At 46.4% G+C, this 71,573-nt stretch overlaps 1 protein-coding gene and 2 long non-coding RNA genes across 3 annotated transcripts; 1 reads left to right on the forward strand and 2 right to left on the reverse strand.

Moving 5' to 3' along the window:
- The first annotated feature begins 1,375 nt into the window (after nucleotides 1-1,375).
- Nucleotides 1,376-6,854, forward strand: LOC121137140. The gene is made up of 2 exons (XR_005874370.1): nucleotides 1,376-1,459; nucleotides 4,444-6,854. It is a non-coding gene; the product is annotated as an uncharacterized LOC121137140 (long non-coding RNA).
- A 6,101-nt stretch (nucleotides 6,855-12,955) lies between these two features.
- On the reverse strand, nucleotides 12,956-14,546 carry LOC121137260. Its single transcript, XR_005874511.1, has 2 exons — nucleotides 14,259-14,546; nucleotides 12,956-13,649 (listed from the first exon to the last, which is right to left on the reverse strand). It is a non-coding gene; the product is annotated as an uncharacterized LOC121137260 (long non-coding RNA).
- Nucleotides 14,547-27,901: 13,355 nt separating this feature from the next.
- On the reverse strand, nucleotides 27,902-59,101 carry Acbd3 (acyl-CoA binding domain containing 3). Its single transcript, XM_005078136.4, has 8 exons — nucleotides 58,771-59,101; nucleotides 48,629-48,770; nucleotides 47,578-47,718; nucleotides 45,696-45,854; nucleotides 43,778-43,952; nucleotides 35,934-36,120; nucleotides 34,196-34,480; nucleotides 27,902-30,150 (listed from the first exon to the last, which is right to left on the reverse strand). The coding sequence occupies exons 1-8, from the start codon at nucleotides 59,045-59,047 to the stop codon at nucleotides 29,939-29,941; spliced, it is 1,578 nt and encodes a 525-aa protein (XP_005078193.1). The 5' UTR covers nucleotides 59,048-59,101; the 3' UTR covers nucleotides 27,902-29,938.
- Between the last annotated feature and the right edge of the window lie 12,472 nt (nucleotides 59,102-71,573).

A 71,573-nucleotide genomic window follows, 5' to 3' on the forward strand; every position in this document is an offset into this window, starting at 1 on the left:
ATCAGAGAGGCAAGGGACATAAGGAGAAGAGAATCTAGCCCAAGAGTCCATATCAGGGCCGGGCAAAGGCTCAGGTGAAGGTTGAAGGGCATTTCAGTTGGGGGAACTCACACAGGTCTTAGTTTCAGAAAACCAGGAGTTGGGGAGATAGAGATCTGGGGGATGAAGGCAGTAGAGGGATGATGAAGGGAGTCAACCAGAAAGAGGCTGTTCTCTTAATATGTGACATGTGTCTCTTGGTGTATGCCTGTGTCTGTGTGCCAGTTTGTCTGTGAGGTTTTTTAGAGGGGGGTGGTTTTTCGAGACAGGGTTTCTCTGTATTGTTTTGGAGGCTGTCCTGGAACTCTCTCTGTAAACCAAGCTGGCCTTGAACTCACAGAGATCCGCCTGCCTTTGCCTCCCAAGTGCTGGGATTAAAGGTGTGTGCCACCAACGCCCAGCTTGTCTGTGAGTTTTATATATGTTTATGTGTGTCAAGTTGGGTGCTTGTGTGGATAGGTGTTTGCATGTGTGTGCTCATGTGTGTTTTGTGTGTGTGTATGTATGTGTGTGTGTGTATTTTTATTTGTGTTTGTTTTGAGACATGCACTAGGAAGCACAGGCTGGCCTCAGACATATGGCAATCTCCCAAGTGCTGGAGTTCAAGGGGTTCGCAGCTGCACCCAGCTTTATTATGGGTTATGAAGCCATGTAACCAGGAGTGCCTAGCAGGTCAGCTCAGTAAGGAGGCTGTTTCAGGCCTGAGGCCCAGTCTGCTCTCCCGCCTTGCTTCTTCCTGGGACAGGGCCGGTGCCCTGAGGAGTCACTGCTGCTCCCTGCCTTCTCTCTGTCTGCTCCTGCCTGTCTCAGGCTGTGCTGTCTGATCTTGAGTCATGGCGGGACACGCATCCGGGCAGTTCAGCTCACCAAGCAGCAGGCCCAGAGGTGTTGAGCCTTATGTTCTGGAAGTCCCAGTCAACTCCGCCTTCCTTGTGATATCTGCCCTGCTCTATTTACTCCATGAGTGGTGGGGATGGGAGACACTGCTGGGGAGGGGAGGCGGACGGGGGTGGATGGACGGACAGACGGACGGACTGCACCTGGTCTGCAAGTCATATCCGACGCAGCCACGGATCACAGTGACTACATTCAGTACCGCTCATCATTCAGCCATGTTGTATGGCCACCGAGCGGGGATGAAGCCTGGAGAGCAAGGCTCTGCCCTACCCAGTGTCTACAGGATCTAGACTCTCAGAAGAGCCACCTTGTGGACAATTAAGTCACTGTGGCATGGGAAGACAGGGCACGGAGCACTTACGCTTTTGACCTAGAAGTGGCGTGGGTCAGTGCCAGTTGTAGCTGATGGGCCAACGCTAGTCCATTAGTCAGAGGTCAGGGCTACGGAAGACGGAAACGCCTGTGTGTGCTCACTGGGTAAACAGAGCCTGTGCAGCCTGGTCAAGTGCCGCATTAGAGACAGGTCAGTTCTTGCCTGGAAACTGGGTGATGGAGGGCATGGGGGACACGGCAACACCTTCTTAGTTGCCTCTGCCCTCCCTCTGTTCCCTGGCCCCAGAGGACAGCATGTGGGACACTGCCTCCGTGGGATGGGGGATGGTTAAAAAAAGGCAATGTAGATGAAGGAAAACGGTGACTCGGTGACTCGCCGTGGTGCCACTCAGGGGCCTGAAACACCTGAGCAGCCTGTGCTTTCAGCCTCACACACCGTCTGCAACAGACGTTCTTCCGTGCAGACTGGATGGAAGCTCCCAGTTTGGGACTTGCTCAACCTGACTCCAGGTTCCTCTGGGGACATGGTGCGTGACAGGTGGGAGGCAATGGTAGCCTCAGGGCCTGGGGACGCAGTAGGTATCTAAGCTCTCCACCTTGCTTCTGGGCATCTCTGGAACCTGGAGTGAGAAAGGCCATTATCTGCTTGGAGGGCTAGCAGGGCTTGGGTTGTGTTAGATTTAACAGGGAAGTCTGCAAATATACACAAAGGCCCCATCCTTGTGTGTGTGTGTGTGTGTGTAATCCCTGAGGCTAATAATGGTTCATGAGAAAAGGCATCTCCCAAGAGCTGAGAGCCTGGTCTCCTTCCATCCCCAGTCACCCTTGTCCCTTATGGATTTGTAACTCCTTTTACATGAAACACCAGGTTACACACACACACACACACACACACACACACCAGAATTCTTGTGAACAGGAGATATTTAGGAAATCGGGACTGAATCAGAGACCCCTTTTGAAGGCTCTGTGGCAGGTCCTGGAACACACATCACTGACTCACTGTAATGCACTCAGCTTTTACCTTCTGTCTAGATTTGGAGGCAGGCTTTCTTTGTGTAACAGCTCTAACTGTCCTGGAACTCCATTTGTAGACCAGGCTGGCCTCACAGAGTTCTCCTGTCTCTGCCTACTGAATGCTGGGATTAAAGGCATGTTCCCCCACTCCCGGCTCACCTATAGTCTTAAAAAAACATAATTAGCCAGGCACGATGGCTCACACCTTTAATTCCAGCACTCAGGAGGCAAAGGCAGGAAGATCTCTGTGAATTGGAGCAGCCTGGTCAACATAAGGAACAAGCTCCAGGACTACACAGAGAAACCCTGTCTCAAAACCAAACAAAAACAAAAAGAAGAAAAAGAGGAGTAGGGGGAGGTATTGAGGGTTTGGGGCTAGCTGATTCAGAGGGTTCTATGACCTCTGCTGGCCTCCCTGGACACCGTGGTGTACAGACAGACACACAGACGATACACCCATACACATAAAATGAAAAGGGAATAAAATTTCCTGGAGCTGGAGTTAGAGGAGACTGTAAACCATCCAGTGTGGATACTGCGAACAAGTAAGTCCCCTGCAAGAGCAGCAGGAATGCCGGGCGTTGGTGGCACATGCCTTTAATCCCAGCACTCGGGAGGCAGAGGCAGGCAGATCTCTGTGAGTTCGAGACCAGGCTGGACCGACAGCCTCCAAAACAATACAGAGAAACCCTGTCTCATAAAAACAAAACAAAAAACAAAAACAAAAGAACAGCAGGAATGCTCTTAACCACGGAGCCATCTCTCCAGCCCCAATAATAATTAAAAATCAGTGTGGCAGCTGGATGGAAAAATGTTCTTGGCCTGTATTTAGATGTCATCAACCCTGCAGTTGAAAAAGCAGATGTCTCTACTATAGTTGTTCTAGACGTAATGAAGACTTTCAAATAGCTGAGTCAAAACAGTTTTTCAATTTAAATTAATTAAAATAAAAAAATTACTTCAAGCTAGTATCCAAGCACTCAGGACACAGAGGTGAATTAAAAAAAAAAAAAAGAAAAAGAAATAAGAAGATGTTTGAAACCTAACAAGAGGCAGGCTGATATTTGCATTCAAGGCTAGACTGATCTACAGAGTTCCAGGTCAGCTAGGGCTACATACTGTAACCTTATCTAAATAATTTCTGTAATGTCATGCGTTCCATGAGTGCAGGTGGCTGGCTGGTGGGGGGGGGGGCTTGGTCACTGGTGTCCCCACCCCATCCCATCCCTGCATGGAGACCTGTCTGACCACTACTTGCTCAACCCTACCCTGAATGACCAATGAATGCATCGAATCCAGCATGCCCCAAACTGCCCTCCTGAATCCGACACCACTGGTGCAGCAAGGCCTGTCTTCATTTTTGTTTTTGATTTTTTTCGAGACAGGGTTTCTCTGTATTGTTTTGGAGGCTGTCGGTCCAGCCGGGCCTCGAACTCACAGAGATCCGCCTGCCTCTGCCTCCGGAGTGCTGGGATTAAAGGCGTGTGCCACCACCGCCCGGTGGCCTGTCTTCATCTTAGTTTTTGTTTTTGTTTTTTGATTTTCGAGACAGGGTTTCTCTGTGGCTTTGGAGGCTGTCCTGGAACTCACTTGGTAGTCCAGGCTGGTCTGGAACTTACAGAGATCCGCCCGCCTCTGCCTCCCGAGTGCTGGGATTAAAGGCGTGCACCACCACCGCCCGGCTGTCTTCATCTTAGTTAATGGGCCTGAGAGGCCTGGCTTGCTCTCCCAAGCACGCGGTCCCAATCCCAACCTTAAACGAGGCTACAAACACAGCTCTGTCTTCTTCCTGCCTTCCTTGAGCTTTCATCGTCTCTACCCTTATTACATGTTTCACTTCTGCTGTTTTATTATAGTTTTCGAGACAGGGTTTGTCTGTGTATCCCTGGCTGTCCTGGAACTCACTCTGTAAAGCAGGGTGGCTTCGAACTCAGAGATCCACCTGCCTCTGCGTCTCCAGTGCTGGGATTAAAGGCAAGGGCCACCACAACAGGTCTATTCTGCTGTTTCACCCCACCCCACCCCACCCCACCCCCCTCGCAAGTTCTAGGAAAGAAAGGACTTGTGTGTTTGCTTTGTAGCAATAATGTGTTAAGTCAAGGGCTCACTCCCTGGCTCACCTTAACTTTGGGTGATGCTCTTGCCTCTGACTTTCAGGTGGGGAGAACACGCTCAACTAATCCAGGACAGTTACCCCTGTCCGAAGCGGTGAAACCTGAGATTGGGAAGCCCAGCCGCTGTCTGGGGAGCGGGCATCCTGCGTGGACACTGGGACTTGACTATTAGCACACAAGGTGCGGGCAGGGACTGACCGCCCGGCATCCAAGGCTGCTGGGGCGCTTCCTGATGGATCTGTGCTCTCCTGGCAGCTGGGAAGGAGCGGGGTGGCTTTGACCACAACTGCTGCTGGGCCAGAGAATCCTGGAGAAAGGAATGGCGCTCACCAATGGACGCCAGCAACAGGGTTGTTTGGATGCTGCTAAGTGACCAGAAACGAGAGAAGTCTACATGTAAAGAGGAGCTGCCCACCCCAACCCCCCACCCGCAGGAGGGCAGGGTGGCCCAGGGCAAGCGCGCTCCCCGAGATGCGCGCTCTGGCGTCGGGACTCCTTCGTTGGGGACCTGGTTTACAAAGGCTAGCCCAGCCTTGCCCCGGGGTGTCTGCGACGGGCCACCGAGTGGGTCCCCGACCAATGAACCCCAACTTTAAAGAGCCGTGGCTCCAGGGGTCCCAAGTAACCCCGGCTTCCGTGGGTCCCAGGCTCTCCGCCGCCTGCCCCGGGAGGCCTTTTCTTTCTTTCGGCCGAGAAGGCGGGGTCATCTACCGCGAAGACGAAAATCTTTCCAGGAAGTTTGTACCTATTAATATTCCAGTTCCTGGCAGCAGCTCTCCGCGCCGGGGAGGGGGCAGGGCGGACCCTGCAGCTGCTTCTGCAGCCGAGTGTCCACCGCTGGCCCGAGGCAAGCGGCGGAGGGGTAGCTCCTAGGTCCCACGCTCACGGCGGGAGCAGGACCTGCTCCGATGCTCAAGGCGCCAGAGCCCCGAGGCTAGCCCGCGAGCGGCGCGCGGTGGGACCCGGAGGATCCCGAGGCCGAGACGAAACCAAGAGCTGGGACGCGGGAGGGGGATGGGAGAAGGACAGGAGGGATCCGTGCCTCGGAGCGGGTTGTGGGTCAACCAGAGGCCGGCACTTGGGCTGCGCCTCTCCCCCAAAAGAAAACTGGTCCGGGAAGCAGGAGCCCTCGAGGAGCGGGAGACCGCGAGCCCCAGGGCCCTGGAGAGGCTGGGACCCTGGTTCTGACCTTGCTATGGTAACACAGCCGTAGGGCGCTGCAGCAGAAATTTGATATTTGAAAGCTTATGGGCTCCTCGCCACCACCTTGCATGACTGTCATTATCTCCGATCACAGACGGAGAAATTGGAGCTCACGAGTAGCTAAGGGACTGGCGCGCTGGAGGTCGTAGTGTTGTTCGCCACCGCACGGTCCTGTGTGAGGCCGGATCTCCTAGAAGGAAGCGCAGCTGTTGGCCCGCAGTAGCGGCCAGCAGACTCCTCAGCTCAGGGAACCGCAGGACCCACCCGGAGCCTGCCGGATTTGCAGAAGCTCTTTCAGGGCGCAAGTGCCCGCTCAGTCTTTCTATCTGGCCACATGTGGGACATAAGCCACTTGTCGAAGCACCCGAGTGTGTAACACCGCTGGGCTTCTGTAGATAAGCCTTCTGACCTGGGCTGGTCCGGTGCTAACTGACCCCGAGGATGAATTTAATTAAGTTCCTATGTCGCACTGTCTTCCTCAGCATTCTAGAGTCGTTTGCAAGGCACGAAGGCAATCCTCCTGTCCAGGACGGTCAAACCTACCCTGTGCAGGGACTCTGTCCAGCTCTGTATAACCTGTCCAGCCACTAGGTCACCAGTGCTGAGACAGGAAAGGACAAAGGTGTCCTTTGTCCCGTCCCCCCCCCCAAACGCGAGCCTCCAGCCTTCAGGGGCTCTGGGTAGCCCAGGACCCATCTGTGCCTCCCAGATGACCCTCACCAGTGGGCCTGCGAGGAGGCTGGAACAGAATTTGGTATTTTAAGGTAGGGTTTGCCAACTAGGAAGTCTTCCCATAGCCCTTCTCCTGGGAAAAAAATCCTCAAAGGCCAAGTCCCCAGTGGAATGTGAGACCCACCACGGGTGGCCTCTCTTCTGTCTCCTTTGAGTGCCCGGTGTGGAGACCTCTCCTGGACTATTAGCCATCAGCAGGAGGTATCTTCTGGAACCAGAAGTCAGCAAACACGGCCGCCTTCTCAGCTCTCAGCCTTGTCTGAAGCATTATTTCTTTCGGCTTCTGTTTTCCTTCACACTCAGAAGGTGCAAGGAGGAGAAGGCCCTGTCACACAAATGCTCTGGGTTCAGCTTGGGTGAGCCAGGAAACCCATCACCTTCCCTTTGGGCTGCAGAACCCTGCTAGGTTGCCATGCACATGTCCCGGGAACAACGAGGCAGCATCAGCTATTTCAATGCAGAGCTAGGCACACAATCCTTGCTAAAAATAAATACAAAGGAAAACCCCAAAGTAGCTAAGCCTATTTCCATACCTTGTATTTATTGATTTTTCCCTTGCTTGGGGCTCTTTTGTCTTTCTCTTGTTACTTGGTGGTGGCTGGTTTTTCTCCCAGCCAACCCTGGATGTGGTGGGAGCCCCACTCCAGGTCCTGGACACGAAGCCATAGGCAGAAGCGGAGGGGAGAAAGGGGTGATCTAAGGACCATTTCTTTGAGTGAAATTCACATTAGGTGGGATGGTGAACCCCTTTCAGAGAGAGACTGGGGGAGCTCAGGGGTGAGGACCTCCCTCCCACCGTACAGCCCTTCTATGGAGAAGGTTTTGGGGTTTTTTGGGGGGGTGTTGTTTGTTTTTTCGAGACAGGGTTTCTCTGTGGCTTTGAAGGCTGTGCTGGAACTAGCTCTTGTAGACCAGCCTGGTCTCAAACTCACAGCAAAGGGAGTTTTCATTTATTTATTTTTATTTTATACACATTGGTGTTTTGCCTGCAAGTATGTATTCTCAAATCAGATCCCCTGGAACAGGAGTTACAGTCAGCTGTGAGCTGTCATGCGGGTGCTAGGAATTGAACCCGGGTCCTCTCAAAGAGCAGCCAGTGCTCTTAACCGCTGAGCCATCTCTCCAGCTCCTGGGGAAAGGAGTCTTGTAAGGCAGGGCATGAAGAATGCCTCACCCCACAGCAGAGGACAAATCTGAGTTTCTTTGGGCTCCTTGGGGCATCACCTCATCACTTTAGAAACCAAAGTGACAAACATCTGTGAGGACCCCTCTCCCTTTGTGGGGACTCATCTACTGAGGGGCAGGAGTGAAGATTTTTCTCTGCCAGCTCTCCTCACTTCCTGCAGGCCTCAGACCAGGCCAGGAGCCAGAACTGCTCCCAGCACTGGCTTGTTGGGAACTTGCGAGTTCCACTCCTGCTGAAACGTGGCATTCACGCTTTTCTTGTCTGTTTCACTACTGCTGAGCCCACAGTGCCTTGGCACCCACCCTGGGAAGACAGAAATGAGCTTCTCCCAGCAGGGAGGGGACCTGGAAACCGGTGAATGCTGGCAGTATCCCAGGTGCCCTAGACTGGAAGACACCGTTGAAAGGGAGCAGAGGGCCCAATCTGGGCAGGGAGCTGGGGGGCAGAACTGGTCTCTGAGGATGGATGGGGGCAGCTCCAGCTTCCCTCTGTGTCCCCTAGTCCTGCTACAGTGAGCTGGCTTCCACAGAACACCACCCACCATTACACTCTGGTGTCTTCTCAAGGGTTAGGGTGTCACTCTGTTGTGATTCTCCAGTCCCCATTTATGTACTTAAGTATATATAGAGATTTGGGGGCTAGAGAGTTGACTCAAGGGTTAAGAGCACTGGTTGAGCTTCTAGGGGACCGGGGTACAATTTGCAGCACCCATATGATGGTCCACAAGTATATTCACCTCCTGCTCCAGGAGACCAGGTGCCCTCTTCTGGCCTCTTTGGGCACTGCATGTATGTAGTACACATAAGGCAAAATAAAAAACCACCACCAACAACAAAAATACACATACAATAAAATGTTTTCTCTTTCTTTTCTTCTTCTTTTTGAAACAGGGTTTCTTTGTGTAGACCTGGCTATCTTAAAACTCGCTCTGTAAACCAGACTGGCTTTGAACTCATAGAGATCCACCTGCCTCTGTACCCATACTGTTGTGATTAAAGGCGTGGGCCACCACTGCCCAGAATTATCTTGTTTTTCAAGACAGGGTCTCGCCGGGCGTTGGTGGCGCACGCCTTTAATCCCAGCACTTGGGAGGCAGAGGCCGGCGGATCTCTGTGAGTTCGAGGCCAGCCTGGTCTACAAAGTGAGTTCCAGGACAGCCGCCAAAGCTACAGAGAAACCCTGTCTCGAAAAACAAAACAAAAAAAAAGGACAGGGTCTCATGTTGCCCAGATACTCATTATATTGCTGCTGATGACATTGAAGTTGCAGTCCTCTTGCCTCTACCCCCAAGGGCTAGGAATACCCATGCATACCACCACGCCTGGCTTTTACAATGACTTTGCCTACATACCGGTTGGGTAAGTTACACAGTCACTTAGTTCAGAGTTCTTCCTTTGTGGGGCTGGGTTGGAATTCGGGTCCTCTTGAATGCTAGGCAGTCAGTTTACCCTGGGGCTATCCCGGAGCCCAGGAGTTCATAATGGAAAAGGGCAGAAGGGAGCCAGCCAAGGTATTTTTGGTTCCAGCTGCACACAAGGCTGGGTCCTCGAGAGCTTGAGACCAGCACAGGGCAATGGAGCAAGACCCCAGCTTTTGGTGGTGGTATCTTCCGCACTTTTGCTTATTTTGTCTCTGTTGGGTGCGCCGGTGTGCCACGGCATGTATGTAGAGGCAGGGGGATGACTGTGGACATCAGTCCAAGGGATCACACTCAGTCTTCATGGCGCACACTGCCCCCTACTGAGCCGTCTCACCAGTTCTGGTCATTTACAGTGTTTTTGTTTGTTTTGAGACTAGGGAATCTTCCTTCATGACCCAGGCTGGCCTTGAACTTGCTACAATCCCCCAGCCTCAGCTTCCCCAGTGTCATTCTTCCTTTGAGGAAGTCCAACAAGGTCCTGGCACGTGCTAGACAAGTGCCCCACCAATTCTAGGTCCTGGCTCCTAAGTAAATGAAAGAGGGGAGGGGCATTTGAGGACAACCGGAACCACCCTGCACCTCCACCCCTACCCCTAGCATCTGGCTGGCTGGGTCTGGGAAAACAGGTTCCGTACAGTGTTCCAACTGAGAGGTTTTGGCTCCCAGATATGCAGAGGGCATTTCTACACCCATGGGGTAAGGAAGCACCTGCCAGGGACACCTCCAGCCCCAGGATTGGAGGGGACTGCCTCAGGACACTGGCTTGATAGCCCAGAGCAATGACAACCAAGACCAGAGGAGGGGAGGGTTAGATTGGGTCCCAGGGTGGGGCTAGCTGACCAGGACAAGTACTGACGACCTGGGTTCATCGGCTCATATCTGGAAAGCCAAAGGCTCTCTTTTCTTTTAAAGGGAGTATTGTTTCTTTCTGGGTTTCCCCAGCTCTCTCTGTCACAAGACCGACTTGAAACCTCAGCAGTTAGAAAACACTGTTCTGGGTCTCATTGACTGGTTCCCCACAGCTGCAGAGCTCTGAGGGCCCAGCCCTGTCTGTTGGGGAGGGCTCTCACCATTTGGGCTGGGGGGAAATGCCAGTTGTGCTGTGAGTGACACAGAGGTTGCTAGTATTTGTGGGGATCTGGGTCTGAGCAGGGGCCTGTCCTCTCTGGATGGGCCGAAGCTCTGATGGTTAACAGGGAGGTGATGGGAAGGAACCAGATCTTTCGTCCTGGGTCAGGATGACCTCCGTCCGGGTTTAGGGGGATGAATCTACTGTCCTGGGGGGTGGGAGTTTTGGTATCCGTCTCTCCTCTGACCTCATACTGCTGCCTGCTAGGCTGAGGAAGGGAGGAAAGGAAAAAGGTGGTCTTTGGGGAAAGCAGTTTTTTGTTTTGTTTTGTTTTATTGAGACAGGGTTTCTCTGTGAAACAGTACTGGGCTGTTCTGGAACTCACTCTGTAGACCAGGCTGGTCTCAGACTCACAGAGATCCACCTGCCTCTGCCTCTCAAGTGCAAGCACTAGGATTAAATGCATGTGCCACCACGGCCAGACTGAGAAAAACAGGTTTTACCTCAAAGGGAGGATCTTGAGGCTAGACCCTGCCTGGAAGGATGCAGTTTTGGAAGTAGATCGTGGCCTTCCTCATGTGGAAGGCTTCTATTGTATTCTGGGGAGGGCTGAGTTTCTAGCATTAAGCAAGTGCTCCTGGCTGTGATGAGGCAGGACCAGCTCGGGGCCACCTTCAGGGAAGGCCTTTAGAGACTGTGAGGTCACCACCTGAGGAGGTCTGGAAGGGCTTTTTCTTCACGCCCTGGCTTACCAGAGATTGAAGCTTTCAATCAGCTGCCGGCCACACCTCCATTTATGCCCCCAGGGTGAGCCATCCTCCCCACAGTCCTCCCAGGGTCTCCCTCTACCCTCCTGGGGGTAGAGGGACTGTCCTGTCTGGGGGACATCAAGTAAAACTGTAAAGGGTGAGCCCCTCCTGTGTGGAAGTAGTATGGGCCACTAAGCTCTGTCTTTGGCTTCTACCTTTTCCTGGTGTGACTTGGGGCGAGCTACATTTGTCCACTGGCTTTGAGGACCTGAAAATCTCACAAAGCCAGCGGGTGAGATGGCTCCGAGGATAAAGGAGAGGGACGGAAGTCAAGCCTGAGAGCCTGAGCTGACCCCTGGAAGCTACATGGTAGGAGGAGAGAACCGACTGCTGGGAGGGAGTCGTCTTCTGAGCGCCACACTCAGCTGTAACGCACCTTCCCCTTCCCACATGGTGCACCACACGCAACCGCACACGCGCTCTAAATAAAACGCGTACGATTTCACAACGTAGTTTTTCATTGTGTGTGTGTGTCTGTAAAGGTGCCAGGAGGCCAAAGAGTGTCAAAACCCCTGGAATTGGAGTGACAACCACTCAGCGTGGGTACTGGGAACCTAACTCAGGTCCTCTGCAAGGGCAGCAAGGGCTGAGCCATCTCTCCAGGTCCCCAGCCCCGCCCCCTGCTCTGCCCAAGCACTGAGTGTGGGGCCTGGAGCTTCACACATGGTAGGCATGAGCTCTGCATCCCCAGCACCAGCCCAGCTCCCTTTCCTTTTTCCCTTCACATTTACCTATGTGTACATGTGTGTGTGTACATGTGTGTGTACATGCATCTGCATAGCATTCGTGTAGAGGTCAGCGGACAACCTGAGGGAGTTGGTTCTCTCTTCCTACCATGTGAGTATGAGGACTGCACTCGGGCTTGGTGACAAGTGCCCTACAGAGTCAACTTACCTCCCATCACGTTGTTTATTTTGAGATAGGAGCACACTAAGTTGTCCAACCTGGCCTTGAACTCGGCCTGTCGCCCAGATAGGCCTCCAGAATAGCTCATGTGACAGGCCTGGGTCACCAGTGATATTTCCTCAAGAAAGGTCCTTTGCAGGCAATTTGGCTTCAACTAGCAGGACCAGATTCCGGAAGTGAAGGCTTCATTTGAGTCTCAAGCTCCCTTAGTTTTTCTTTTCTTAAGGCAGGGATCTTACCTAGGCCAGGTTGGCCTTGAATTCTCTATAACGCCAAAGCCAAAGACTGCCTTAAATTTTGGAGACTCCCGCCCCCTCCTTTCAAGTGCTAACTTTCCCCTCTCACCTCCTCTGTCACTTTGAAAGGACTTCCAGGCAGCAGATGAACAACAGTGGTTTCTGCTGACGGACAGGGTTGGGAGGCATGGCCTGAGCAGGAGTTCCCTTGGAGGCATGAAACCCAGCTGCCAGTGTCCTCCAGGACCCAGAGAGGTGCCCCCCGCCCAGGGCTGAGTAAGGCTATGGACAGGTGTGGGTGGGAGGACGGACGCCATCGGAAGTAGACCTCAAAAGCTGCAGGGACGATGATGGAAGCCTGAACCCCACGTCTGGCCAGAGCCACAGTCTGGGAGGCTGAAGGACCGTACCGTTATGAACCACACAGATCAGCCATAGAATCCTGCTTACGGAGTGGAGGTGGCGGTGAGCTGGAGGAGCCCCAGGCTGGGTGGAACAGAAACTTGACTCTGTGCTAGGGTGGATCAGAGGGAGCAGGAGCCACGCAGGCCCAGGGCGCCTTTGCGGTACAGGGTGGCTGCTGGCACTGTCCTAGCTTGTTACTACAGTGCCTGAGCCAGTCACCCAGTAAGAGAGAAGGTTCCCTCTGGCTCACAGCCTCAGAGGTTTCTGTCCGTGATCAGCTGACCCAGCCGCTCCCAAGCTCCACTGTAGTGGTCCATCAGGGCAGAAGGGTTTGGTGGATGAAAGCCAAGCGCGTCTCAGGGAAGAGGGGGATGGGATTCCACGACCGGATTCTCGGTGCCCAAATCACCGCCCCCCTCTTCATGGATGTAACACCTCCCAGTGGCACCAAACTGGGGCCAAGCCTTCCATACATGGGGTACACTGATTCAAACCACATCAGCTCTGTAGCACCAGTGTAATTTTTACAGAAGAATCATATCCAAATCCCTGGCTAGCCTGGTGGGAGAGTGATTTGCCTGCATCTTACTCGCTGAGACATTTTACATTTATTATTTTTTTCCCATGCAGGTTTACATACGGGCAGGACAGGATTCTTACTGAAAAGAAAGGTGGGCTTCATGTGGTTGCCATGAGCAGACAAGATCTCAGCCTGGGGAAAGGAGTGCACTAGGACCTAGAGGCTCTCGGCTCCCACCGTCTTTGACACGTAAAAGGCCCTCGTTAAGTCCCCGCTGGGAGCCTCCAAGGGTCTCCAGGCCACCTCTACCCTACTGCCCGCTGGAGGGAGCCTCGGAATCGTACCCCATTACCCAGGCGGTGCTCGCTGTCACCGCCAGAGACCCAGTTCAAGTAGGGCCAGCACCTGGTGGAGGTCACACAGTGACCCAACTGTGTTCTCGGGCTGGTGGTCCCTGTTGGCTCGGGTTCTGGAGAGGGCCTTTGCGATGGCCCCCTCCACAGCGCCAGATCACTTGGCCACCCTGTTCAGGGGCACCGTGTGGCTGGGCCGGGTCTGATCTCCCTGCAGCACCCTGGCCTGGGTCCCGTGCACGGGGCGGAGGTCCCACTCGTGGCGGCGCTCGTGCGCCCTCTGGTGGCCATCTTGGGAGCCTGGGGCGCAGAGTTTCCAGACCGCAAAGGGCGGGGTGACCCAGATCCACAGACCCACTGAGTCTCCTTGTTTGCAAAAAGGAAGCATGCTTTCGTTGACACTTAAGTTCCTGGAAGCCAATGGGGGAACACCTGGGTCACCAAATGGGCGAGGAGTGCCCCCGAGGCCTGTGCCCTGGGAGGAACGGGCGGGGACCGCGCACCCATGGAAATGGTGGCTATTGTGCTGGTGTCGCAACCTACTCCCGAGCCGTGGGTCTGCCACTGGATGCCGCGCACCCTGGTGGGAGGCCTGAGGCCAGCAGGTCGAAGTGGAAGAGCCCCCAGTCACTGTTGGGGACACCGATGACCGCTGCTGGTCCCCCTTTCAAATTCTCCCTTGTTTACCGAACTTATCAGAGGCTGCAGATCAATACAGTTCGGTTCTTGAAATGTGGCAGGGACTCCGCTGTGCTGTCCTGGCAACCCGGGAGGACCACTCTACCCAGGCACAATCTTGAGCTGAGACCCTTAACCCAGTCAGACCCAGGCAACCTCCCGCGTGCTGCTGCTGCCACCGCTGCCACCGCGGGGCTGCGGGAGGGAGGTGGGAGGACGGGAGCTGCGGGGTGGCGATGGGGTGGGGGTGGGGGGCTGACCTTAGTCCCGCTTCTGCTGGGGACCTTTAAGGAAGGGAGCTAGCTGGGGAGCGAGCCTCAGGAGAGTCCACTCTACAGTACCTGCTGTCTGATGGAGTGGGTCCTTAGCTTCAGCTGGGCAGGGAGGACGGGTGGTTTGAGTCTGCAGGAATCTTGAGGCCCACAGAGCAAGGAGAGTCCCTAGGAGGAGCAGGCATTCTGCCTTGTATGGCTGGAAAGAAGGCTGGTTAGGTGGGGAGGAATGTGAGGAGGCTGGGTAATATAACAAATGAAGTTTGTTTTTAGAATTCTGGAGGCTGAGGGGGTCTAGGGAGTGTAGCTCCATTGGTAAAGCGCGTGTCTAACATGCAGGAAGCCCCGGGTTTGTGTAAAATCAGACGCCATGGTGCACATCTGTCATCCCAGCACGGGGCAGGTGGAGACAGGAGGATCAGAAGATCAAGGCCATCCTTGGTAACAGTAAGAGTCAGCCTGGGCTATGTGACCCTGTCTCAAAACCAAACCAAACCATTGTGGAGGTTGGGAAGGCTGAGATCGAGACCTGGTGGGATTTGGTGTCTGGGGAGGCTCTGTGTGCCCTCCTATGATGACACTACGTTGTTTCATCCTCCAGAGGAGACATCTGCTTGTCCTCACATGGAGGGGGGTGTGGAGGACAAAAGGCTGCTTCCTCCAACCTCTGGCTCTTCTAGAAAGACCCCAATCCTATTGGGGAGGGATCCCCGAGACACTACCTGACACTGTGGAGCTGAGACATCATTATCCAAACTGTAGACATTTCCCTCGGAGGCAGCCCATCTGAGGATGAGACTGCATGAAATGAGTTCCAGAGTGAACCACGCACTTACAGCGACAGTCATGTCCAGTTAACTTGTCCCAGCACATATTATGATGAAATGGGCCAGGCAGTTATCCCCAGAAGGGCTTGCTGAAGGGAAAGTGGCCTGCCACTCAGCGGAGTGTCTCCTCTAGATCCAATGCTGGAGTTGGTCCTGGGCTGTTGGTGCTCTTTGGGGAAATAGTGGAATCTTTAGTAGATAGGACCTCGCTGGAGAAAGTGGGTTATTTGGGGGCAGGGTGCCTTTGGAGGTGATAGAGTTCCTGTCCCTTCCTGTCCCTACCCTCCATCTACCTAGAAGTAAACAACCTGAATCCTGCACACCGCCCATTGCTGACATGCTCTGCCTTCACTGGGACCCAGAACTGATGGGATTGATGCGCTGAAATAAGTCCTTCAGCAGACCCCTTCCCCCCTCCCCAGATGGGGCTTCTCTGTGTAGTCCTGGCTGTCGTGGAACTCACTTTGTAGACCAGGCTGGCCTCGAACTCACAGAGATCCACCTGCCTCTGCCTCCCGAGTGCTGGGATTAAAGGCGTGCACCACCAGACCTTCGTTCCGGTGCTTTCTCACAACTAACCATCACAGTCTGCAGAGTCTGGGACAGCACAGGTGGGAGCCACTTGGCTTCCTGGGTCCCCATCTACCTAGAGGACACAGCACAGAGCAGTTGTCTTCCACGGCGTGGAAACTGCTTTAGTGAGTCACAGCCTGACCGAGCGCTGGTCCTGATGCTGCTCCTGCCGTGCAGTGGTGCTGTCTTGCTTATGTGGCCTGTGGCCTTTTATGCTGACCAAGCGGTGCTACTCGCTGGTGTCACTTGTGACATCAGGAAGGGCCACACACCTGGCTTCAGCTCCAGAGGTCTGGGCAGTGGAAAGCAAACGAGAGGCTCAGGGAACTGCCCAGAATTCCAAAGAAAGTGTGGATGGCACTAGGTATGGTGATGCTGCCCTTAATCCCAGCACTCAGGAGACACAGAGAGGCAGATCTCCGTGAGTTCAAGGCCAGCCACACAGTGGTCTACACAGCGGTCTACACAGCGGTCTACACAGCGAGTTCCAGGAGACACAGAGAGGCAGATCTCCGTGAGTTCAAGGCCAGCCACACAGTGGTCTACACAGCGGTCTACACAGCGAGTTCCAGGAGACACAGAGAGGCAGATCTCCGTGAGTTCAAGGCCAGCCACACAGTGGTCTACACAGCGGTCTACACAGTGGTCCACACAGCGGTCTACACAGTGGTCTACACAGCGGTCTACACAGCGAGTTCCAGGAGAGCAAGGGCTACAAAGAAATGCCTGTCAAAAAACAAAACCCCACAAAGAACAAAAAGCAAACAAATAAGAATGGATCCATGTAAGCACTGTGGTTTGGAGGGAGAGAAAGGGGAGACAGTGTCATAGCTCAAACGGGCCTGGAACTCAACTATGTGGCCCCAGGAGCCTGGCACTGAAGACAATCCTCCTGCTTCAGCTTTCTGAATGCTGGCGTTACAGATGTGAACCACCATGTCTGGTTTACATTGTCCTTCAATGTGATTGGTGGAAGTTCCTCTAGTGCAGGGTAGGGTACCACAGAATGGACATCAGCGTTAGCTGGACATTTGTGTTGTTTCCCTGTGCTGCGTCGTGAACAACAGAGACTCTTTGCTGTTTTGTTTTTTGAGGCAGGATCTCACTGTGTAGCCAAGGCTGGCTTCAAACTTTCTACCCTGCCTCAGCCTCCAGAGTACTGAGATTATAGACGTGAACCAAAGCTCATCTTTGTTTGTTTGTTTGTTTTTTGTTTTACGAGACAGGGTTTCCTGTATTGTTTTGGAGGCTGTTGGTCCAGCCCAGCCTCGAACTCACAGAGATCCGCCTGCCTCTGCCTCCCGAGTGCCTGGATTAAAGGCGTGCGCCACCACCGCCCGGCCCAAAGCTCATCTTAGGTGCTGTGTTGCACATACATTTGAGTGCGGGTCTGGGGCCTGCGGGGCAGTACTCTGAGGCTGTGCTGTGCCATCTGAAGGTGTGCTATTTGGTGTTGGTCAGGCATCTGGCACTGTGTGATGAGCTGGGTGCTGGGTGAGAGACTGGGCTGTGGACTGGAGGCGCAAAATTTCAAAGGACAGCACAGTGTGGTAGCATCTTGTGATTGCACCACTCAAGAGGAAGATCGTGAATGTGAGGCTAGCCTGGGCTATATACTGAGAGCTTGTCTCAAAGAGGGAGGGAGGGGGAGGAGGGGGAGAAGGGCTCACTGACAGACCTGAGCACTTATTGCCAACCCTGAACCCAGGACCCACACAATAGAAGAGAGAACCATGCCCTGTAAGTTGTCCTTTGACCTCCACTATTCAGCGGTGAGTGCCTTTGCCCCACATAAATAAATGAAGATTTTAGAAAGGGAAACGAGACCAAGTAAGTCCTTGCATATCCAAATATGTCCACTAGGTGGAACCAAAGCTAATAAGATCGCTTTCTGAGGCGAACTCCCAAAAAGAGCGAACAAGGTCTGACCCCTGCGCTCCTGAAGCTCGGGATGGAAACCTGGCTGGACCGCATACAGTTCTGAGAGGTTGAGACTTGGGGAGCATGGCGGCTGCAGATGGTCACACAGGCTGTGTCCGGGCCAGAGATGGGGCCGGAATGCAGCTTGTGGCACAGACTGCAACAGCCCAGGGGGGCTACAATGTCTTTCTAATCTGCACAGGTTCAGAGAGTGCTCCCACAGAGGAAGGGTAGGAACCTGCAAATCTGGGAGGGGCAGGGAATATGGGCACCACGGTTGACCTCGGCAGAGGAGTCAGCAGCCGCAGAAACAAAACGCAGGGCCAGCTGGAAGACCCGCCATGTCGGGCATGAAGGCTCAAGGATGACGCTGTAGATCCCCTTGCTCCAGATGGAGTGTGCTGTGTGGAAAACTGGAAAGACTAGGTGGACACCAGGCAGGGTACAGGTACTGAGGCAAGAAATGATTTGAAATCCTTTAAATCCTCACCCACATAAGGGCCTATCTTTGTCTCCGTGTATCTCAGAAAGGAGCAGCTGCAGTCACTAACTACAAAGCCAGCCGTGTTGTTCAGCCACACACACACACACACACACACACACACACACACACACACACACACACACACACGCAGGGCCCACACTGAAAGGTGTCTCAGGCTCCAAGCGCCAGAGACCAGGTTTGCAGAGCACTAGTTGCAGTGGTCTCAGTACATCCTACACTGTATGTGATCCCAAGACAGAGGGACAGAGGGGGAAAAAAAGGATGCTGGCAAACCAAAACAAACGCAGTGTCCCCCAAAGACAGCAGCACCCACTCTTACAGCATGGGCAGACAGTCCTCCACAGACCCTGGAGTCTGCTTCCTTCCCTTGGACCCGGGAGCTCGTGACTCAGTTGTGTGTGTTTTCTGATGGCAGGGACCCACATCCGAGGTTCATCGACCTGGGAGCCCCTGTGCACAGCCAGAGAAACCTAAGGTCTGGGTGAGGAGCTCAGAAAGCAGGACAGGGGACTGAGCCGACTTCCAGTGACTCCACTCTGGCCTTGAGCCATCCGAGCTTACAAAGCACAGCAGAGAGGAGCTCTCCCAGGCCATGCTGCCGCCACAGATTCATGAGTGAATCTCGTTAAGATACTATTTTTATTTCTCATTTTTCCGGGTGGAAATTGTTTCACAACACCTGTACTGATTAGTTCTTGTTAATTTGACAAACTAGGGTCACTGGGGAAGAGGGAACCTCCATTGAGGTTCCCTGACAGAGCCTGACAGGGAACCTGTGGGCGTATCTTGACTGATGATGGATGTGGACCGTGTCACCCCTGGGCAGGTGGCCCGGGTCGTACAAGCAAGCTGAGGAAGCCATGGAGAGCCAGCCAGCCAGTAGGCTATTGTCCCTGCTTAAGACTCCTGCCTCGCTTCCCTAGCTCATGGGCTGGGCTGTGGACGTGTAACCCAGACAAACCTTCGCTAAGTCGCTTTTGGTTATGGTGTTTGTCATAGCAATAAAGAGCAAACTAGACCGGAACCCGATAAACACAAGACCCAAAGTTCCTGGTGGCAAGTCATCTCTGTTTGCTTGGCCCTAGAAGGTTTCCGGGACTCAAGACTTGGGAGTGGCGGCACAGACCTGTAATCGTAGCTCTCAGAAGGGCGAGGCAGGAGCTATAGAGCAAGACTTTTTCCACTCCCCTGCTCAGAAGACGTTCAGTGCCTAGTGACAGAACACAGTGACTACCAGGCAGTACCAACAGAGAGGGGCTCCCAAGTCCAAGGGTGCCTCCGAGACGCCTGGGGCTTTCAGAAACACAGGCAGTGATGGCAGGCAGGCGTCGCACCCCAGAGTTTCTGGTTAGGTAAGGGTGGTGTCTGATGTTTCTCATTTCTAACAAGCTCGCCTTGTGGGCTGAAGCATGAACTTCCAGAAGGACTGGTCTCAATGCGATGCTGGGCCTGGTACCTTTGAGTTCCAAACTATTGCCGATCCCAGCATCTCCTCCAGAAACTGGCCCAGCGGGGTGGTGGCTTTTATTGTTAGCCAAGGAAAAGCCTGGAGCCTCCCTGAAGAGGTGAGTGTGCCCTTGGGCAACAAGGCTCAGTCCAGAAGGGCCAGGCCCGGCCTTGTGAGAGCCGTGGTCTCATTTATTGAGTTAAGAGCAAACTGAAATGCGCTCCACCTGTCAAGGGGGTGATGCCCAGAAGATAGGGCTTGGAATACTTCAAGACCAGCCTCTGGGAAAGGAAATCAGTGGCTGGAGTTTTAATTCCAGAAGCTGCAACCTCCATTTTTTTTTTTTTTTTGAGTTGTGGGGATGGAATCAAGGGCCAGGTGCATGCTGGCACTCAGGCGGGGTAGCACTGCTGGTCCTGGGCTTCTTCTTTTTCTTGCTTTTGTTGAGTCAGGCTAGCCTTGGACTTCTGACCCTCCCCTTAGTTCTCAAGTGCTGGCATTACAGGGTTGTGCCCCGAGCCTGGCCATTATTAAAAGCCTCCTCTCAAAAAAAAAAAAAAAAAAAAAAAGCCGGGTGATGGTAGCCCACGCCTTTAAACCCAGCACTTGGGAGGCAGAGGCAGGTGGATCCCTGTGAATTTGAGACCCGCCTGGTCTACAGAGTGAGTTCCAGGACAGCCTCAAAAGCTACAGAGAAATTCTGTCTCGAAAAAAACCAAACCAAACCAATACAAGAGAGACTATGAACAGCTAAGGCAGTCCTGAGGGTAAGAGCCCTGCTGGGGACATTAAAACACCTGACCTTGGGGCTGGAGACAGGGCTCATCAGTTACGAACTCTTCCAGAGGACCCTGGTTCAATTCCCAGCACCCACATGGCAGTTCATAACTGTCTGTTATCTACAGTTCCAGGGGATCTGACACCTTCATACCAATGCACATAAAATAAAGTTAAATAAATTATTTAAAATGAAATAAAACACCTGACAACAAAACAAAAACAAAAATCTGACTTCAAGTTGTACTACAGAGCTATAGTGACAGAGAACCTCGTGCTTCCATACAAAGATAACTAGACTAGTGGAACAGAACAGACGACTCTGAAATAAAATGACAAAGTTACGTCCACTTGAATTTTGACGAAGGAGCCGGGCGGTGGTGGCGCACGCCTTTAATCCCAGCACTCGGGAGGCAGAGGCAGGCGGATCTCTGTGAGTTCGAGGCCAGGCTGGTCTACAGAGTGAGTTCCAGGACAGCCTCCAAAACAATACAGAGAAACCCTGCCTGGTAAAACCAAAACCAAAACAAAACAAAAAACAAAACAAAACAAAAAACCAATGCACTGAAACGTTTTCAAAGAAAGCAGGGAATTCCATGTAAGATACTGGGGCAGACAAGAACTTTTCACACAGAACACCAAGAGCACAGGAACCAGCCTCAGTGTCAACACAAGGGACTACAGGAACAAACATTTCTGCCCAGCAAAGGCCACAACCAGCAGAGCCGAGCATGGTAAAGATTATTCCCTACCTTCACTTCTAACAAGGGGCCAATATCCAGAACATACAAAGAATTGTAGAGTACCATTTGTTTTGCTTTGTTTTGAGACAGAGTCTCACTATGTAGCCTTGGCTAACCTGGAACTATGTAGATAAGGCTAGCCTGGAACTCATGGAGATGTGCCTGCCTCTGCGTCCTGAGAGCTTGGATTAAAGGCGTGCGCCATCACACCCAGCAAGAATTGCAGAAATTAAACACCAAGGGAATAAAATTATAATAAACAAATGGGCAAATGAACTGAATAGACAGCTTTTCAAAAAAGAAACCCCAAATGGCTGAAAGGGGTAAACTAAACTCAAGGGCTTCACTTCTAATAATTTAGAAATAAAGGGACCAGACCGTCACTCAGCCCCTGCTGTAGCCGCCATGACAGGCTACAGAAAAGTCACGTAGGCCTCTGACACAAGGAAACTCCAGATCCTCTGGCTTCCCAGAGTCTAGGGCCAAAACTGAACACAAAGAATCTCCAGACTCCCCCACCCAGCCTCCTAGATGCTTGGTTCCTGGGAACTGTTTGACCACAAAAGAAACTGCAGGGGAGACCAAAACCTCCCCTGTAGTCTCCAGGATACAGTTCTGAAAACTATTGGTATCTACGTACAACAGGTCACCTGCAAGTAATAAGACAATGCCATAGAAACCACAGAATGTTCCCTCTCAGCACTGACCAATGAAAATAATTGGTACACAGGTATTTCATGCCAAAATATGACTTTGAGAAATTTTCCTGATTGTTCCCAAGTGTCAACCAATCAGAAACCAACCCATGCCTACTGATGTAATCCTTAACTTTTGTCTATAAAACCTAGCGGTAGACAGGGAACTTCACTCCCTCTGGGGGCTGTTGTGACAGCTAGCCAGACGGGGTCCCTGTCATGGGTGGATGAGCGATCATTAAACCTTGCTTTTGCAGTTTAGTGGGTCTGTCTTCCAGGAGGTCTCTGGGGACTTTGCAACTTGGGCACAACAATGGCCAAATAACTATTTCAAAAAGTGTTCAATATCCCTAGCCAGCAGGGAAATGCAAATTAAAATTACTTCGAGATAATATCTCCCTTCTGTCAGAAAGGCTGTCAACAAACTAGACAGTAAATGTTAGGAGGATATGGAGAAAGAGACCTCTGTTCACTGTTGGTGGGGTTGAGCGGGGCGTGGTGGAGCACTTTAATCCCAGTGCTGGAGGGTTGTTCACTGTTGGTGGGGTTGAGCGGGGCGTGGTGGAGCACTTTAATCCCAGTGCTGGAGGGTTGTTCACTGTTGGTGGGGTTGAGCGGGGCGTGGTGGAGCACTTTAATCCCAGTGCTGGAGGGAGAGGTTGGGGCAGGGGGATCTTGGTGAGTTTGAGACCATCCTGGTCTACAGAGTGAGTTCCGGGACAGACACAGCTCTACAGAGAAACCCTGGAAAGAAAAAAAAAAGTACAAAGTTCGCACTTGTCCGGTTTCAGTGAGTTTCTGACAGCCTGCAAGTTGGAAGGCAATAGCTTTGACTCACTGGTCCCCTGTGAAAGGGGGCCCTACCCAGTTTTTTTGTTTGTTTTTGAGACAAGGTTTCTCTGTGTAGCTTTTTTTTTTCCCCCGACAGGGTTTCCCCATAGTGTTTTGGAGTCTGTCCTGGAACTCGCTCTGTAGACCAGGCTGGCCTTGAACTCACAGAGATCCTCCTGCCTGTGTCTTTCCAGTGCTGAGTTTAAAGGCGAGCGCCACCACCTCCTGGCGCCCATGCCCAGTTTTAATAAATTGTTATTGAATGAGACAGAGACCCTGATGCAAGCTGCTCCTAGGCTGTGAGAAGCCTGATGACATCCCTGTCCCCAATTCAGCACCCAGTTACACATGCCAGGCTGAGGCATGGGTAGCAGGGGGCAACAGGGTGACAGTCTGCGGCTGTAAGAACCCATTTATCTTCCACACAGCTCAGGTACCAGCGCCATGCGGATGCCACGCCTACTGCCACCTGTGCCACGCATTAGCGGCTTCCCAGGTGCTGAGTCTGCTCTACTTCCTGCTAGAGAAGTGACACTCCTTACAGGAGGCACCTACCTTTCGTGTTGGAACCGGCGCCAGTCCCTCTGCTCAGGGTTATTGTAGCAAGGTCCAAAGGGAGAAAACGGCCCACATGTCCACTTCCTGCAGCAGGCTGGGCTCTGGGGGACCGCAACAGCTGCTGAGGGGGTGCAAAGGCCAAAGGAGGCACCTTCCAACTCCATTTAACTATTTTTATTGCTTACTGGCTGTCAAAGGTGTTTTACACGTACTTCCTTCAACCGGTCAAGAACACCCTTCAGGGCTATTATTTCCTGGATAATCAGAGGTCACAGGTCAACTGGAAGACAAACTACCTCCCATGGTGTGTGGGGATGGTTTTCTCACAAGAGAGCTTTTGAGAACGCTCAACCAGTTGAGATGGATTTTTTTTCGTTTTTTGAGACAGGGTTTCACTGTATAGGCCTTGCTGACCTGGAATTCACTCTGGAGACCAGGATGGCCTCGAACTCAAGAGAGTCGCCTGTCTAGTGTTGGGATTAAAGGTGTGCTCACCACCGCCCAGGTGTTTTCTTTTTTCCTGAGACAGCCTTGCTCTGTGGCCCTGGCACTCAGAGCAACCCAGGCTTGAATTCATGATTAAAGAGCCTCCAGCTAGAGAGGGTCTTCTTACCCTTTTCCCTTCTAGATAGGGTCTTACAGTTTTTGAAATCCTGGTCATGGTGTCATTAGAATTGAACATTGACTAGGAGGGAAAAAAAGCTCTAAGGGACCTACACTAAGGCTCACACAACCCCACACAGACATACACATTAAAAAATGAAATTAAGCCGGGTGTTGGTGGTACACACCTTTAGTCCCAGCATTATGGTGGCAGAGGGAGGTGGATCTCTGTGAGCTTCAGGACAGCCAGAAGTCCAGAGAAACCCTGTGTGGTAGTTTGAATGTAATTGGTCCCCATAACCTCAGAGGGAGTCGCACTACTAGGAGGCGTAGCTTTGTTAGAGGAAGTGTGTCACTGTGGTGGCAGGCTTTGAGGTTTCCTATGTCCAGTGTCTCAGTCGACTTCCTGTTGCCTGCAAGATGTAGGACTCTCAGCTACTCCACCAGACCCATGTCTGCCTGCATGCCACCATGCTCCCCGGCATGCTGCACTATACCTCTGAGACTAAGCTGCCACCACCACCTCAATCAAATGTTTTCCTTTGTAAGAGTCGCCATGGTTGCCAGGCGTTGGTGGCGCACACGTTTAATCCCTGCACTCGAGAGGCAGAGGCAGGTGGATCTCTGTGAGTTTGAGGCCAGCCTGGTCTACAGAGCGAGTTCCAGGACAAGAGTCATCATGGTCATGGTACCTCTTCACAGCAATAGAAACCCCAAATTCAAGACACTCTATCTTGAGAAACAAACAAACAAACAAAACACCAAAATTAAAATATATGTAAATGGACAAACATCAATCTAACAGTACAGAAACTTATACATATGGAAAAAAGCAAAAATGCATACAGGAATAAAAACTAACAACTTAAAACTTCTATGCACACACACACACCACACACACTAGAATTGGGAAATGTTTTTAAACCTTTTTGTGTACAAGTGTATATGTGGGAGGGTGTGCCATGATTTGAAATGTGGAGGTCAGAGAGCAATTTTCAGAAGTCCTCCTCCCACCCTGGGGATTGAACTCAGGTCCTCGAGATTGGTGGCAGGTGCTTTTATCCACTGAGCCATTTGCAGCCTTGTAAACTATGTGTATATTTAGAGGTGGCCTATGTGGCCCTAGCTATCCTAGAGACCAGTCTGGCCTCAAACCCACTGAGAGGCACTTGGCTCTGAGTAATGGAACTTAAGGCACGTACTACCACACCCAGCTTAAACTCAATTAAATACAATCATATAAAATTATCCAATGATGGCTCAGTGGTTGAGAGAGCTTACTTTTCTTGCACAGGTTCAGGTCCCATCATGGCAGGTCACAGCCATCCCTAACTTGTTCCAGTGTATCTGACACCCTCTTCTGACCTCCGTGGGCACCATGCAGACTTGTGTACACAGGCATACGTGCAGGGAACACACACGCACACAATAAAAATAAATCTAAAAAAAATTGCTTAATTGAAATGGGTAAAGGACGCAGGAAATTTTCTTTTCTTTTTTGGTTTTACGAGACAGGGTTTCTCTGTATTGTTTTGGAGGCTGTCGTGCAGCCTGGCCTCGAAATCACAGAGATCCACCTGCCTCTGCCTCCCAAGTGCTGGGATTAAAGGCGTGCGCCACCACACAGGAAATTTTCAGGAGAGGAAATTCATGCCAGCAGAGGGCACCAGATCTCATTCAAGGTGGCTGCTAGTCACCATGTGGTTGTTGGGAATTTAACTTAGGACCTCTGGAAGAATAGTCAGTGCTCTTAACCGCTGAGCCATCTCCCCAGCCCCCAGTAGAAGAAATTCAATCAACAGAAGGAATGCTCTATCCTATTAGCAGTTACCAGGGAAACACCGTGAATTTCATTTTTTTAATTAAACTTTATTATAGTGTGTATGTGTATGAGGGCATATACATGCCACAGTTCACATGTGGAAACTAGAGGACGACTTTGTGGAACACGGGTCTCTCCTGTCCTCACGCGGGGTTCTGAGGATGAACTCAGCTGGTCAAGCAAGCACAGAAGAGAGAGCCTCACCTTCGGAACCACCTGCAAACTCCAGGCTCCAAATTCTTCCTGGGCACTGATGCCCAGGTGGAGAAACATCTGTGGCTAACCTCGCCTGACGGGCTACAGTCAAACAGGCAGACTCCACGTATGAAATACACTCTTCTTCAGGCTAAGAGTGTAACATGCATATCAAACATCAAACAGAAATGACTATCGTGCTCACACTCAGGCCCAAGGCATCTCATAGTATCTATAGAAACATTCCAATATCTGAAAACGCCTAGAACCAGAAACATTTGTGTTATCCAGCATGTAGGATACTGGTTATTTGACCTGTATTTAGTATCTGCAAAAGTTTTCCAAAACTACCTAGAATTTCTTTAGAAGAGATTTATTTTTATTTATGTGTATGCATGTCTGTGTTTGCACTAGTATGCTCACAGGTGTATGGATGCCCAAGGAGGCCAGAAAAGAACACCAGATTCCCTGGAACTTAAGTTATAGTTGTGAGCAGCCTGATGTGGATGCTAGGAACTGAACCCGGGTCCTCTGGAAGAGCAGTACCATCTCTGTAACCACTAGGTATACTTTTAAAGTTAACAATGTGTACATGTATAATTCAATGTGTACTGATTATTCAGAAATACAACAAATGTTTCAACTTGTACTTCTACCTCATTCTGACTGCCTACATTCAAAACGAGCGTTCATCCAGGAGCAGTGGTTCATGCCTGTGGTCCCAGAACACAGGAGGCTGAGGCAGAAGCATCATTGTGAGTTTGAAGCCAGCCTGGGCTACAAAGTTAGACCCTGGACAAAAAGGGCAGTGTCAATTCCATGGCAAAGCCAGCCCACTTAATTTCCTGTACCAAATTAAGAACCTGATCAAATAATTCAAACAGTCAATTCACGGCTCACAGATGGTATGTACCCTCATAAGATAACCAATTCACGGCTCACAAAGGGCTGTTCGACCTCATAAAATGGAGGTAGTTCAGTGCACCTACATTTTATCATAACTGGAAAATATGGCTAAGCGCTTGGAAACTGCCAGAACAATGAGATCAAAGCACGGTTATGTAAGAGGGGCAATAATTTACTCTAAAAAAACCAAATAAACTTTCTCTTCTCTCTTCCCACTGCTCGCCTGGGGCAGGCAGGGCTTTTCCTGTCTCTCTCTTCTCTTCTGTCCTCTGTCTCTGCGTCTCTTCACCTCTTTTCTCTTTCCTTACCCCCCCTTTTAATAAAACTTCTCACTTAAAAAAAAAAAAAAAAAAAAAAAAAAAAACCAAATAAAGCAAACAAAGTAACCCAACCCAATTCAGCAAAAGGACTGCAGGTAAAAAAAAGTTAACAGGAGCTAGAGATGCTCAGTGGTTAGTTGCACTGGCTGCTCTTCCAGAGGACCTGGGTTCAGTTTCCAGCATCCACACAGTAACTCAGCTGTCTGAAATCCTGCTCCAGGGTGTCCAATGCCTCTTCTGACCTTTGCATGAACTAGGTGGGAACATGATGCACAGGCATACATATAGGCAAACACCCATACACATGAATAAATAAATTTAAAAAGTCTGACACTGGCTGGGTACAGTCTTACACATCTATACTCTCAGCACTCAGGGCAGAAGCAGGAGGACGAAGAATTCAAGGCAGCATGGGTTACAATAGTAAGTCTGAGGCCAGCCTGGGCCACATGCCAACATTCTAACGTCTAGTTACTGATTCATACGCATTTTAAAAAGTTTGTGACTAGAAGTGAATTAAGATTTGCTCTACCCCTAATAGATACACTGGCATGCATTTTTAGGCTGCATTAAAAGAAAAGCTTTGGAATGAAGCAAAGATGGTCTGGGCTGCTACAGCGTCACATCCTAATCTTCAGAGACAACTGCAGCCATTTATGATCTAGATGCAGCTGCTTCTTCTCTTCTGTAAGGTGGGTGAGGAAGACACAAGCTCGGCCTCCAGAGTAAGCGGCTATCACAACAGCTCCCCTTAACCGTTCTTGGGTTTGACACCAAGGTATACCACACGGCTATCAACATAATCAGCTCACTTGTCTCCAAATTTCAAAACAAAACAAAATGCAGAAACATAAAACAAACCCTAGTACCTTGCATCCAGTGTGGTCTTAAGCTCTGTGACCACCTATACCAATTAGAGGCTACACACCCCAGGAGCTATTATAAAATAGACTATCACCCCACATCACAGCAAAGACCAGACAGGGCAGCTCTGCAAAATGACTTTATAAGCTGGTCATCTAGGATGAACAGCCACACTTCTCATTGAAAGTCCATTGCAACTCACAGGGAAAACTAGCTGATCAGAAAGAGTTTGGTATTCTTCAACTAAACAAACAGAAAAGACCATCTAAGGCCTTTCTTCTTATTCTATCTAAATGCAGCTTCAGGGCACTGTATTAAGAGAAACATCAACAAGTTACAGATAAACATTTTAATTGATTAAATATATTACTTTCACGATCTTTTTGAAATCGCACTTGGACGGGTACTAATCAACAGCCAACGGTGATAAAAAAGTTTAGAACCAAAATGTTCAGATATGAGCGCATGACATAGACTGCTATGTAAAGTGACATACACTGCTCCCTCCCAAGAACAGTATTTCTAGAAGACAATTTATCTTAATATGTGCAAGGACAAAACTGTAATCAAAGGCTGAAAGAAATATATATTAGTGCCTGCTTTTTAAAAGTTTATTTTACATTTTAAATACAGTATTTTTCTCATTAAAAAATTCTAACTCTGTGGTTTCTATATATACATAAGAGCTGTGGTGCAGCCTAATGAATATTCTGGATGTAACAGCATAGACATTTGACTACTTCTGGATCAAAATTCAAAAACATAGATTAAGCACTGGTTAGGAGAAAAAAAAATCCAGTTTCTTAACAACCAAAAGAGAACACATTTAAATACCTATAAAACCAGGTATTAAAAGCAGAAAGAAATGCAGCTGACGAACACCTGCAGCCTGACTGTAGTGAACTGTGCACACTGTAGCTAGCCAATGGGATCCCTGGTGGAAGCAGTCTGTGATGTCAAAACTAAATCTAAGTTTTTCAGTGACAAAATAACACAAGGCATATACTGTCTCTGTCACTATTTACCTATCCCACCCTCCCTCTGTATACTTAACCACTTATACAGATTAGAAATAATGAATATGGATTTTTTTTTCTAAGAAAACCAAAGACGTACCTTTTCCCATCAGCAAGACACACTACAGATTAAAGCTGTAACATCTAAGCAGGGGCCTGTGCATTTCCAATTTTCTCTAATATGTAATTCCAAACTGGGATCGTGGAGTCTGTGCCCTAATAATAAATAGGAAGGAATTTGAACTGTCCCTGGCAGTGATTTTCTATTAGTGCGAAGGTACTCCTCAAATGCTGAATTACATTAAATGCTTTTGCATATTTTAATTCAGTAGGTGCCAATATGAGTTCATAAAACTCCTGGCTGTATGCTTTTTACACAAAATAAGTTCAATTTGAGATGTTTCAAAGCTATATCAAAAACAAAACAAAACAAAAATCCAACTAGTTTCGTTAGCAGTAGTGTGAATGGTAAATGAAGAAAAGGCCTGAGAGTCGGAGGGACCTGTAGAAAGGGTGCTTAGCTGTCCTATGTATCTTTACATGTCAATTATCTACTGAGTTTGAATAGTCTAAGTTTAAGATTCTCTCAGAAAATAATTCTCTGTAACATAACTAACTAAATAGCTGTATCCAAAGCAAAAACAACCTGGGTCACTCAGGTAAGACCAAGTTGAGGTCATTTCTTTTTCTACTATAATCCATGAAGTCTTGAGTTTTTAAGTTTCAAATTGTTGAGTTTCAATCAAAGCTGATGTAGACTACAACAGCAGCATTCCTAATAGTGCTGTACCTGTGGGCTCTGGGAGAACGCGGAGCAGACAGCAATGGACTAACACCAGCCAGGTTGGGTTGACCCTGGGATGTTTATTTTGGAGGCTGAGTATCTAGCACGTAGCTCACGTAACTCCAGTATCCACTAGTGGCTCTGCTGGTCAGCACCCATGGGCTAGACGAGTCTTCCGAACTGTTTTTAACCTCAGAGCATCAATGCTAGAGTCTCAGACAATCCTGGTTCCCAGAAAGAGTTCACAAGCCATCAGAACAAAATCAAGAAGGTAAACACTGACTCCAATGCGCCACCAAAGTCAAAAGAAATTAATGTCATCTTCTGTCCAGTCTTAAGACTCCAGGCTCTGTAACATCAGCTTTATCTAGTGTAATAGACTCTGTAGTAGACTGACTTGGACCTCCACAAGGAGTAGGAGTTATCAAACTTGAGGAGATAGACTCCCCTCCCTGGATACTGGTGGCTGCCTGCATACACTTCCTCATGACAGTCCCGCCGGTACACAGGCACAATCTCATCCAACAGAGGCTTGTTGGCATTCTTTTTGGCTTTCTCTTCACAAGTGACATTTTCTGTGAGAAAGGGAAAAACAGACATAAGTCAAATGATAGATCCAGGAAAATCACCTTATGCATCAAGCAATGAAACTGCACTCTCTGAGAATCTGTTAGGAATTAAGTCTCCAACTCTTGCACCAAGGCATGCATTAGTCACTTGAGTGCCTGATCCCACTATGCACAGGTGCTGGGCTCTGGAGTCCAGTGACAAATGTCAGGTAGGGTAACAACCTGTACCCTAGTCCTTTAGGTTATCACTGCTCACATTTCCCAGCCTTATTTTTCCCATGCCATATCCACTCAATTCCTAACTCCTACTTACATAAAACTATCTTGCTCATGAAACACCAAAGACAATGCTATGCTGATCTCTTCCACAATGAGGCCACCATCACTTTAGAAACAGTGGAAGGGAGCCTGGGCAGACAACTATTTCTGTGTATCTTAATATACAAACCCCAGTAGTGAGGCATTCAGACACAGCCACAAATTCAATTATTTCAACTAAGCCTGTTTAACACAAAGATGATACAAACAGATAAAAAAATCAGCTCTGATCACAGACTGTTACTGTTACTAGTTTTATTGGCTATAATGGTACCAAGATGGGGGAAAACACTTCTAGAAGCTTGTAAGAATGAGATAATTATGCCAAATTGTCTCAGTCTAAGATATTATATATAAACAACCTCAAGGAAAAGAGGTCAATGGAACTTCAGCATAGAAGATAAAAGACTGTCAGGTTTATAACATGGCAGAGTAAATCCTGGCAACATCTATTAATTGTATGTCAATGGCCACAGTCAGGAATTTTAAAAGCATGAGAAACTCTCAAGGGGAATTTGAGGAAATAGGACCAATTATGTTATGTGGCACCTTGGAATAGATCTTGGAACATTAGTTAAAAACTAAAAACAAATAAAATCTGACAGACAAATTTACCAACACCATTATCAATATTGGTTCATTAAGATAAACATATTACTGGGTGTTGCTGGTGCATGCCTTTAATCCCAGCACTGGGGAGGCAGATGCAGGCAGATCTCTGCAAGTTCGTGGCCAGCCTGGTCTACAGAGCGAGTTGCAGGACAGCCTCCAAAACAATACAGAGAAACCCTGTCTCAGAAAAAAACAAAAAACAACAACAACAAAGATAAATATATTGAAGATTGGAGAGATGGCTTAGTTGTTAAGAAATTAGCTGTAGCTTTAATCCCAGCACTCGGGAGGCAGAGGCAGGCGGATCTCTGTGAGTTCAAGACCAGCCTGGTCTACAAGAGTTAGTTCCAGAGGACCCAGGTTTAATTCTCAGCAACCACATGGTAGCTCACAACCATCTATAGTGGGATCTGATCCCCTCTTCTGGCATGCTGGTGTACATGCAGACAGGGCACTCATATATATTAAATACTGAATAAATAAACGTGAAGAAAAAAAAGATAAATACAATGTACAATTTAATAAGTTAAAAATGCCAGGCAGTGGTGGTGCACACCTTTAATCCCAGTACTCAAGAGGCAGAGGCAGGTGGATCTCTGTGAGTTTTAGGCCAGCCTGGTCTACAGAGTGAGTTCCAGGACAGCCAGAACTGTTACACAGAGAAACCCTGTCTTGAAGAAACCAAACCAAAACAACCCTCTACCCTCCCAAAAAAGGTAGGAGATGTAGAAAAGTGGCTCATGCCTACAATTCTATCCCAAGGGAAACCGGGGCAGGTCTGGTCTACAAAGTGAGCTCCAGGAATGGAATATGGGTAGGCAATGCCATTTTCTCCTCGAGACACACACAGTAGAGCTAAGGTCAAGGACCTCAGCTATCTTTTACCAGTTCTTTTTAAGCTTAAAATTCCCTTATATTTTAATTTTTATTTGTGTGTGCGTATACCTACTTGTCAGTATGTATACCATATACAATCAGGTGTGTGGAGCCGGATGGGGGTGTCCAAACCCTGGAACTGAAGTTGCAGGCAGTTCAGAGCCCATCAGTGGTGGGAACTGAACCTGAGTCCTCTGTAAGAGCAGGAAGAGCCATCCATCACTCCAGCTCCCTTTACCAGTTATTGCCCCAATGTCAATAACCCCAAAACTGTTATCAGTCAGGGGTTCAGAACAAAAAGTAATTAAAAAAAAATTCTAATGGGCAAGGCAGAAGAACATTAACCAAACCTCAGAGCAACTTATTTTCCTCCTCCTTACTTTTTAGAAAAGATTTATTTATTGTATGTGTATGGGGCTCTGACCTGCATGTATACATGTACAAGAGTGCATGCCTGGTGCTGGCAGAAGCCAGAGGAGGACACTGGTTCCTCTGGATGTAGTTATGGGCGGTTACAAACAACCATGTGGGTGCTGGGAATCAAGCCTGCGTCCTCTGCTAAAGGGAATGCTCCTAGTTGCTGAGCCATCTCTCCAGCCCTTTCCCCTTAGGTTTTTGAGACATAGTCTCTCTTAGTAGGCCAGGCTGAACTGGAATTCACTATATAGTCCAAACTAGCCTCAAACACATCATGATCTTCCAACCTCAGCCTCCTCAGTGCTGAGATTACAGGTGAGAGCAATCACATCTGGCCAGAGCTAAGAACTAACTTTGTCTCTTTTCCATTTTTATTTCCACAGTGTTGGGCTCTTTTATATACAGAACATAAACCCTACCACTGAAAATACCCTTCAGCAAGATTCTTATATGGTGGTCACAAAGCTCTTTCAGACAAACACAAGCTTTCCTTCTTTTTTGAGACAGGCTTTCTCTGCATATTCCTGGCTATCCTGGAACTATCTCTGTAGACTAGTTTGGTCTCAAACTCAGATATCTGCCTGCCTCTGCCTCCCGAGTGCTGGGATTAAAGGCATGCACCACCACTGCCTGGCTTAAAAAAAAAAATCTTAAAAACAACAAAATGCCAAGCCAGAGGTGGTGGTGCACACTTTAATCACAGCACTTAGCAGGCAGATGCAGGTAGATTTCTTTGAGTTTGAGGCCAGTCTGGTCTACGTAATGAGTTCTAGAATAGTCAGGGCAACACAGTGGTACCTAGCCTTAAAAAAAAAAAAAGAAGAGGAAGAGGAAGAGGAAGAGGAAGAGGAAGAGGAAGAAGAAGAAGAAGAAGAAGAAGAAGAAGAAGAAGAAGAAGAAGAAGAAGAAGAAGAAGAAGAAGAAGAAGAAGAAGAAACGCAAGACAAAACAGCAAATGTTTTGATATTCACCAGGTCAAACCTGGACCTGTGAAGTAATTAAGGAATTGAATTTCCTGGGATGATAGTCAATCTGCAGGATGTATGGAAATTCCTTGAACACTATGATGGCTCACATAGAAAATGGCATAGAACAAATCAGACTGACTAGTATGAATTGTTAAAATACATAATAAATGTCTATGGTCTAACTGTTCTATTTGCTCCCATATGTGACCCAGTGGTGTCAAAGTGTGCAATGTGATTTAAAAGCACTTTATTTTAATTAATTAGTTAATTAATTATTATCTTATGGACAATGGTATGTTGCCTGCATGTATGTCTGTGTCAGGGTGTGGGATTCCCTGCAGTTGGAGTTACAGACAGTTGTGAGCTGTCATGTGGGGCTGGGAATTGAACTTTGAACTGGGAGCCTGTGGGAGAGAAACCAGTGCTCTTAACTGCTGAGCCGACTCTCCAGGCCCAAGAGCAACTGGTCTATTTTTAAAGTAATATGGACTCATGTCCATTCAATGCACTTCCAAGAATAACTTTTTTGTTTTTGTTGTTTTTTGTTTTTCGAGACAGGGTTTCTCTGTATTGCTTTGGAGGCTGTCCTGGAACTGGCTCTGTAGACCAGCTGGCCTCGAATTCACAAAGATTCACCTGCCTCTACCTCCAGAGTGCTGGGATTAAAGGCATCCACCACTAACGCCCAGCCGCGTGACATTTCAAAAATACTATCTCCTCTCTGTCATGACATCCAAGTCTAGTTTCACTGTATTCAGGTTTCTCTCCTGCCCACCAGTTGCCAAATAATAGAGTACCCTCGTACACGAAGAGTTCAGCAGAAGAACGCTCATGGCTACCGGAGATGGACAAAACCCTACCTTCCTCCTCTTCATCGTCGTCACTGGACTCGCTGACATGCACGCTGACAGCAGCATTTGGAGAGTCTGTCCACTCAAAATAAACCCCAAACCCAATGTCATAACTGTCTGTAGCAAATTCCCAGAAGAGGTATGATCCTTCTTCATGAGTGGGGACTCTAACGGTGACTACTTCTCCTCGTCGTACTGTGATCACAGAATCTGCATCCTGCCGAATCTTTTCTTTAAAGTCTTTGATCTGTGGTCTTGTCCACATGGATGGAGCTGCAATCACTGGAAGAGATTCTAAAGGCAACAGGGTTTACAAAAGCTGAAGAGAAAAGGCTCTTACACCTGCACAGGGCACCTGTGTTCTGACACCAAGGACAAATAGCTCAGACCAAAGATGGAGGGGAACAGAAAAGCCTCTGTGGTTATTATAAAATCCAAGGTCAGCTATTCGGAGATCATCACAGCACAATCTTACAAGTGATTTCTCCTAACACTCTGCTTTCATTTCACTCTATGTGTTGAGAAGTCTTAATCTGGAGCATCCTGAGGTCCTAAGGCCTTTCTGAAAAGAGCTAAGAGAAAAAGAAAACCCTGAACAATCTTAGAACCACCTGGGAGGGACAAATGTCACGTGTACTGCCGCAGGCAGCAGATTTTCCACTTAAATTAGTCAGACTTACTAACAAAAGGATTTCCTCCCATTTGTAAACACTGGCAGGGCTGTAGCTCAACTGAGAGTGCTTGCCTGGCACTCACAGATCCCTGGACCAATTACTAGCACTACACAAACTAGGATGTGGAGTTCAAAGTCATCTTAGCACAGGGAGCTTACGACTACCCTGAGCTGTCCCAAAACAAAACAAGAGTTGTGGTGGAGCATGCCTTTAATCCCAGCACACACACTGCAGCAGAAGCAGATAGATGTCTCTGAGTTGGAGGCCAGCCAGAGCTACATAGTGAAATGCTGTCTCAAATCAAAAACAAAACAAAACAAAACAAAATCCCATGAGATGCCTCAGCAGGTAAAGGCACTGCCACCAAGCTTGAGAACTTGAGCTTATTCATCAGAATCCACACACTAGAGGGAGAAAAAACAATTTTGCAAGTTCTCTTCTGACCTCCTTGTGTGTGCACATACATACACAGAATAAACGAACTAATGTGAAACAAATAGTGGCATAAACTCTGGTAAGAGACCAAAGAAGGTCTTTTCTGAAGCTATTTCTCTGTTACTTGTTCTAAAAAGTCAAGGAAGAGCAGAATGGGTTTCAGGAATCTTCCTTGGCTAAGTATGCTTAGATCCATCATTGCACGAAGAGGCTAAAGTGAAAAAACAAAACCAAATAACAACAACAAGAACCCTATTTGAATTTCCCCCATCCTCAACTGCCTAAAATTAAAGTTAGGAAAATTATACTTTAAAGAAACTAATGGTCACAGAACAGTCCCAGAACTAGGAGCTGTAATTGGTGACTCTGACAGATGTCTAAAGGAACAAATTTCTGCTAGGATAGATAACGGGCATGTAGCACCACACCCAGTTTTATGTGCTGCTTCAAATGGAACCCAGGGCTTCGTGAATGTTAAGCAACTAAACCTATCCCCAGCCCCGATATTCTATGTCTGTGTCAACAGCGCACATGTAAGTGCTCTCAGAACCCAGTCAGAACCAGTCTTCCTGGTTTTTGCTTTTCATGAGGTCTAGAGAATGACTTCTGGATGGACAAACAGATATGCTAAACTATACCTTTTGGTCCATTTTCCAAGGCTTCTTCTGCCACTTCTGGCTCAGTTTCTTTTTCAGAATTGACAGTGTGGGTTTTGGCCTGTCCATTAACTGACATCATGTCACTTGCTCCAGTTGCATTCACTTTTGATGATGTAGGCAATGAGGCCCCAGTCACTGCTACTTCTTGTTGCTTCTGTAATGCTGCCTACAAATTGAGAAGAAGTTAAGATCCTCTCATCAGAAAGGCTAACACTACCAGGAGTGAGGTGTGACGCACGCATTCACTCTACACTAAAGCATGCTAAGAAATTACTAATTAACTTTGCCAGTTTTTATCATATCTGTAATAAATATTAATATACTACCAGTTGACAACTAAACATGATTAAACTCAATCTCAGATAAAATTACTAAAGGCAAAATTAAGTACCGTAGCATGCCACTGCCTTCTAAGGGCATGTGTCACCATGCCCAGCTGTGATATATATATATATATATATATCTTCTTAATACATATATATATATATATATTCTTAAAACTGAGAAGAGCCGGGCGTTGGTTGTGCACGCCTTTAATCCAGCACTAGGGAGGCAGAGGCAGGCGGATCTCTGTGAGTTCGAGGCCAGCCTGGTCTACAGAGCGAATCCCAGGACAGCCTCCAAAGCCACAGAGAAACCCTGTCTCGAAAAAACAAAACTGAGGAGAAGAAAATGTTTTTTGTTTATTTTAAAAAATAAAATTCAACTACATTCCCAGCACTCGGGAGGCAGAGGCAGGCGGATCTCTGTGAGTTCGAGACCAGCCTGGACTACCAAGCGAGTTCCAGGACAGCCTCCAAAGCCACAGAGAAACCCTGTCTCAAAAAAACCAAAAACAAAACAAAACAAACAAACAAAAAATTCAACTACATATAGGGCATAATGGCACACATCATTAATACTGGCACTCAGAAGGCAGAGTCAGGCAGATCTCTGTGAGTTTGAGGCTAGCCTGATCTACATAATGAATGCTAGGCCAACCAGGGATACACACTGAAACCCTTTCAAACTACAAAACTGGGTATGCTAAGTATGCCTGCACCAAGCACAGCACTCACAGGCTGAAGTAGAAAACAACAACAAAAACCTAACCACTTTACTCTCCCCATCCTCACCCTTAACTGCTGAAAATTTAAATTAGGAAAATTATACCTCAAAGAAACAAATGACCACAGAAGATTCACAAAAATAGAAGCTGTTCATTGGTGACTACAACAAATGTCTAAAGTAACAAACCCAACCTTCATATATAAGACGACTATTCTAATATGGATAGAAATAAATATTCAATGAAAGATTATGCTCACAAATTTTTTAAAAATTTAAAATTTAGGTTTTAGGATGTTAGAGAGCAAACCCAGAGCCCAATGTTAGCCTCAGCAGGTGCTCATCCATCCAATCACATGCCTCAGGCTCTAACTAATATAATAAAACTGTTTAAAACCTAAGGGTTATAATAATGAAGCTAGAAGTCCAAGTGTTTCCTCACTTAACATTTTATACTGGGCTGGGTACAGCGGTACACACCTACAATCCTAGCACGAGGGAGGCTGAACAGCAGGATCTTGAGTTTGAAGCCAGACTGATTTATGCATCAGGGCAGGGAAAGAGAGTGTACAAAGAAAAGAAATTTGCTAGTTCCACTGGCATGGGCCAGTTAGCTCCACACATTCAGAAAGCTGAGGCAGGAAGACTCAAGTTCAAGAACAGACTGAGATACTGAATGAGTTCTATGCCAACCAGGGCAACTTAATGAGATCCTGTCTCAAAGCAAAAAAAGAGGGCTGAGAATATAGCTCTTACTGGTACAGTGTTGCCTAGCACTGTGTTACAAACTCATACAGGAGTCACATAACTGAACATGGGAGGGGGGTCACAAAAAATCTGGTAACAGTACAAGGTTTCCGAATGCACGAGGACTACAAACTCATTCAAAATCAAAGTATAATAAATCTGAGGTGTTTCCAACAGTGCTACATTAAGGCTACTTCCATAGTCTTGGTTCTGAACACACAACACATACATACACTTTGCTGTCTTGACATAAAATACCAATGAAAGTTGCCTGATACACCTTGGCTCAAACTCAAGATTATTTTGTTATAAACTGCAGTGTTTTTATAGCACACACACAGTTTTCTGTACTTAAATAAAATTGCTTATTTATGGAAAACAAAGGCATAATATTTTCCTGACATTCCTCAGCATGTGTACTATCAAACTAGTATGTATTTAGATTATAAGAGCTGGAGAGATGGTTAAGTGACTAATAGCACTAACTACTATTACAAAAGACCCAGACTCAGTTCCCAACATTCACATGGTGGCTCACAACCATCCACGACTTAGATCCGGGATTCTGATGACCTCTTCGGGCCTATGCAGAAACCAGGCATGTATACATGCATAGACATACATTCAGGTAAAACACCCATGTACACAAAGTCTTCCAGAAACAAATTTTTCCTGAGGGCTGGCAAAAACTCAGCTAAAGCAACATCTCTTTTTGTTTGCTTTTTAAAAGACTAATTTATTGTTTTATGTATATGGTGCTCTATCTGCATGTATACCTGCAGGCTAGAAGAGGACATCAGATCTCATTATAGATGGGCGTGAGTCACCATGTGGTTGCCAGGCACTGAACTCAAGACCTCTGCAAGAGCTGCCAATGTCCTTAACTATTGAGCCATCTCTCCAGTCCTGAAAGCAACATCTATGCATTCGCTGCTCTCTGCTCTTGATGGTAGAAGTGATGGGACCAGCTGTCTTACGCTCCTGCCACCGTGACTTTCCCAAATTGATGAACTGTAACCTGGAATTGTGAGCTAAAAATAACTCCTTCTCTCCTCAATTAAATTTTCAGGGTGTTTTTTTTTATCACAACAGAAATGAATCTAGGGTAACAAGTAAGAGTGCTCGATGCCAAACTGGCTGACCTGAGTTTGATCTCTGGAACCCACATGATGGGAGGAGAAAACTGGCTCCAGCAGGTTCTTCTCTGATGTCTACATGCATACCATGGTAAGGGCAACACTCTAAATAAGTAACGTTTTCTAAAATGTCCTGAATCAAAATGGGAGTTAGCTGGATGTGGTGGCACACGCCTTTAGTCCCAGCATTCAGGAGGCAGAGGCAGGCTCATCTCTGAGCTTGAGGCCAGCCAGGTCCTTAAAATGAGCTCTAGGACAGCTAAAGCTACACAAGAGAAACCCGGTCTCAAAAAACAGACAAACAAAAAAGGGAGAGTTGAAAATATGTTTAATCTAAAGGACACCTATTTGGGGATATTTCCAAATCAAGATGGGAGCAGCTATCACTGCTACTTTAAAACCTATTAAGTCAGCCCAGCATGGTGATGCACATTTTTAATCCCAGCACTCAGAAGACAGAGTAGGAGGATCTCTGAGTTCCAGGCCAGCTTGATCTATAGGGTGAGTTCCAGGAGAGCTGGGGGGCTACACAGAGAAACCCTGTCTCAAAAACAACAAAACAAACAAAAAGCTGTTAAGTAATTTTTATCTTTTAAAGAAAGATTTATTTCATTTTGAAACTATATGTATGTATGTGATATGTACACGTAGTCTGGGTGCCTGCAGAGGTCCAAGACAAGTTGTTGGATCTCCTAGATCTGGAGTTAATAGGCAGTTTCTGAGCCACCTGATGGAGGGGCCGGAAACTACAAAATCAGTACATGTGCTTATCCAGTGAGCCATTTCTTTAAGCCCTTATTAGCTTTTGGAGGAACTTAAAAGTGAATCATAATATACTTGCAGAAAGATGTACAAACACAGTGATTGCCAAGCATGTATACAGTTCTGTACTCATCCCCATCATTAAGCCTGTAATCCCAGTACTCTAGGGGTGTGGAGGCAGGAAGATAAGATGTTCAATGTCAGTCTTGGCTGCATAGTAAATTTGAGGCAAGCCTAGGCTACATGAGACCCAATTTCAATTAGAAGTGTGCAAATCATAAATCATATAGCTTAATCAATTTTCATTATCTCAAAAACACTCATGTAACTATCACCCAGAATAAGAAATTATTTACTCCCCAGAATCCTCTCTAGTTCCTTCCTCTAGACACCTTCTCCAACAGTATTTTTCAGACTTAATAACTATAGATATGCTTTGCCTACTTTAAAATCATATGTAAATCATTGTATAATATATACTTTAAGAAAAAAGTCTGCCCTTTCCTTTAATATAAAAAATAACAAAAGGAGAGAGAGCCTTTAATCTCAGCACTTGGGACACAGAGGCAGGTGGATCTCTGTGGGTTTGAAGCCAACCAGCCTGATCTACTAAGCGAGTTCCAGGACAGACTCCAAAGAGAAACCCTGTCTTGAAAAACCAAAAAAAAAGAAAAAAAAAAAAAGAAAAACCAAAAAACAAACCAAAAAAAAAAAAAATAGCTAGACAGTGTTGACTCATACCTTTAATCTCAGCACTCAAGAGGCAGAGACAGGCAGATCTCTTTGAATTCAAGGTCAGCCTGGTCTATAGAGCGAGTTCCAGGACAGCCTGGGATACACAGAGACACCATGTCTCAAAAAAACAAAACAAATAGTTTGATTTTTCGAGACAGGGTTTCTCTGTATTGCTTTGGAGGTTGTCCTGGAACTCATTCTGTAGACCAGGCTGGCCTCGAACTCACAGAGATCCGCCTGCCTCTGCCTCCCGTGTGCTGGGATCAAAGGTGCCACCAATGCCCAGCTAAAACAAATCTTTTTAAAAAATTTATTAAATAAAAAGACAGAGTCTCACTATGCAACCTTGGCTGGTCTGAAAATCAGAGAGAGACCCACCAGCCTCTGTTTCTGCCTCTGCAGTGCTGGGTTTAAAGACATGCACCACCATGTGTGGTCCCTTAATAGTAATTTTGCAAGGCCTATCTATAAGGATCACAAATAAGTACATTTTGTTTTTAGTGCTACGGAATATTGCACTGTGAAAATATAAATTTTATCCATACAACTATTCATTGGCATTTGGGAATGTATGTGGGAAGCAGACAAAGTCCTGAATGACTGTGGTGCTGACTTTGCTGTGTATAATAAACAAAGATGACAGCATAAGTACTTTTTAAACACTTTGCCTCTATGAGAAGGCCAAGGATTGACACTACTCTTTTAACAAAAAACATTAAATCATACATAAGTATATGTTTACGGGATTACTAAGAGAGACACGTATGCTGGCCTATTTGTACATATAATTCATACAAGAAATCATTTCTACAGGAAAAACATTTCTCTCTGCTGCTATATAAAACATGGTATTTTTTGTGTGGTTGTTTTTCAAGACAGAGTTTCTCTGTGTATCCCTGCTGTCTTGAAACTAGCTTTGTAGATCAGGTTAGCCTCAAACTCATGGATATCCACCTGCCTCTGCCTCCTGAGTGCTGGGATTAAAGGTGTGTGACACCATTACCCAGCCAAAACATAAGATTTTAAAAATATACTCTAAATCACTTTCAAGGTTAAAGGAAAAAAAAAGCACCAGCTATCAGACATATACATATAACCAAAAGGAGTCAGTGAAAACATTACAAGATGGTGGAGGAGGAGAAAGTATTCTTGGAGCTAATCGTATCTTGAAACTCTGCAGTAAAATCAATAGCCCCTTCTCTGGATCCCACTGCCCAGGACTTTTATCTAATAGATACAGCAGGCTGCAATGATTTACATAGCTCTCTTTATTAAAAAGCACAGAGGAGCTGGGTATAGTCATGCATGCTTTGTAGGCCCAGCACCTGGGAGGCAGGGTTTGAATCTCCGCCTCAGCTACACAAGACCCTGTCTTAAAAACAAAAGCAGAAAGGTACAGGAACAGACACAGAGCAGACACCAGCATAGTAAGTCATGCTTTAAGAGTTAAATTCTTCCTTCCTCTTATGTAAAATTCATTAGTAACTGTTAAGAAAAGAACTTGAGTGGTAATGAAATTGTAAGGCTGAATTCTCAGATAGCCTTCTATGCCTATCTATTCCCAGAAGCAACCAATTAGAGTTGATAATACTAATTCTGAGACTTCTAATTCCATTTCTTGGATTTATCCTACCAGAAAGACTTCCTCCTCATAAAGTAACAGTGCCTATGAACAAGACAGTATATAACAGCAATCCTATCTCACTGCCTATTACCCCCCCTGATGGGGGAAGTCCTGTACATTTGTTAATAAATACTGTTGAGCCAATAGAAATCTAGATAGGAGGGACTAGGAGTCCAGGAGGATTCTGGGAAGGAGGAACACAGAGAGTCAAGATGTAACGCCATGGGGTAGGAAGCCTGGAACTATTCTCCGGTAAGAGAAATACTTAGATTAACAATTATGGGGTAATTACTTAAGGCAGAGCTAGCCAGTAAGAGACAAGCAAGGCCAACAGCTTCATAATTAATATAGCCTCCTGTGTGTTTATTTGGGACTATTGCGGATCTAGAACCAGGCGGGCGGAAAGGCTCCACTCAAGGAAAGCTTCTCTTAACACTCCCCATGGCAGGGAAAGGTAAAATAGAAACAGACTATAGAAGAGGGAGAAACATCTCTCAAAAATGATGCTTATTAAACTGTGGTTTAGTACCTTTCTGACCCTCTCATGGATTATATGGAACCTTTACGACCTTCTAACATCTCACTGATTTCTAAAACTAAGGGAGAGAGGTTATTTCACTTAACAGTGTTCTACTGTCCTAAAAAATATTTACTACTAGCCGGGCGTTGGTGGCGCACGCCTTTAATGCCAGCACTTGGGAGGCAGAGGCAGGCGGATCTCTGTGAGTTCGAGGCCAGCCTGGTCTACAGAGTGAGTTCCAGGACAGCCTCCAAAACAATACAGAGAAACCCTGTCTTGGAAAAAATATATATATTTACTACTATATAATGAATAATGTGTGTATGCTGATTTTGTCTGTCAAAAAGTGTCACAGCCCAATATGGTAAGCACTTATAAATCAATTAATTTAGCTTCTTACACCCCACCCCCACCTCTCTCTCCCTCGTCCACTTCTAAATCTGCCCAGGCTAGTATGAACTCTCAGCCACCTGGGTAGTTATTACAGGTTTATACCACTAGGTCTAGCTATTATCCACTCTTCCTTTTTTAATCCTGTGAGGTCAGAAACCTTGATCTTGTGTCTTATTCTCACAGAACTTGAGAAAAAGCAGGAAATCAGAGCAACAGTAACATGTCAGAAAATCAAATGATAATGGCAGAGTCAGGACAGAATGCAAGTACCATTTCTTTCACTTAAACCGCCTTCTATATTTCTGGTTGTGAACCTGGCCTTCAACAGCTGAGCCATTTCTCCAGCTCAAACTATCTAAACGTTGAAGCAAATATTTAGGAATGGGATGCTGGAGAAGGAGTACATGCTGTCATGAGTAATAATGGATCTGGCCCAGCTTTGAGGAACCAGCCTATGGCCTAATGGGCGGGAAGTCCAGCCCCTTAAAGCTGTCTGACCTAGACCCTGCATGTTTTGCCTGAAGGACGTTCTTACACTAAGGCTAGTTACACAGGTCCTCAGATCCAAGGGCACTACTACAGGCCATACGAGACTCACTGTTATTACAGTAGACCTATACCACTCCCATACAACAATGTAAACATAAAAACCCAAAACAATAGCAAATTATACCTCTGAGGTTCAAGAGTCTGTATTTTCTCTTGTAACTTCCAGTACAGTGCTAAATAGACTGCCTAAAAGATCAACTAAAAAGTTACTTTATAACTTAGAGGCTAGCTAATGAAAAGTTCATTTACAACTGTTAGGAGAATGTGGGTTCCATGGAAACACCACCCCTTTGCTAAAGCTCCATCATACCTGCTGCTGTGCAAGCTGAACTTGGTACAACTGTTGCATGTACTGCTGATAGTGCTGCTCCTGCAGCTGGCGGATGAGGATCTGCTGCTGTTCGTAGTTCCCTGGGTACTGCTGGGCTGCATACTGCTGGAACTGCACGGCAGTCTGCGAGTTTAAAGCTGCCATTATCTGCTGCCTAAAAACATGAATAGATACACGCCAGGCTGACGACAGGAGACTGTCCGTACGTAACATTCTTAGTTTATAACTTAAAATGACTAAACTAATAAAGTTTAACAAAAAGCATGTGCTCCAGGCCCAGAATATTTAAGGAAAAAACTGACCTCTAGCTTTTTACTTAGGTTTCCAAGAAAAATTGAAATGGAGACTACCGAGCACATCACTACCGTCAACATCATCATCAACACTTACTGTGCTCTTGTGATGTGCCCCGCAAGGGTTAGCGTTTACACCATGAGGTTGGTTAGCAATTGCCCAAGATCTGACTGTAGTCAGATTCGGGAGCTAGGACTCAAATCTAGCTAGACTCAAATCTAGCTAGTCTGGCTCCAGAAACTGCATCAATTCACCGTAAGATGACAGACTCCTACTTGGGCACAGATGGGTGTTTAACTTTGGCTATGGTTTCTCTATCTAAACAGCCCAGAACAGAACCAGAGAAGAGAACAGGTAATTGATGTTACAGGATCTGTGACAACACAACAGTCTGTAGCATTTGACTTAAAGATGCCTTTATGAAGAAGCCCTGAAAGTAACAGCAGCAGGGCATGCTGCTTGGTTTAGTGGTTTCTCCCTTCTTCCCTCCCTCTCTCCAAGGGGTCATATTGTATAGAGTCCAGGCTGGCCTGGACTCAGGCTCTGAAGTGTTGGGATCACAGATATACACTGCTGCACCTGGTATGAAGACATCAACTTCTATAGAATTATTATAACCCTCATTCTTGTGGTTCAGAGACAACTACATGGTTCATAACTGTATGAGACCACTTACCAAAGACTTCAGATACTGACTAAAGCATGACACTGGGTCTACCAAATCCAAGAGAATGACATTATAAACCTCACTCCGACCAGGCGTTGGTGGCGCATGCCTTTAATCCCAGCACTCGGGAGGCAGAGGCTGGCAGATCTCTGTGAGTTTGAGGCCAGCATGGTCTACAGAGTCAGTTCCAAGACGGGCTCCAAAGCCACAGAGAAACCACGTCTTGAAAAACCAAACCAAACCAAACCAAACCAAACCAAACCAAAACAAAACAAAAAAGCAAAAAACCTTGCTCTGAAGTAGAACAAGGTTATAAATCACTTTGAGGCTACCTGAGAAACTAGCTGGAAACAATGAGGAGACCTCAAAGCACCTCAAGTTCTCGGGTTTAACTTTTCTGCCATGCTATCCCTGGATCCCCAGGCCTTCTCTCCTGTGTTTACCTCTTTGTATCTACAACTGCCCTTTGAAAAGCCAGACCTTTCTGAGACAGCTACCTTTAGCCTTTAGTGAATAAAGACATTTCAGGTTCTGTACTGGGGCTGGAATGGCTATCTGATATACACACGTTAGCTCGGCTCTAAGTCCTCAGAATTATAACTGGGCCTCAGACTCTAGCCAGCCTCGCAGATACACAAAAAACAGATGACAAAATTCCCAGGTAAGACAGCCTTATAAAGACAAAGAACAGAAACTGTAGACAGCAGTGAGAACAGAGAGACAGACTAAGAAGACAAGAGCTTGTGAGAACTTAAGACACCAGATTCAAGACAGAGCAACTGAGCAACCTCAACTGCTGCTCCCAGTCTCTCTCTCAGCTTTACAAGCTAACCCCAATTTCTTCAACACATTATTCCTCGATAAAAAAACAAAAGCCACTGTTCAAAATGAAAGGAGCTGACATGAGTGATTCCCAGGCACACAGACACAACTCACTTTTGCTGCTCCAGCCGAAGCCTCTCTTCTTCTATTCGCCTCCTCTCTTCTTCCTCCCGTCGAAGCCTTTCCTCCTCCTCACGCTTCCGCTTCTCTTCTTCCTTTTGCAGACGCTCTCGCTCTTCCTCTTCACGCTGCCTTCGCTCTTCCTCCGCCTTCCTACAAGGTACAGGGCAAAGAAAATGAACTCAGCACAGTGATCTTATTTATTTATTTGTTTGGGTTTTTCTGGTTTTTCGAAACAGGGTTTGGAGGCTGTCCTGGAACTCGCTCTGTAGACCAGGCTGGTCTCGAACTCACAGAGATCCGCCTGCCTCTGCCTCCCGAGTGCTGGGATTAAAGGCGTGCGCCATCACTGCCCGGCTGTGATCTTATTTTTAAATCATTTAATTTTCACTTCCCAGTGAAAAATAAGATAAAACCCTTTTCTGAGAATAGCAATCTGTCAAAAGTTCAAATACATAAACTTCCATATAGTAGAAACATAAAATATGGAGTCAATCTCACATTGTATGTGACTACGTCAAGAATAATCATTTCTGAGTTCGAGACCAGCCTGGTCTACAAGAGCTAGTTCCAGGACAGACAGCCTCGATTGCCACAGAAGAAACCCTGTCTCAAAAAACAAAAAAAACAACAACAAAAAAAGTAATTTATGTTCCTGGGTTGGTTTGTTTGTTGTTTGGGGCAAGGTATGTCACTATGTATCCCTGGCTGCTCTACAACTTGCTCTGCAGACCTGACTGGTCTTGAATTTTGAGGAATCTTTGGCCTCTGCCTTCCAAATACCAGAATTACAGGGCATATGTCATGAAGCAAGGCACTTTTATCATTCTCTAGCTCTCAGGCTATTTTTCTCCTAAATTTTTAGTTTAATTTTTACTTTATGTATATAGTTACTTTGTTTATATGTGTATCTGTGAACGACTTGCTTGCCTGGCATTCACAGAAGCCAGGAGAGGGTGGAACTGGAGTTACAGATGGCTGTGAGTCTCCTCTACATGAGTGCTGGGAATTGAACCCAAGACTCTGGAAGAGCAGCCAGTGCTCTTAACCACTGGCTCATCTCTCCAGCCCCTAGGATGAGTAGGAAATCAGAGCCCCAGGTATTTCTAAAGTCCATCAATTCAAGAAGCATCAGGGTTAGTCTTTACTGTACTGATTGCATTACCAAGGACATTTAGATGTCAAAGTTGTTAAACAACAACAAAACCTCAAAATAACGGAGGTGGAAGGTTAGGGCACTGGTAGGGTGGTGCACAAGAAGTTGTGTGTCACATACCAAACCAAGGTGTAATTCATGACAACAACAGAGAATCTCAGAAACACAATTCTATGAGCACAGCAGCATCTACTCCAAATGCTGGAAATAATTAATAAGCCGTCTAGAATCCAAAGCCAACACATATGTCTGTGTAAGCCCTCCATGCAGCATAGCTAAAAACCATGAAATAGAATAGGAACACTCCAGAAGACAGAAGCAAATGATATATCAGACCAGAAAAAAGGGAGGAGTGGATGAATCTATTGTTGAGCTTGTAGTAGTAAGACAAAAGTAGCCAGGGGTGGTAATACACATGTGTAATCCCAGCTCTCAGGAGGCCAGTCTGGACTATACAGCAAGACTCTGCCTCAGAAAAAAAAAAAAAAAAAAAGAATGCTGCTGTAGACGGAAGGTTCATTTCAAGGGCATAACCAGAGGAAGCAGCCCCCTTTCTTCCAAACTTACAGGAAAACTTACTCGCATCAGGAGTTTTGGAAAACTGCCCAAGAAGTGGAAGTGAGGAACAGAAGACAGACACCTGATCTAGAACAAACGCTCCACAAGGCAAAAGCACCAGTGCCTAGCACACTGCCCCACTACCGTGCCCTGTAACATCACCTTCTTTTTTCTTCTTCTTCCTTCTCTATTCTGTGGGAGGCAACATATGCTGAAAGGAGAGGACAACACCTATTTAGAAGCTTCACAAACTCTACCATGGCATCCTCTTTGGACATGTTTCCCAGGGCTGCCCATTCTCTCCTGCAAAGAATAAAAAGAACTGTTACCTTCCCTTAGCCAAATGATACTCTTATTTAATTAAACCTACATGAAAAATAATCTACTGCAATTAAAATGAAATATGCTTACTAAAAGCAAAAAATTCAGAATGTCAAGTCTCAACAAATCTATATTGATATATTAAATAAGATGTCATAAACAATCCAAAATATAAATGCATTTTGATTATTCACACTTGTCAAAAACAATCTATATTTTATCTTCTTTATATAGTACAGTTTGAACTGAACAAAAAATACTCCATTTTCTGGAGTATTATGTATGTCTCAATAAGGGAATCAATAGTATGCATTTTATTTTTTATCTAGTTTTATGCTGATGGTAGTTTTGCCTACATGTTTGTCTGTGCACCACTCATAGCCTGGTGCCCTCAGAGGACAGAGGAGAGCCTCAGATACCCTGAAACTGGAACTATAAATGGTTGATTCTTAACAGCTGAACCATCCCGTCAGTCCCAGTAGTTCGTGTTTTAAACAGCTGTTTTTAATATTATTTAGGAAGAAGTCAGATGACATTGTACTTATCATATGTTCATAACCAGATAAGTAAACTTGTTCCATTATGAGCAAAGTGAATGTTTCAGTTGCTATGCTAAGAGTTAACAATTTACACCATAAACAATTCACATTATGCCTCTTTCTAACATCATTATTAAATTTACTAAATAAGAAATCACTTGTTGGCCAGGTGGTGGCAGCGCATACCTTTAATCCCAGCACTTGGGAGGCAGAGGCAGGTGGATCTTCATGAGTTCAAGGCCATCGTGGTCTACAAAGTGAGTTCCAGGACAGCCAGGGCTGTTACACAGAGAAAGCCTGTCTCAAAAAACCAAAAGAAAGAAAGAAAAGGAAGGAAGGAAGGAAACACTTACCTCCTATCATTCCCCAATACATCAAAGAATCCAACTTCAGGGCAAGTGTCTGGGTTATATGGGCCCAAGAGAACCTGCTTATGCAGTGCCACAAACTTCAGTTTTTCTTCATAAGTTGGATGAAAAGCTTTTCCACCTTTTACTGAAAGAGAAGGAATTTAAAGAAAATAATTGGTATTGGCACAATACACAATTTTCAGTACTGTTAAATGCAGTGATACCTCATTGTTTATACTCTAACAAATAAAGTTTGCTGAAGAACAGGGGGCAGAGCTAGTTACTATAGAGGTCTGGAGGTCTGTACAGACAGAAGGAAGTGATATGGCTGCGCAGAGAGAGGAAGTGATAAGGTGGGATGAGACAGGAGCTCAGTCTCTTTTTGGCTGGCATGTTAGTGAGGTAAAGGTGGCTGTGGCTTGCTCCTTTGTCTCTCTGATCTTTTAGCATTTTCCCCCTTATCTGACTCCAGTTCTTCAGTATTAAGGCCTATTAGAACTCATGCTATAGGAAAGACACGGAAGTTTGCTATAGAGTCAATAACTACCTATAACAGATAAAATCAGTATACTAAGACTGTTACTTTATATACTAAATGCTAATAGTCAGGGCCTAAAATAGAAATCCTTTATAGAAGATTTTCTCTTCTTCCCCCCCCCTTTTTTGGGGGGGGTTTCTCTGTGGCTTTGGAGACTGGTCCAAAACTCACTTAGTAGAGCTGGCCTCGAACTCACAGAGATCTGCCTGCCTCTGCCTCCAGAATGCTGGAATTAAAGGTGTGAACCACCACCAGCTGGCCCCCCCCTTTTTTTTCTTTAAGTCAGGTCTTACTAATATAGCCTAGAATGGTTTCTAGCTCTTTATGCAACCTAAGCAGGCCTCAAACTCAGTCCTTCTGATTCAGCCCCTAATACTGGGATTGCAGGCATGTGCTGCCACACACAGCTTGACTTATTTTTTTGTTGAACAACTATCATTATTTATGTTAAAGTTACCATAGAGAAACACATCTGTCAAACCGCATATAGGCATGTAAACAGTATGGTTTGTGCATTTAGGCATGAATTAAATATACAGTAATAATTTTTTAAAAATGATCCTCCCCCAGACAGAGTTTTTCTGTGCAGTATTTGCTGTCCTGACACTCACTCTGAATACTGAGATTTAAAGGCATGAGCCACCACCACCTGGTTTAAATGCTTTTCTGCTTTTAAAGATTTATTTATTATGTATAGTGTTCTGCCTGCATGCCAGAAGAGGGCACCAATCTCATTATAGATGGTTGTGACCTACCATGTGATTGCTGGGAATTGAATTTAGGACCTCTGAAAGAGCAGTTAGCACTCTTAACCTCTAAGCTATCTCTCCAGCTCCCAAATGCTTATTTTTATTGTTGTTGTTTCTATATTTGTGAGATAGGGTCTCATCATATAGCACTGGCTGGCCTGGAACTCACTATGTAGAACCAAGCTGGCTAGAACTCAGAGATTTTTGTAAATGATTTAAAAAGACCAAAAATTTTAATCACTCTGAATAGGATCATGCATCAACAAATTATATATGCTTTGGAAGGCTGTATTTAAATTACAACCGCTCTAATGAGGCAGTATGATATTTTGGTAGGAGCTTTGGAATCAGACGGACTGGGTTTAAATTTCATTTTAAGACATTTCTAAGCTGTCAGATAAGTTAAGTTTTTAGTTTAGTCATAAATAAAAAGAAGATTACATTGCACTTTCAGAGGTCAATAGTACATTATTAATACTGTGTGATTCTTTTCATCATTGGCTCTGGTAGACTTCCATATGGGCAATTAAGAAAGAAGACAGTCAGGCATGGTGATGCATGCCTTTAATCCCAGCACTGGAGGCAGAAGTAGGGGGATACAGTTTAGAGGCTAGCCTGGTCTACAGAGTTCCAGGAGACTCAGGGCTACACAGAGAAACCCTACCAAAGGGGGGAAAAAAAAGAAAAAAGAGAAAGGCAATCAAACAAGTAAAAGTCAATGGTGACAACACACATCTATAACCCCAGTTGAGACAGGAAAATTGCCTCAAGTTTGAGGACAGTATAAACTACACAATGAGTTCAAAGTCAGCCTAGACTACAGAGTGAGACTGTCTCTGAAAAATAAATAAAACAACACCGTAAAAAAGGCAGAATTAAGCCATTTTGACAAGAAATGACTTAACTATTACCAATATTCAAAAATATTAGTAATAAAAATGGGTTCTGGTAAAAATTAAAAAAAAACTTTAAGTACCCCCCATTGTGGTAACATTCATAAAAGTTTTTAATTGATTCCAATAAAAATAGACTACTGAAATAAAAAAAATAGATGGCAAGATGGCTCAGCAGATACTTTGACAATTCGAGTTTTATTCCTAGAATCCACAGAGTGGAAGGAAAGAACTAACTCCCTCAAGTTGTCTTCTGACCACAAGTCATGACATAGCCCCCCACTCCACAAATACAAAAAAAAATTTAAGTACAAATTATATACAAATTTCATCACGGTGGTCAAAATAAAATCACTGAAGAATAAAAGCATGAATTAATGTACATGGACATGAAGCTTAGAGAAGGAAGATGGAGGTTGTCAATAAAAATCTAAAATGGTATTCAACTTCACTGGTCAAAGAAATTGAAATTAGAATCATTACATATCAGGATACCCCTATACATTCAGATTTGACAAATTAAGACAAAACACGCACATACATAAAAGTTAAAAAAAAAAAAAAGGTTAGTGACAGTGTGGCACTTTAATTCCAGCATCGGTGAGGCTGAGGCAGAGGCAGGAAGATCTCTGTGAATTTGAGGCCAGCCTGACCTGTACAGTGAGCCAGGACAGCCAGGGATACACAGTGAGACCTTGTCTCAAAAACAAAGCAAGTCAAATGCCGGGCAGTGGTGGTGCATGCCTTTAATTCAGGCATTCAGGAGGCAGAGGCAGGCGGATCTCTGTGAGTTCGAGGCCGGGCTAGGCCGACAGCCTCCAAAACAATACAGAGAAACCCTGTCTCGTAAAACTAAAAACAAAACAAAACAAAAAAAACAAAGCAAGTGGTAAAAAAGCACTATACAAATATTGCATCAATCCTAAATCCTCTCCCATACACACACACACACACACACACACACACACACACACACACTGCACAGTCTTTAATATCTCTAAAGTGAATGGATGAAAAGAAAAAGACCTCCAAGAGTCACACCAAGTAGATGAGTCACAAAATGGAGATGAGGACTAGGAGTGGTCCTTAAGAGAATGTAGTAGTATTTGCTCCCTGTATCATTCATTAGTGTGGGAAAATGTCGGGACAGACGTAACTATTCAGAGATGCCTCTGGAGAAGGGACTGATAAAACTGGAAGGGGAAAGTGAAAAAAATTTCCCCCTACGTGACTAAATGTTTTTCTAACAATAGTAAGAAACAAATATTATTCTAGTATTTCTGTGCATGCGTGTTCTTTCCTTCTACCTTTATGTAGGATCTAGGTATGGAACTCAGGCCTCTAAGCATGCAAGCAAGAACTGTTACGCAAGCCATGGAGCCATTTCCATTACACCCCCCCCAACCCACGAGCTTTTAAAGAAGGAAAATGGAAAAAAAAATTGTGTGTTTACATGTATGTGCATGTGAGTGCAGGTGCCTGTGGAGGCCAGAGGCACTGGATTCCCCAAGAGCTGGAGTCACAAGCAGGTTTGAGCTGCCCACTCCTTGTGGTCCTCTGTATTCTACATTCTTAATCACTGAGCCATCTTTAGCACACACGCACACCCAAACACTTTTTGAAAGACAGAATGTGGGCCCAGGGAGAGAGCTCAGTGGTTAAGAGCATGTGCTGTTCTTCCAAAGGATCTGGGTTCAGTTCCCAGCACCCATCATCCAGCTTAAAACCACCTGTAACTCCAACTCCAAGGGATCTAGTGCCCTCTTCCAGACTCCGAGGGCAACTCTTACACTGTTATTTTAACCAGTGATGCTCATTACTAAGATGTATGTATGTCCATGTACACACAGCTATGTGGCAGCTACAAGTTAATGTTCAGGGTTTTCCTCTATTACTCTCCACCTTATTTGGGGGCGGGGGGGAGACAGTGTCTCTGAACCTGGAACTCACAGATTTGTCTAGACTGGTAGGCCAGCAAGCCCCAAGGAGTTTCCAGTCTTGACCTTCCCAGTCCTGGGATTGTGGGCACACAGTCATGTTCATCTTTTACATGGATGCTAGAGATCTGAACTCAGGTACTCATGCTTGCTTGGCAAGCACTTTTTTTTTTAAAGATTTATTTATTTATTACATATACAGTGTTCTGCCTACATGCCAGAAGAGGACATCAGATTGAATTGCAGATGGTTGTGAGCCACCATGCGGTTGCTGGGAATTGAACTCAGGACCCCTGGAAGAGCAGTCAGTGCTCTTAACCTCTGAGCCATCTCTCCAGCCCGGCAAGCACTTTTTACCAACATAGTTATCCTTCAACCCTACAAAGACCTTTTCAATATTTGCTCAACTTAATAATCAGAGCTCCTGCATACAAATCACCGTGCTACATGTCAGCAATGTATTTTTCTTTGAGTTTATAAAGTATTGAGGTCAATTAAAGACTGTAATTTGTCTAATATTCAGGAAGGAAGATCAGGAACTCACTGTTATCTTTGGCCACATAATGAACTCAAGGCCAGCCTAAACTACCTAAAATCCTCTATCAAAAGAACAAAACAAAGCAAAATAAATAAAAACCTGTAAACTGGCATGCCTCTAATCCCAGTACTTGGGAGGCAGAGACAGGCAGATCTCTGAGTTCAATCTAGTCTATAAAGCAAGTTCCAGGACAAGCTGTATATAAACCTAGGGGCTTTATATGTATCTAAATTATTATATACTTGTGCCTAAAGACAATAAAGGGAAAATAAAACTCCAACTGTAACAAGTTCCAGAGCAACAATTAGAATTGTCTGAGGTTAGTCCACCTGAATACAGAGAAGACATAATTATACGTTCTAATTAATAAGTTATAGCTGTCCATTATTTTAAAACATTAAGACATTTGTTAAAGTTGTTATAAATGCTTGTTTTGTAATGAGTGATTTCGTTTCAGACAGGGACTCACTATGTATCTCTGGCTAGCCTGGAATTTGCTATGAGTGCTGAGATTAAAGGCATGCACCTCCACACCCAGCTAAATTATGTTTTTTTTTAAGATTTAATTATTATGTGTGCAACATTCTGCCTCCATGTATTCCTACATGCCAGTAAAGGGCACCAGATCTCATTATAGATGGTTGTGAGCCACCATATGGTTGTTGGGAATTGAACTCAAGACCTCTGGAAGAGCAGTCAGTGCTCTTAACCTTTGAGCCATCTCTCCAGCCCACTAAATTATGTTTAAAGAAGTCAGGAGAAGTCAGGAAATGGAACTATTTCACTCATCCATATGACTGCTATCATTAGTGTAATTCTCTGTTTATATATAATACTATCCATACTAAAAAGGGGCATAATCAGTAGCAATGTTAGTGTAACCTTAGCTACATAATGAGACCCTGTCTTAAAAATAAAACAAATTTTAGCTGGGTGTGGCAGCACATGCCTTTAATTCTAGAGCTTGAGAGGCAAAAGTAGGCAAATTTCTGAGTTTAAGGCCCGCTGGCCTACAAAGGCCAAGACAGCCAGAGCTACCTAGAGAGACCCTGTCTCAAAAAAAGAAAAAAAAAGCAAAGGAAACAAAAATTGTTTTACTTGTTTATTTATGGGGGCGAGGTGGAGGTGGGGCAGTCAGAGGCTAGCCTGTGGAAGTTGGATCTCTTCTTCTATGGTGTGTTCAGGTAACAGAAAGTTCCCACACTTAATTTTCTTAATTAAAAAAAAATTTATAAAGGCCGGGAGGTGGTGGCGCATGCCTTTAATCCCAGCACTCGGGAGGCAGAGGCAGGCGGATCTCTGTGAGTTCGAGACCAGCCTGGTCTACCAAGCGAGTTTCAGGACAGGCTCCAAAACAATACAGAGAAACCTTGCCTTGGAAAACCAAAAAAAAAAAAAAAAAAAAAAAAAAAATTTATAATTTTGCCAGGCTTAGCAATGGAGAGGCAGGTGGATTTCTGTGAATTTAGGCTAGCCTGATCTACATATTGAGTTTCAGTACAGCTAAGAGCTCCATAATAGAGATCTTATCTCAGAAATAAATAAAAATAAAGATTTATTGTGTACTAGTGTTTGCCAGCCTGCATGTATACCGTATGTATGTATGTATGTATGTATGTATGTATGTATGTGTACCATATTTGTGCCTTATACCCAACAACGGTCAAAAAGGATACTCTGAAAAACCTTTACTGGTTCTTCATCTAAAGAAAAGTTAAACTGTTTACAGCTCTCTCTCCTACTTGCCATGTCCCAAACACACATGCCTGGCCTACCAATCTCCACTGTCCCCTCTGGAGTCGCTGTTTGCCCCCCTCAACTGCAGTCGTCAACTGGCCCTTTACATCTTCTTTCTGACTTCATGCTGCTTAAGAACAAAGATGACTGTACCATTCACACAGCAGTGATTCTAACATGAAACCTTATCCATAAGGGCACAAAACTCCCTGGCATTTACATAGCAAACCCTCACTTACAGACCATCCTAAGAGACACTTTCAGGGTCTTGCTGTGGATGCTGTGTTACAAATGCTGGGCAAGCGCTTCTTCACTTACACCCCAGCCACATCACTTCACTTTCACTTTATCAAAAAATTGAGAGAAACTGACATAGTAAGCTCACCACTGGCTTGACTATTAATTACTATGACAAGAAACAAAACAGACTCCCAGATTCCACGTTATACTGTTGCCACTGTTTTTGTTTTTTGTTTTTTGTTTTTCCTATGGGTGTATCTTACATCTATCCCAGAGTGGTCTTGCACTCACTATGCAGCTAAGAATGACCTTAAACTGCAGACCCACCCCCAAGTGCAGGCCTGCACCACCACACCTTGCTCATATGGCACTGGTGATGGAACCCAGGTCCTGAAGCTGGATAGGCAAGCCCTCTAACAACCGAGCTGTAGCCCAGGCCCTTCCAGCTATTTTCAATAGAAGACAATCTTGCATTCAAGATTCACATTCAGTCCATACAAGATAAAATGTAATTTAAAAGAAAAAGTGAGCTGGGTGGTTGTCATACACACCTTTAATTAGAACACTTGGGAGGCAGAGGCAGGTGGATCTCTGTGAGTTCAAGACCAGCCTGGTCTACATAAAGATCCAGGACAGACAGAGCTGTTACACAAAGAAACCCTGACTTGGAAATTTGAAAACAAACAAAAACGTGAAACACTGGCCCACAACAACTGCAATACTTATAAAAACATGGACTTACTTTGCTAGGAGAAAAACATACATTAAAATGAAGGCCTCAGTTGTAGGGAAATGGCTCAGTGAGTAAGGCACTTGATGTATAAGTATGAAATTCAGATCTCCTAAATCCACATCAACAAAGATGTGGTAGTGAACATCGAGGATTCAGTTCTATAGTGAGAGGCTGACAAGAAAATCTCCAGAAGCTCACGGGGTAGCTAACTGCTATACACAGCAGCAAAGGAGATCCTGGCTCAAGGAAGACTAACACCCAAGGCTGTCCTGTGACCTCCACACACAGATATCACATACACACACCCACAAAAACAAAGGCAGCATTGCTGGACTCACCCGTTTCTGTTAATTCTGCTTTTATATCCTTTTCCCTCTTCCACAATTAGTGCCTGATAAACCGCCAGCCCTTGATTGTTCTCTCAAATAATAACCCACACAGAAAGGTGCTTTGAATCACTAAGTAGCTATCTGAAGTGCTTGGATACCATTTTGAGCACTTAATTTAGGAATTGACCAAACTATCAGTGTACTTTCTTCTATAAGGTGACTGGTATCTTGGGCCCCACAAATATGGGTTCTCTGAGGACCCTTCTTACTCAAAAGGCAATTTAAAATAATCTGTTTCAACCACTAAATATTAAATGTGAGGCATCTAGTGTTATCTAATCCAGCCTTTTCTTTATATGGAACTTGAATCTAGTAAAGTTAGTTTTCTAGGAATTTATAAAGCAACAAGAATTTAAATTGAGGCTCCTGACCCAAAACAATGCATATTTGCTGCCCATTATACAACTTTTAAAATTAACTTATTTATTTTTTGTTTTTGAAACAGGCTCTTACTATATAGCTCTGGCTGTCCCAAAGCTCACTACATAGACCAGGCTGACTTCAGATTCACAGAGATCCACCTGCCTCTGCCTCCCAAGTTCTGAGATTACAGGTGTTTAACACCATGCTCAGCAATTTAATGTCTTGAAGCAGATAATGCTGTTTTTAAGTATGACAGCTCAGGTGAAAAAACACATTTTTTTGTTACCCATGCAGCAAAATGAAGGATTAGAAGTTGGTTCTTTCTGGTATGGGGCCCTATTTCAGTGACTAAGAATGGCACAGTGCTCCTCCCAAGGACCCCCGTTCAATTCCCAGCACCCAAGTCTCTCTCTCTCTCTCTCTCTCTCTCTCTCTCTCTCTCTCTCTCTCTCTCTCTCTCTCTCTCTCTCACACACACACACACACACACACACACACAGACACACAAATTAAAAGTTAAAAGAAAAACTAAAGCTGGTTCTTTCTTTCAGTTTATGTTATTGAAAAACAAATTAACTTTTGTTGTTTTTCAAGACAGGGTTTCTCTGTGTAGTCATAGCTATAGACCAGGCTGGCTTCAAACTCAAAGACCTACCTACTTCTGCCTCTGCCTCTGGGGTGTTATAATTAAAGGTGTTTGCCACCACCACCCAGCCCAAAAATTAACTTTTAAAGGCAAACATAGCTATGTGAACTGCACAGAAACCAGTGGATTTGTACTTATTTACAACACACTCTAAAATCAAGCCAGTGACTCAAGAGACAGTAGTTCTAAACTCATTATCAACTTAGTAAGGGCTGATCCTTGCACAATGACAATGAACAGTTCAAGGATAAATTTTATGGATTAAAAGCAAAAAAATCAATGAATGTAGAGTAACCATTTAATGTTCTGTAAATTTCCATAGAATTTCACTAGTTTGAGCATTTACAGCTATTTAAGAATAAAACTACCTTAACATGGGTCACTACAATGAGTAACCGAACTTCAGCTGGTAAAATATGTAATCTGAAAGCACTATCTGTAAGAAAACTGTCATAAATATGCTGTTCTGGAATGCATGTGAAACCTAGCAACCTTTCTCTCTCTCTTTGTTTTCCCACTAAGGGTCTGAGCATCTTTAAGAATCAGACTGTTTAGTCTAAAGTTCTTTCCCTCTGACCCAATCTGAGTGTACCTCCACTATTAAGTACGTCAATCACTCAATTAAAACAAAACCACCGCACACGGGAATTTTGCTTTTAAAAAGTTAGGGGTGTGTGAGAGAAGAGGAGAGAGGGGGAGGAGGGAGGGAGAGACAGACTTGACACACACACACACACTTGCATGCACGAAGAGGGAGAGAAGTCGGTGTACTTTTGGGCCTTACTCTTCAGAATTCGCTTACAAGGTAAAATTCCATAACCATCTAGAAGTTACCAGAACATACCGGCCGTCATTTACTTAGACAAGCAAAGGGCACACAGGAACTTAGCATTTACTTTCTCCCCCGCTACATCCCTACGGCCGAGAGATCACGTCCTGTCCTAGGCTCTCTCACAGTTTCCAAGAAGGCCAGAAAAACTATGAGTGGGACGCACAGACAATTTCCTTCCACTAAGAAGCTTAAAATGTGAAAATCGGTTTGACGTGGCGAGCCGCGGGAAACCAGTCGACAGAGAGCGACGAAAAGGAGAAACCCGTCCCCGAACGGGAGCCCCTGGGAGCGCGCGTTCACTCTTCCCCTCGGGCTCACGGACACCAGAGAACCTAAGCCAGGGAACAACGCCCCGGCGACCTCAGGCGCCGCGCGCCGCCAAGCCAGGGTTCCAGGTCCCTCAGGGGTGTGACCAGGGGCCGGGCCGGCAGGGACAGACCCCGGTGCCGCCAAGGACGGAGGCGCGCTCCGGTCACCCCGGCCTAGCTCGGGTGGGTGGGGCAGGCCCGGCCGGCCCGCGGCGCCGCCGAGGCGAGGGACCCGCTCTCACTTTTGAAGAAGCGCAGCGCCAGGCCGTACAGCTCCTCCAGGCCGAAGCCCCAGTGCTGCTCCATCCGCCGCGCCTCCTCGGCCGCGCCCTCGGCCGCCGCCTCCCCGGGCTCCGGCTGCTGCCCCGCGGCGCCCGGGCCCCGTCCAGCCCCGGGGGACGAGGACGGCGACGGCAGCAGCGGGGCGCCCTCCGCGCCGGGCCGCTCCTCCGAGTCCGGGCTCAGCGTGAGGCCGTCGAGCGACACCTCGAGCTGCTCTACGTTCAGCTGCGCCGCCATCTCCGCTCGCAGCGCCTCCTCGGCGGGGACAGGCGGCGGCCACGTATCGACTTCCTGCTGACCTCTCACCTCCGCTCGCCGACACCGGAACTTCCGCTGCCGAGGCGGCTCGGGCGCCAAGGGGCCCCGCCCCCGGGCGTGTGGGTCGCGCCTGGCGGCGTCTTCTGCTCGCTCGGGGCCTCGCGCCGCTCTCAGCGCGCGCGGGTTCCTCCCGCCGGGCGCCTCTCCCGCCGCGGCGGTCCGCGTGAGGTGAATGGCGCGCCGTGGTCCGGGCGGCGGCCGATCCTGCAGGGAGCGTCCGCGAAGGGTCGCTCTTGGCCAGGCTCTCTGCACGCCCGTTTCAGTTAGTCTCCACAGAGACTCTGAGGAGATGCACGGCCAATGGCAGTCTTTAATTTTTAAGTAGGAAACAGGACATTCCACCCCACTGACTGTTCTCAGTTTCCACTGATCTTGCGTTCGCTCCGCTAAGGAAGGGAACGTTTACTGCGTATTTGCTGTGTAGCTCAGGCTGGCGTGGAACCCACAAGTTTAACTCAGGCTGGCTTTTTGTGTAGCCTCCAGCTTCAGCCTCCTACAGTGCATGCCACTGGGACCAGCACTAAGGACACACAGTGTGAGACCAGAGGGCACAGTCAGCGCAGTGTCGGGTACAGGACCGTACCAAGGTAGTTAAGGAAAGTCTTGAGAGTACATAGCAGTCTCGGTTTTGGTGGCGTTTTTATTTTTGATTATTTTGTTGTTGTTGTTTGTTAGAGCTTAGATCCACCTTCTCCTGCCTCCAAGTGTTGGGATTAAAGGAGTCCGCAGGGCTGATTTTGTTTTTGAGGCAGGGTGGAGAACTACATATCCCTGGCTGTCCAGGAACTCACTTTGTAGACCAGGCTGGCCTCAAACTCACAGAGATCCACCTGCCTCTGACTCCAGAGCGCTGGCATCGAAGGTGTGTCCTGCCTTCTGCTGTTGCTCCCTAGCAGAGCCTTCCAATCAGTAAAAGCGAAAAGATGTAAGCTTCTTCATACATCATACACTGGACAAGCACTCCAACCTAGGGATGTTTTGTTGAGTGAATGAATGAAGGCACACTTCAATTGCATGCAGTGTCAGTCAGCTCAACACATTAAAATACAAAGGTGAGTAGTTGTGGTGTCCAGCCCCAAGGCATCATGGTCCTGGAGGTGAGCCCATGCCAGAGCACTGTAGTAGGGCCAGGCTGCTGGAAGAAGGTACCTACTGCCTCAGTTCCCTAACCTTGTTCCCTCCCTTGTAAGATGAAAATGAGAACGTCATCTACCTCGGGGTTTGTTGAGAAGACTGGACTCATGAATGTATCTGGGTCTAACACTGGTGCTTACTGACTGATACTAGCCGGTGCTACTAAGAGGTTCGGAGGTATGCTCTAAGTTCACAGCCGTTCCTGTCCTGTGTGACAAGACACGGTCCAAGCTGTTATCTGTAGCACGAATTCTAATTGTTCTTAATAATAAAAACTGGGAGTCAGCTGTCTGGGGGGGAAGCTGAAGGATCAGAGTGGCCAGACACTAGAGTGCTCACCTCTGCCAACGCCAGACCAAAGAGGTGATCCTGTCCTCCGCACCCTCGGACCGCCCCTCAGACTGACTGCCCAGACTGCACTGAGCTCCTGCCCCTCAGACTGACTGCCCAGACTGCACTGAGCTCCTGACTCCTCCTGCCTTATGTTCCTCTCCCCACCCAGCTACCTCACTCCTGCCTCCACATCCCTAGTGTTGGGGTTAAAGGCATGTGACCCCAAGTGCTGGGATCACCTTTGTGTGAGCTGTTTCTCCTTTAGATTGGATCAACTTTGTGTAGCCCAGGGTGGCCTTGAACTGACAGAGATCCGTCTGCCTCTGTCTTCTGATTGCTGGGATTAATAGAGGCTGCCTGGCCTCTATTGCTAACTAGTGGCTAGTCCCACACTCTGATCTTCAGGCAAGCTTTATTTGTTAGAGCACAGACTAAATATCACCACCGTGTGAAATGACAGATTGAGGATGATATCTCTCTGGTCACTCCTCTAGTCTGTGTCTGCTCTATCACTGTGTACCACAGAGAGTGGTTTATAAAGAACAGCCCTTTGTCACAGTCATGACAGCTGAGATCTTCAAGATCACGACACTGGCCTTTCAGAAGACTGGTTGCTGGGTAACTGTTTCCTGCAAGATTAAAATAGTCTATCCTGCAGGAAACTCCTTAAGCAGGAAGGTAAACAACTCAAACTAGCTTCGGGAAGTTCCTGAAACTGACCAAATTCGCTTAGGCCCCGCCCTGCCAGAGCAAACAAGGAAGTTATCTGAAGAACTCCCCACATACAGGAGAGCTATACTGTGGAGAAGACTCTCTCAGAGCAGACTAGGTGCTTGGAAGCAGCAGAAACCCGCTGTCCTGTCTGGAAGAGGCTTATGCCAACTGAGGCAGCTGGAGGGACCGTCTTCAAACTGTTGAGTTGCCTGCAAGCTGTGCAGTGTGCTCCTGGTTCCCAGCTTTGTGAGCTGTCACCCATGCTGGGGAGGTTCTTGGTGATGCAGCTACCTTTGGGTCATTTCTGTTCCCTATTCCTGTAAGTAACTTCAATAAAACGTAATGGCTCGCCAAGTTGGACTTTGGTATCTAGCTTTGGTCTGTCACGGGCTCCATTTCTTGGGTGTGTAGACCTGTGTGTTCCGGGGTCCCAAGAAATGTTTTGTTATACAATACTGGTAAGAAACCACTTCTGGGCTGGGCAGTGGTGGCGCACGCCTTTAATTCAGGCACTCGGGAGGCGGAGGCAGGCGGATCTCTGTGAGTTTGAGGCCAGGCTGGACCGATAGCCTCCAAAACAATACAGAGAAACCTTGTCTTGTAAAAACCAAAAAAAAAAAAAAAAAAAAACAAAAACCAAAAAAAAAAAGAACCCACTTCTGGGCTGTAGGCATCCATGTTCCTCTCTCCCATGGTAGGAGGAACAGGCCAGTTATTTGGGGCCCCTAAATAAGGATGATTATCTCATTCAGGTGATGCCCTTATAGTGTCATTACATTGGGGTTAGATTTTTAACATATGAATTTTAGGGGATATGACATTCCGTCTACAACACCACAGCAGGGGTGTGTGTGTGTGTTTATACAGAAGAAAGAGGCTGGGCATTTCGGCAAATAGCTGTCATTCCAGCATGTGGAGATGAAGGTTCAGGAGTCTAAGGCTGGGCTGGAGAGATGGCTCAGCAGTTGAGAGAACACACACACACACACACACACACACACACACACACACACACACACACACGTGATCTCTATCATTAGAAGAGGGAAAACTCATCTCTTCCCTGGTTTTATTGTACAGTGTTAGTAGGTTTAGGTTATCTCTTCAAAAGTATTCCAGAAGCTCCATGAGGTAAGTGATGCGTAATTTCCAGTAGGTAGTACCGTTCCTCTCTGCCCTCCTGCACATCCTCTCATTTCTGAGACAGCTTTCGTATGTATCACAAACTTGCCTTAAACTCACTGTGTAGCCCAAGCTGTTCTCAAACTTAGGCAATCCTCCTGCCTCAGCTTTCTGAGTGCTGATGTTACAGTTGTGCTACCATACCACACCTGGCATTAGTTCCCTCTCTCCTCCCTCCCTGTCTCCCTCCCTGTCTCCCTCCCTCACTGCCTGCCTCCCTTGTTTTCCCCTCCTTTTTTTTTTTTTTTTTTTTTTTTCGAGACAGGGTTTCTCTGTATTGTTTTGGAGGCTGTCCTGGAACTAGCTCTGTAGAGCAGGCTGGCCTCGAACTCACAGAGATCCGCCTGCCTCTCCTGAGTGCTGGGATTAAAGGTGTGCGCCACCACCGCCTGCTAGCTTTCTAAGACAGTCACCTGACCCTAGTCTAGTCTAAAACTTGCTATTTGCTGAAGCATGACATTGAACTAATTTGACATTTTTTACTCATTTGTGCATGACGTGGAGCATGTGGGGGGGAGGGGTCAGGAAACAACTCCTTCTCTCCTCCCACCATATGGGGCTTAGTGATCCAACCCAGGGTGTCAGGCTTGGCCACAAAAGCCTTTTCCCATGATCCATCTCGCTGGCCCAGCACTAAACATTTGGTCCTCTTTCCTCTACCTCCCAAGCCTTGGGTTGCAGAAAAATTTAACAAGTACTCAGTTTTTCCCTTTTTGGAATCGAGGTCTCATTTGTGTTATCCAGACTGGCTTCAAACTTCTGGGCTCAAGTCACCTCCTGCCTCTGCCTCCCATTAGCTGGGACTACAGATGTGTATACTCCACTTGACTTAAAACATTCTTTTTGGCCTGGCAGTGGTGGGCTTTAAACCTAGCACTAAGGAGGCAGAGGCAGGCAGAGCTCTCTGAGTTGAGGCCAGCCTGGTCTACAAAGAGAGTTCCAGGACGGCCTGGGCTATTACACAGTGAAACGTTGTCTGGAAAAAACAAAAACAAGCAAACGAAGCATTCTTTTTGTTTTAAGGATTTATTTTGTTGTTTGTTTATGTGTAGGGGTGGGTGAGTACCTGAAGAAGCCAGAAGAGGGTGTTAATCCCTCTGTTCTCTACATCTGGTCTACAGACTAACTAGTTCTAGTCCAGCCAGGGCTACATAGTAAGACCCTGTCTCAAACAAATAACAAAATCACAAAAGCAAGAGGAGGAAGGGAGGGCGGAGAGGGAGGGAAGGGGAAGGTGAGGAGGAGATGGATAAAGGCTTTTTTCCCCTCTGGATCCATTCAAGACGGTTCAGGCCAGAGCTTAAACTTCAAGGTCCCTCTGCGCCACCTGCTGCCCAGCATCGGTAGTGCTGCATCAACTGGGCAGAATGGGGCTGTAGAAGCTACTGCACCGCTCCTGGTGGAGAAGAAAGGCAAGCCTGTGGGCAGAGAGGAGGGACTATGCTGTACTCGCGCCTGAGAGCCACACAAGCACAGTCAAGGACGGGCTGGCCCCAGGTAGTAGTCTGCGGAGGACAAAGATAATTTAAATGTTCCTAATAAGAACTAAAGTTCAGCAGGGCGGTGGGAGCACACACCTTTAATCCCAGCACTCGGGAGGCAGAGGCAGCCGGATCTCTGTGAGTTCGAGGCCAGCCTGGTCTACAGAGCGAGTTCCAGGACAGCCAAAGCTACACACAGAAACCCTGTCTAAAAAAATAATTAAAAACTAAAAACTAGAGTTTAACATGACATGGTCATAGGATTTAAGCCTCATATGTGTATTAATGTGTATATGTGCATGTACATATATGTATCTGAGTATGTGCTCATGATCATGTGTGTCTGCATGTAAGTATATATGTGTGTATGTAGCATGCATAGGTATGTTTGAGTGGTGTATTCCGGGAAGCCAGAGAAGAGCATCTATCTTTACCATACTCCTCTGAGACAGGGTCTAACACTCAACCTGGATATATTGGTAGCCAGCAAGCCCCAGTATCTTTCTGTATCAGTTCCCCACAGCACCTGTAACAGTTCTGTGATGTGGAAAATTATTTTAAGGTGTGTTACTCTTGTTTATGCTGCATTTGTTTAACTCTGTGACGCTGTGTTACTTTGTCTGTCTAAAACACCTGATGGTTTAATAAAGAGCTGAACAGCCAATAGCGAAGCAGGAGCAAGGATAGGCGGGGCTGGCAGGCAGAGAGAATAAATGGGAGGAGAAATCTGGGGAAAAGGAAGAAGGAGCCAGAGAAGAAGGAGAGAGGATACTAGCCACAGAGTAAGAGGGAAAGTAAAATATATAGAAGAAAAGGAAAAAGCCAGAGGCAAAAGATAGACTGGATAATTTAAGATAAGGAAGACTGGCAAGAAATAAGACAAGCTAATGTGGGCATTTGTAAAGAGGAATAAGCCCCCATGTGTGAGTGATTTATTTGGGTGCTGAGTGGCAGGCCTCCAAAGAGTAAGAGCAAAGAATAAAAAATAACTGACAACAATGCTGTGAGCTATTTCAGGTGAGTGCATGGCCACACAGGGTAATTTTTTTCTTTTCTTAAAACAGGTCTCTGCCGGGAGTTGGTGGCGCATGGCTTTAATCCCAGCATTGGGAAGGCAGAGGCAGAAGGATCTCTGTGAGTTCGGGGCCAACCTGGTCTACAGAGAGAGTTCCAGGACAGCCTCCAAAACAATACAGAGAAACCCTGTCTTGAAAAACAAAAACAAAACAAACAAACAAACAAAAGACAGGTCTCACTGTGCAGCCCTGGCTGGCCTGGAAAACTCTATGTAGACCAGGCTGGCCTTGAACTTACATGAACTCTGCCTTTGCATCCAAGTACTGGGATTAAAGGCATGTACCACCATGTATGGTCCTCAGCTTTTTTTTTTTTTTAATATAGTGTTGGAGTCCAAACTCTTACCCAATGAACTATCTCTCCTAAATAAAAGCATTCTTGTTTAGGAAGTGCTTGGAATTAATCCTAGAGCCTCACTGTGAAAGATCCACCTGCCTCTGCCTGCCTCCCAAGTGTTGGGATTAAAGGCTTGTGCCACCACCTAGCTCCTACAAATTTTTAAACTTCATTTTCTTTAGAACTATAGTATTCCATTTTACATATACCAGACTTTAGATATCTGTTCATCTGTTGATGGACAATTAGGTTGATTCCAATTATTTGCTTTAGTGAACAAAGTAAATATAATTATTATCATTATCATTGTTCTATTTTTTTATCATTATTTAGTCCAGGGAGCCAGGGAGATGGCCGAGATGGTGAAGGCACTTGTTGTGAAGCTGAACAAGTTCGATTTGCTTCCTGGGACCACAAGTGAAAAAAGGAAACCCATTCCTTGGGGCTGTCCCTGTACTCCCACATACACACCAGGACATCCACCCCCCTCCCCCACGCCAAATAAACATAATTTAATCCCTTATGCCACCTAACTTCTTTCTTTCTTTTCTGGTTTGCTTTTTGTTTTGTTTATTCTCAAGGCAGGCTTTCTTTGTGTAACCCTGGCTGCCCTGGAACTCACTCTGAAGACCAGGCTGGCCTTGAACTCACAGAGATCTGAAATAACCTCTGCATCCTGAGTGTACTGCTGGGCTTAAAGGCATGCACCTCAACAGTCCAGAGTTATCATTGCTTAATTTCTAAACTCGGCAATCACTGCCTAATTTCTAAACTCGGCATTCCCACAGTGTGTCTACACAGGAAAAGCAGCAGCTACAGAGCCTGATTCTGCCTGGGATCTTACACATCTATCTGGATACAAGCTAAGTGTGGATGCTACACAAGGATTACTTTTTAAATGTCACTCATTTGTCTGACAAGGAAAAATATAGCTAATGGTACTGGATATCAAACGTAGGACCTCACACATGCTGAGTAAGCTCACTGAGATACATCCTCAGCCCTTTTTTGTGTGTTTCATTTGGAGACGAGTTCTCACTAAATTCCAAGATTGACCTTAAACTTACATTACGGCCTGAGTTAGGCTTGGGACTTCTAATCTTTCGGTCTGCCTCCTGAGGCTTTGGGTTTACAGACCTGTAAAAACTACTAGGCCTAGCTTATTTTGATTTTAAATCACTTTTCCCCCTCCTTCCTTTTCCATTTCTTTCTTTTCTTTCTTTTTTCTCCTTTCCTTCCCTCTCTTCCTTATCCTTTTATTCCTTTTTTTTTTTGTCCTGGAGACAGGGTTTCACTATGTATCTGAGGCTGACCTGAGGCTAGGATAACCTTGACCCTGAAATCCTTCTGTCTCAGGTTCCCCAGTGCTGAGATTATGCACACCTGGCTTCTAAACATCTTTTTTTCAGAGTCTATGGCAATGTTGCCTCCTAGTGTTCAACACATGGTAGATTCTACGTAAACCCTTGGCCAGTGGATGAACAGATGTGGTGTGTAGGTTAGGGCCCCTTCCTTACCCTCATTTTTCCTTCTGAGAATATTTTTTTTTTCTTTTTTCTTTTTTTGGGTTTTTTTTGTTTTTTGTTTTTGTTTTTGTTTTTGTTTTTTTGGTTTTTATGAGACAGGGTTTCTCTGTATTGTTTTGGAGGCTCTCAGTCCAGCCTGGCCTCGAACTCACAGAGATCCGCCTGCCTCTGCCTCCCGAGTGCTGGAATTAAAGGCGTGCACCACCCCCCACCGCCTGGCTCTGAGAATATTTCTTAAATTCACATCAGCCCCTCAAATGTTCCCCAGTTCTCAGACAGCAGGTTAAGTTGCCAAATTTTTGTAATTTTCTTCTCCTTCCAAAATCTCAACCATTTTCACCTATTCAGTTAAGAAATATGTATCAGTCTCTTTCTGTATGCACAGAACAAAGCAAGGAACTTCAAAAATAAAAATTCCCGGGAGGAAGCATTCATTCAACAAATGTCTGAGCACTGTTCACAAATTCAAGTATGATAATCTCAGCACTTGAGAGGCCGAGACAGTAGAATTACTGTGAGCTTAAAGCCAGACAGGGCTGCAGACAAGATCCTAGCAAAACAAAGAAAGAAAGAGGTGCAGAGACCGTGGAATGTTCGTGATGTACCGTGCTATACACCCAAACTAGGATGGCCTTCAGCTTGAGATTCTTCCGTTTCGTCTCCTGAATGCTGGGCTCTGCCTTGAACTCTCTGTGATCTGCCTGACTAAAGGTGTGCACCCTGCCTCCACAACACCTGGCCTCTTATCTTTCTTCAAAATCTAGGGCTGCAATGCCTCCTGCTGCCGGACACATGCTCCATGCTGAATAAACATTTGCTGTGGATTAAGCAAACATGATATCCAGGTCATTTTCCTTTAGAGAACATTTCCTAAAGCCTCTTTGTCAAGCAGATCATTTTTCGTAGCAATTTTACCATCTCAAGGGAACTCATCCATCCAAAAGCATTTTCGCACAGTGACTCTGGGGTGTCCTGATGGTAACATAAAAGAGAAGCCCCTGGAAGGAGCTGTGAACACTGTACTCAGGACTCCTCTGAGTGCAATGAAGAGAGAGATGCTTGCCTTTCTCCGTGGAAGCATCAAGGGAACTGCCATGGATGCATGTGGACAGCAGGGAGTGTGTATTTGTGGGTGTCTGTTGGTTGAATTTTGATTTTTGGTTCGGGTTCTTTGGGGCTAGGACTGGAACCAACCTTACACACGCTAGGCAAGCAGAGCTATGTACCTTGGCCCGGAAATACAATCTTTTAAATTAAAACCTCTAAAAAAGAATTCGTTTGTATGGTTGACCCTTCACTTTAGTGTACATTAAACCCATCGTGTGCGAGCCAGCCGGTGCACGGTGGATCATCTGCCAACCCCAGGACTGAGCGGCACAGAGACTTCTGCCCCAGGGAGCACTCCCTGAGGAAGCTAGAGGAGCCAGGGGGTGAGGGAGGTTGCTGATCTGGCTGCTGTCTCCCTGCATATCTCCTAGCAGCAGGATGTCAGACATCCAGGAAAATGTGGTGTGCAAGCCACTGGGTTGGCTTCCCAGGTGTCAGACAGCAGGATTCTGGCTGGGCAGATACGGAGGTGCTAACCAGAGCCCCAGTTATAAAAGACCTTATAACAAGTACTGAAGGCACAGGCCACCGTACCTCCCCAAGGCACAGTCTTGAGTGTCAAGTTGGATCTATTTGTTTTTTTTTTAAAGCAATATTGTGTTTGTATTTTTTACTTCTCTCTTTCTTTCCCTTTTTTCTTTCATTTTATTTTAGACAAGGTCTCACCAGGCTGATCATGAACTATGAAGCCAAGGACGACCCTCAAATTCAATTTTCCTGATTTAATATTTTTTATTAAATTTTTTTCTTGACAATTTTGTACACCCTCCAACTTCCAATCTTCCTCCCCCTTCCTCTCAAGTACCCAGATTATAGGCATATGCCACCATGCCTGGTTTTATATCATACTATATGATCCAGTTCAGGACCTCCTATGTGTTGGGCAAGCATTTTACCTACATCCCCAGTCAGTCCAGTCATTTTGTTGTTGTTTTGATTTTTTGAGACAGGATTTCTCTGTGTAACAGCTCTGGCTGTTCTGAAACTCACTTTGTAGACCAGGAGGGTTTCAAACTCACTGAGATCCACCTGCCTCTGCCTCCAGAGTGCTGAGATTAAAGGCGTGTGCCACCACATTTGTGGGGTTTTTTTGTAAATATTTTATTTATTTATTGTGTATACAGTCTTCTGCCTGTATGCCAGCGGAGGGCACCAGATCTCATTCAAGGTGGTTGTAAGCCACCATGTGGTTTCCGGGAATTGAACTCAGGACCTCCAGAAGAACAGTCAGTGCTCTTAACCTCTGAGCCATCTCTCCACCCCCACATTTGTATTTTTGAGACAGGTTCTGCTACGTACCTTTGGTGGACCTGGTACTCAAAACATAGCCTCCGTGACCTCAAACTCATAGTAATCCTCCTGCCTCACCTTCCTGGCTAGGATCAAACTATCAGAGCTATGAACCATCATGCCCTGCTGCTTAAATCTTCTCCCTCTTCCCTCCTCCTCTTCCTCTTCCTCACTCTCTCCCTTCTCTCCCTCCTCTTCTCCCTCCTCTCCCTCCTCCTTCTTTTCTATAAATAAGACAGTTTATCCAAACTAGCCTCCAACCCCAAGGAATCTTCTTTCTTATACAGCCTACACCCTCCACCACATCTTACTTATCTTTCACTTATTTTTGAGGCAAAGTCTTCTATTGTAGTTCAGACTGGACCCCAAATCTGAATTTTCTTTCTTCAGCCTCCTCCGTGTTTGAGGTTAGAGGCATGCACCGCCACACCTAGTTTAAATATGCTTTTCTTAAAAAAATCTAAATGGACTTTTAGGGTTTTTTTTTAGAAGATTTATTTATTTATTATGTATACAGTATTCTGCCAGCATATATGCCTGCAGGCCAGAAGAGGGGATCAGATCTCATTACAGATGGTTGTGAGCCACCATGTGGTTGCTGTGAATTGAACTCAGAACCTCTGAAAGAATAGTCAATGCTCTTAACCTCTGAGCCATCTATCAGCCTGGACTTTTAGTTTTTGATTATGTGTTTATGAGAGAGCATGGGCTTGTGTATGTGAGTGTAGTGTCTGCTGTTGTTAAAAAAAGGCTGTGGGATCCCCTAGAGCTGGAGAAATAGCCAGTTGTTCTCTGATGTGAGTGCTGGCCTCAAACTCACAGATATCTGTGAGACAGGAAGTATTAATTGGTGGTTACTGGGAGGAGTAGGAAGTCACTGGCTAGTGGAAATCTCCTTGAGGGCCAACAGGATTATTTTGGTTCTAGATAGACCTAATGGTTGCACAACAATATGAATGTACTAAATGCCACGGTGTGGTGCACTTTAAAATGATGACTAGTGGGGTAGCAGGATGGCTCAGTCAGACAAGGCACTTACTGCACAAGTCAGAGGATGCAAGTTCAAGTCCTGGAACCCAAGAAAAGGTAGAAGGAGTGAATCAGCTCCACAAAGTTGTCCTTTGACCTCCTCATGCAATGCATGGCATGGCGTGCCTCCCTTCACATTACATCACATGCACAATAATAATATTAAATGAACTTTTTTAATAGGGACTAAGGTCTTGTTTAGGAGTGCCAAGAAAGGATGGAGAGGAGGACACACTGGCCACTGCCAGGCCACTGAGCAGCAGGGAGGATCCTGTCTGTTTTGTCTCTAAATTGGTTGTCTCAAGACAGGGTTGTTATCTCAAGACTCCCCTCATTTGGGGTTCTCAGAAGGGAGGCAGAGTTCTGAGCCAGGCAGCTCTGGCTTTCCCCCACCCCGAGACAGTGGAGTCCAGAGAGTGACTAGAGTTTGGAAGTGTGAACTAATCCTCCCCTCATAACAAACTGGGAGGAACGGCCCAAGATGAGAGTGGACTGCGGCCGGGCAGCTGCCCTGCCTCATGAGAAACATGTTGGGCATTGCTCCGTTTCCTCCTTTCAACAGGTGTGGTTTGTGGACTCTATCAGGAACTGTCCCGAGCCACCACATGTTTCTAAGTGTGTGTGTGGAAGGGAGCTGAGATCCTTAAGCGGTGTTGTGCATTGTGGAACAACCCTTCTGTAAGCTGTGATGGTGCGTTGCCTGGGCAGTGCTGCCTGGGCAGCTGAGGGCTACTTCCTACTGCACACGATACAACATTCAACCAGGAAAGAACTCAGCCCCACCTCAAAGCCCTAGAACACTGTGGAGGAGGACAAGCATCCATCCTAACGGGAGAGGCAGAAGAGTATCAAGGAACTTGATATAAATGAAAACCCACCAGGAGGGTGGTCATCTGAACCCTCTGTCCCAGCAACGTTGAACACAGCACTAGTCATGCCTACAGGCTTCAAGATCGCCTCTTTTCAGGGTAAGTCTCTAAGACAGCAGGCATGGCAGGTCCCTTCTTGCCACCTGGGTCCCCAGAGCAGATCTAGAGCCTCCTTACAGGTCTTGATGGGATCTAAATCCAGGGTTGTTGCAGTGGCTGATTGACAGAGCTGAGGAAGGGTGACAGGAGAGAGAAAGGGGCCAGCCTTCAGGCTTCAAACCTCTCCCGCTCAAGACAATCTGGGACTCTGGGGACAAGTTTTGCCATTCCTGGAAAACAGTGTGATGGGATCATCTACTTGTCACGT

Source organism: Mesocricetus auratus, unplaced genomic scaffold, assembly GCF_017639785.1.
Source record: "Mesocricetus auratus isolate SY011 unplaced genomic scaffold, BCM_Maur_2.0 Super-Scaffold_100676, whole genome shotgun sequence".
NCBI lineage: Eukaryota > Metazoa > Chordata > Mammalia > Rodentia > Cricetidae > Mesocricetus > Mesocricetus auratus.

Excerpts from the sequence above, each read along its gene's own strand:
- Acbd3 (XM_005078136.4), bottom strand. The coding sequence starts at position 59,047 with ATGGCGGCGCAGCTGAACGTAGAGCAGCTCGAGGTGTCGCTCGACGGC. Across the intron at positions 47,719-48,628 it reads GTATTGGGGAATGATAGGAG|GAGAGAATGGGCAGCCCTGG; the intron begins GTAAGTGTTTCC and ends TATTCTTTGCAG. Across the intron at positions 45,855-47,577 it reads GAAGAAGAAGAAAAAAGAAG|GAAGGCGGAGGAAGAGCGAA; the intron begins GTGATGTTACAG and ends TGTACCTTGTAG.